Genomic DNA, 72,089 nt, shown 5'->3' with positions numbered 1-72,089 from the left:
CCATAAAACCCAAACCAAACGGATAGACAAAATTAACTCACCCAAGGGGACAACTTATGACACCCCTGACCACATAGCCTCCATCTTCGCCAAATACTTTACTAAACTATACGACCACAAACCGGAAGCCCGGCAACAACCGTGCCAAACAACCTCCCAACAAGCCATAGACTCCTACCTGCGCGACATCCCCCTCCCCACACTGACCGACGAAGCGAGAGAGCAACTCGCAGCCCCCATCACGACAGAGGAAATAACATACACGCTGAAAACAATCAAACCACACAAAAGCCCAGGCCCGGACGGATTTACGGGCCTATACTATAAAACATTTCCCGACATACTCACCCCACACCTAGCTACGCTCTTCAATTCACTCCTACAGGGCGACGCCTTGCCAAGCGACATGCTGAGATCTAACATATGCCTCATCCCGAAACCAAATAAAACACACCTTGACCCGGGACATTACAGACCCATCTCCCTGCTAAATGTAGACACCAAAATATTCACTAAACTACTGGCAAACCGAGTACAACCCTTCCTTCCAACACTGATCCACCCGGATCAGGTGGGATTCATCCCCTCCAGGCAAGCAAGCGACAACACCAGACGTACCCTGGACCTCATGTGGGTAGCCCAACACCGACAGATCCCGACCCTTCTCCTCTCCATGGACGCAGAGAAGGCATTTGACCGCCTTCTCTGGCCCTACCTATTCTCCACCCTTAGGAGATTCGGATTCCCCACACCCTTCACCACAGCCCTAACTACCCTCTACCACAGACCAACGGCCACGCTCTTGATACCCAACGCGACGCCAACGACAATCACAATCTACAACGGAACGAGACAGGGTTGCCCACTGTCACCTCTCCTTTTCGCCCTATCCCTAGAACCCCTTCTACAAAAAATACGGAACTCCCCATTAATACAGGGCCTTAAAATAAACAGAGACGAGTACAAAATCGCAGCTTATGCAGACGACATATTGCTGACAATCACGAAACCCACGCAATCCCTCCCACCCTTGATCACACTCTTAGACGAATACGCGACACTATCGGGGTATAAGTTAAACCTCGACAAAACTGAAGCCCTACCACTGGTAATCAGCGAACCAACTCTAAGACAACTGGAAACCACGCACCCATTCACCTTCAGAAACAACAATATCCGATACCTCGGCATTCTACTCCCCAATCACCTCCCCACCCTCTACAGTGTGAATTACACCCCCCTAATCCAACAAGCATACACAGACCTCCAACGCTGGGACAATATGCCAATCTCATGGCTGGGCAGAATAGCCTCCATTAAAATGAATCTGCTGCCTAGATTCCTATACCTATTTCAAACCCTGAGCATCCAAATTTCCCGAAAAGACTTCAAACTGCTCCAAACCAAAATTGATAATTTCATCTGGTCCAATAAGAGACCACGAATCAAACGTTCCACAATGTACCAAAACACCAAAGTTGGAGGTCTCGGACTCCCAAATTTCTACAACTATTACCAAGCTGCCCAATTAGCACAGATCCAACATCTACACACCGCCCCAGGTACGAAACTATGGGTTGACTTAGAACACGACCTGCTAGGCGGAGACCACCCCTCACTACTCTTCTGGCTCCCAAAGCAACTAAGACCGAACACCCCACAAACAGCCCCAACCCTGCAAACATCCTTCCAAATATGGGACAGAGTCATCCGCAAAACCACTCTCATCAACAAACCTTCCCCACTCACCCCAATCCTACGCAACAAACAATTCCCCCCTGGGATGACACCCAGAGACTTCGCACACTATGAAGACAATGGCCTCTCCCGCTTCTTCCACTTCTTCAGAGCCAACCAACTAATCCAATTTCCAGACCTGCCCAGACAAACCCCACTGACCACCCACGACCAATTCAGATATATACAAATCCGCAGCTTTCTCTCTAACCCCACTCACAAGGCCACAGCAACCACCAAACTTACCCAATTCGAACATAACTGCATACACAAACCAGTACACAAAAGCCAAATCTCCTCCATCTACCTCCAACTAAACTCCACCTCCCAGACAGACGCAATCTCCTACACCAGAACATGGGAAAGAGATATAGGCCCACCGACCGACACCTCGGACTGGGCGAGCATATGGGAAGCAACAGCCTCCCTCACGATATGCGTAAACCACAAGGAGCAGGCATATAAAACGCTCCACCGCTGGTACCTAACACCCCTACGAATGAAACAAATGGGCTGCTCCACCACAGATACATGTTGGAAGGGCTGCGGAGCCCAAGGCACCTACATACATCAATGGTGGGCATGCCCCCACATATCCCAATTATGGACAGCCGTTACCAACTTGACATCCCAAGTCCTACACACGGACATTCCCATGGACCCCTGGATATGGCTACTCTCCAAACCCTATGCCCCACTGGTCAGATCCCAAAACAAATTACTAGCGAAGATAGCGCTGGCTGCCAGACGTGCAATAGCAGAACAGTGGGGTAATCAAAACCCCCCCACTCTGGCAACGACGATACAAAAAATAAAAGAGGCAATGGAGATGGACAAACTTTCAGCCCTTTTACATGACACCACCCACCACCACAACAAGATATGGGATCCCTGGCTGATACACCACCTACTGCATAACCCCTGAGACCGGATGACCTAGCACTCGTCTCACTGACCCACACCTCCCTCACCTAACGCATGGCCTCCCCCAAGGCCGTGAATCCCATCCACACCCACCTGCAACGCTCAAAACCCACTACACAGCCGATACACGACTGTAAATTATGCCACCTCCCACAAAACCAGACTCTGCCCGGCAACACTCCGCTAACCGAAATCAACCGAGACTCACAAACTGCATAGACAACCCCAATACCTACCCTCTCCCGCACCACTGGCCCTCATGAACACGCTAACTGCATACATAGGCACTGCACATTGGAGATAATGAGGCCATCCGAGATGTAACGGCTACCCAGATAGAGAGAGGGTTTCTGCCGTTGAAGACGTCCTTTTTCCCTGCAAGCTGCTGTGGAGAAGTAGGCTGATGTAATCCCATCCACGATATCCAGAGCGAGAATCAGGTTCAGCTGCAACAGGAACAGAATAACCTTCCCAAATAATCCCCTTTCAAGAACGAGACGAGGCTACGTTATGAAGGGTCAAGAAGAACTGAGGACTGGGACACCCAGCCTGCTTTTTATTAGAAAAGGGTACACACAGGACACTCCCAGGGGGAGGATAAAAACAACCAATTATGCACAGGGTAACACCCCCACGTCTCCTCCCCTCAGATAACCACATAACACAATTAGAACATACAATATTTTACCCCAGTTCTGGATGTACCCCAAAAACAGGGGGTACACCTTTAAATCCGGCACCGCTTGAGAGATCTTCGTTAGGGGAACACTCTGTCCAAAAATCAGCCCGATTGGATGAACGGTTCGGGAGTTACAGAGTTTCAAAGTTTTGACCGACCGCACAGACCAACTAGCCGAAAATAGTTCCATGAGTTTTGGCCTTGCGGTCGGTCTCTGTTCGCACGGTAAAACGGTATGAAAATCTTGCCATCCATCCGAATCGCGGGGTTCGCTGAAATCCCCATAGATGACTGAGTGTAACTACCGAATGGTGGAGTGTTCGGTAGTTTCTGTGCGAACTTATGGAGGTCTGGAGGACTCAGCGGTGTTCGCCTGTTTGCGTATCCGTTTTTAGTTCCATGCGGTTACAGGCAAACACCGCTGTTCGTACACAAGATGGCCGCGAACACGTGTAAAGTCCCGAAATGGCGGCCACCTATATTTCACATACGGACTTCGCACGAAATCAGGCGAACAGAGGCATGAAACGAACAAAAGACTAAGTTGGAAGGATCTGTTACACTGCTCCCCTTTTGTGGAACACTCCGGCAGACCCGGATTGATCCTTTTCGGGTCAACTTGGGGCTGTCCGGTCCCTTGTTAGGGTAATAGTTCTGTTTGTCTGGACAGACCATCGGCATTCCCGTTAAACCTGCCCGGGCGGTATTGAATGGAGAAGTTGTAGGGTTGCAGTGCTAGGCTCCATCTCAACAAGCGTCCATTATCTCCAGCTACTCTGTTTAACCACACCAGGGGGTTATGGTCGGTGATTAGTGTAAATTCCTGTCCGTACAAATATGGGGTGAGTTTCTTTAATGCCCAGACCAGGGCTAAGCATTCCTTTTCCACTGCCGCGTAGCTCACTTCTCTAGGTAACAGTTTCCTACTGAGATACGCGACAGGGTGCTCGCCTCCATCTTCTCCGACCTGGCTTAGAACTGCCCCCAGTCCATACATGGATGCATCTGTATGAACGACAAATCTTTTGTTAGGGACGGGGGCAGACAGGACAGGTGCATGAATTAGAGCATTCTTTAGGGCCTGAAAGGCTGTTTCACAGGCGGGAGACCACAGGACTATCCTAGGCAAGTTCTTTTTGGTTAGGTCTGTTAAGGGTTTTGCGATGGTACTATAGTCAGGGACAAACCTCCTATAATATCCTGCGGTCCCCAAAAATGCTAATACTTGAGTTTTGGTGTGGGGTGTGGGCCAGTTAGCTACAGCTTCAATTTTAGCGGGTTCTGGGCGCTGCTTCCCACATCCCACTCGATGTCCCAGGTACTGGACTTCTGCCATGCCGAAGTTACACTTTTCTGGTTTCAGAGTCAAGCCTGCGGCCCGAATCTGATCCAGTACGGCCTCTACATGCCTTAAGTGCTCTCCCCAGGTTTCGCTATAAATCGCAATGTCATCCAGGTACGCGCAGGCGAAATCCTGGAAGCCATCAAGGAGGCGGTCCACTAAGCGCTGAAATGTAGCCGGGGCGTTTTTCATCCCAAATGGCATGACCTTAAATTGGTACAAGCCAAATGGGGTGACAAAGGCCGACTTAGGGATAGCCTCCTTGGCCAGGGGAATCTGCCAATACCCTTTACACAAATCGATGGTGGTCAGATAACGTCCCCTGGCAATACGATCTAATAGCTCGTCTACTCGGGGCATGGGATATGCGTCTGTCAGGGTTTTGTCATTGAGACGTCGATAATCGACACAGAACCGGGTAGTCCCATCCTTTTTGGGGACTAGGACCACCGGTGAGGCCCACGGGCTGTCAGATGGCTCTATCACTCCTAGTCTTAGCATCTCCTGGATTTCCTTCCTCATCTCATCTTTTACTGCCTCAGGGATCCTATAGGGAGTTTGCCGGAGAGGAGTTTGACCTGGGGTCTCTACATAGTGAGTTGCTAAGGGGGTGTATCCGGGCTCTTGGGAAAACGTCAACCTCTTTTCAGTCAGCAGTTGTCGGATCTGTCCCTTTTCAGCGGGGGTTAACCGCTCCCCTAGCTGTATGGTATTGAGCAGGGTCTTAGGTTCCGAGTTAGCTAAAAGGTCGGGTATGGGTAAGCTGTCAGGGTCTTCAGTGGCTGGTATACATATGGCTGCTATATCCTCGGGCCTTTCTTGATATTCTTTTAATAAATTTACGTGAAAGGACTTCTGAATCCTTTCATCTTTGCTGCTGGCAATTACATAGGTGGTGTCACATACCTGTGCTACCACTTTGTAAGGGCCCTGCCAGGAGGTCTGGAGCTTATTCCCTTTGACAGGTCTAAGCACCAGCACCTTCTGGCCCACTTGGAACGTTCGCTGGCGGGCGCCCTGATCGTACCAACGTTTCTGCCGTCCCTGGGCCGCATGGAGATGGTCCCGTGCCATCCGGGCTAACTGTTCCATACGGTCCCGCATTTCTAGCACATATGGCACGATGGGGACACCCTCATGTTCTGTCTCTCCCTCCCAGTGCTCTCGGATGAGGTCGAGAGGGCCTCGTACTCTCCGGCCATAGAGCAGTTCAAAGGGAGAGAACCCTGTGGATTCCTGTGGCACCTCCCGATAAGCGAACAGGAGGTGCGGCAAGAATCGTTCCCAATCTTTGTATTCCGCTGTAAAGGTCCGTAGCAATTGCTTTAGGGTACCGTTAAAACGTTCACAGAGACCGTTAGTCTGAGGGTGGTACGGGGAACTAAGTAGGGGTTTAATACTACAAACCTTCCATAGCTGTTGGGTTAGGTCTGCGGTAAACTGGGTCCCTCTATCGGACAAGATTTCCTGAGGAAATCCCACTCGGGTGAATATCCCGACTAGAGCACTGGCGACAGTGTCAGCCTGGATATTCGTCAGAGCGACAGCTTCCGGGTAGCGAGTAGCATAGTCCACTACGGTAAGGATGTATTTCTTACCAGAGGGACTGGGGTTAGGTAGGGGTCCCACTAGGTCGACTGCCACCCTGCTAAATGGTTCCTCGATCACAGGCATAGGTAACAGTCGAGCTTTAGGGTGATCTCCTCTCTTCCCTACCCGTTGGCATACGTCACAAGTGCTGCAGTAACGTCGTACATCCTTTGAGATCCCCGGCCAAAAGAAGGTCTGGGTGATCCGGAAGGTGGTACGGTTACCCCCTAGATGCCCTGCCAACGGAATGTCGTGGCCGATTCGGAGAAGCTCCAACCGGTACTTTCTGGGTACCACTAGTTGGCGCTTCTGCGAAGGGGGACAGCCTCTCTTTTTTCCTTCCGTCAGTCTGTACAACCTGTCCCCATCCCATAGAAAACGTTCCTGTTTGCCCTCCCTACTGTCTGCTAATTCTCGATACTTTTGGAGGGTGGGGTCCTCTCTAGTTTCCCTCCCAAACTCCTCTGGGGTGTCCCAAGCTATGGGCCTGCTTGTTGTAGTGGGGTTACATGTGGGTGCTTGGCTTACCTGGGTCTCCCGGCCTGTATTAGGGTCATCTGTGACACGGGCCTGTGAGCGGGTGGTTACGGGACAAGCGGCAGCAGGTGTGGGCAAATATGCTGAGGTCAAGGGGCCAATGTCATTTCCCAAGACGACCTCGGCAGGCAAGTTGTCCATAATGCCAACTGTGGTTTTTCCCGATCCGACTCCCCAGTCTAAGTGTACTCGGGCAGTGGGCAAGCGAAAAACAGCGCCCCCTGCGACCCGAACAGCAACAGTGCGGGTAGACACATTCTCTGGCTTTACTAGGTGTTTTTGGATCAACGTGATGGTAGCCCCGGTGTCTCTTAGGCCTTGTGCTATTTGTCCATTCACCCGAACTTCCTGCCGATGATGCTGTCGGTTATCTGGCGAAGCAGCTTGTATGGGATCTGCTTCATACAAAATCCCCAGGCATTCCTCAGGGCCCATTTCAGCTTCCACACAATGAGCCGCAGAGGGTCGTGATGCAGGGGCCTCTGTGTTGGGAGTTGTGCGTCTCCAATTGTTGCTATTGGATCTTAGGGGACAATATCGAGCAATATGTCCGAGGTTGCCGCAGTGATGGCACGTCACTTTCGACAAATCTCGGGGGTAGTTGGTAGGTCCCTGAGGACGGGGTGGTCCTGGTGGGACTGGAGCTCGAAACTCTGGGCGTGAGACAGCGGCTGGGGTACGTGGCTCTATCTTATGAGCTGGTCGTGGAGTACCCTGGCTTACTCTCCTTGTCTCGGCGTATTCATCGGCCAGCCGAGCCGCCTCATTTAAATTAGCGGGGCGCCGGTCTCGTACCCAGTCTTGTATGTCCGCAGCCAAATTTTGGAAGAAATGTTCCATTAGGAATAATTGCAATATCTCCTCTCCGGTGTTGGCCTTACATCCTTGGACCCAATGTGATGCCACTCTTTGTAGTCGGTTGGCCCATTCCATGTGGGAGTCCACAGCTTTCTTTTTGGACTCCCGGAAGCGGCGACGGTATGCTTCTGGGGTTACCGCATACCTGGTGAGCAGTGCCTCTTTTACTGTTTGGTACTGCGTGATCTCCTCTGTAGTGAGCGCTCGAAAAGCCTCACTAGCTTTTCCTGATAGTTTTCCCGCCAGGATAGTGACCCATTGCTCTGGCGGTATTTGATGTAGCGAGCACTGTCTTTCAAAGTCCGCCAAATACCCATCAATTTCCTCTTCATTTTCCACAAAGATTTTAAATGCAGTGAAGGGAATTTTCTTTACTGTAGTAGTGGGTAGCGGGGTAGGAACTGTCTGTGTAGTGAGCTGTCTGGCTCTTACCAGTTCCATTTCTTGATCCCTCTTGGTTTGGATCTCTTCCCTTGTTTCCCGGAGCAGTTGGGTTATTAGCTCTGTAGACGTGACTGGATACAACGCTAATCTCCGCTGTACAATTGCCGTAATCACATCGTCCTCACGGATGGGTGCCATGGGTTCCGTTACCTCCATGGATCTATCCATCTCGTCCAGCTCCAGCAGGTCAGCTATCAGCTCCCTCCGTGGTCTGTTGCTGGCACTCCTACCACGATTCTCCAATAAATCCTTTAGTGTGGGTCTTTTTAGCTTGGCATACTGAGACTCCATTCAGCACTTGCTCCTTGGATAAAAGGACCATCCCACCGCTGCCACCAATGTAACGGCTACCCAGATAGAGAGAGGGTTTCTGCCGTTGAAGACGTCCTTTTTCCCTGCAAGCTGCTGTGGAGAAGTAGGCTGATGTAATCCCATCCACGATATCCAGAGCGAGAATCAGGTTCAGCTGCAACAGGAACAGAATAACCTTCCCAAATAATCCCCTTTCAAGAACGAGACGAGGCTACGTTATGAAGGGTCAAGAAGAACTGAGGACTGGGACACCCAGCCTGCTTTTTATTAGAAAAGGGTACACACAGGACACTCCCAGGGGGAGGATAAAAACAACCAATTATGCACAGGGTAACACCCCCACGTCTCCTCCCCTCAGATAACCACATAACACAATTAGAACATACAATATTTTACCCCAGTTCTGGATGTACCCCAAAAACAGGGGGTACACCTTTAAATCCGGCACCGCTTGAGAGATCTTCGTTAGGGGAACACTCTGTCCAAAAATCAGCCCGATTGGATGAACGGTTCGGGAGTTACAGAGTTTCAAAGTTTTGACCGACCGCACAGACCAACTAGCCGAAAATAGTTCCATGAGTTTTGGCCTTGCGGTCGGTCTCTGTTCGCACGGTAAAACAGTATGAAAATCTTGCCATCCATCCGAATCGCGGGGTTCGCTGAAATCCCCATAGATGACTGAGTGTAACTACCGAATGGTGGAGTGTTCGGTAGTTTCTGTGCGAACTTATGGAGGTCTGGAGGACTCAGCGGTGTTCGCCTGTTTGCGTATCCGTTTTTAGTTCCATGCGGTTACAGGCAAACACCGCTGTTCGTACACAAGATGGCCGCGAACACGTGTAAAGTCCCGAAATGGCGGCCACCTATATTTCACATACGGACTTCGCACGAAATCAGGCGAACAGAGGCATGAAACGAACAAAAGACTAAGTTGGAAGGATCTGTTACACGAGATGACACACACCGCCCCCTGCAACTACTCGATAGCAGTAGCACACAAGAGATACAAGACGCACTGAAACATAGACGGGACACTGGGTAACTCCCTGCCCCCTCTCCTCAGGGCCTGCACCCTACCAAACAACCTGACAATACCATGGACTCTATACGCAAAGTAAAGGAATATGTACCCTACCCCCCACCCTTTTCATTTCTGTTCCCCACCCCAATCCCCAGACAAAGAACAACAGATATCGACTAGAATGTAGAAAATGTTTATCTGCAATTAAAGCAGGTGGAAACCACCAACAGATAACTGATATACACGCTTAAACTGTTTGCCTACTGTAAAAAGCACACTGTTTTGTGAAATTTGTACTACAAACTTTAATTTCCCGTTTTCTTTTCTGTACCCCCACCCCATAAAACAAAAATCTTTCAAAATAAAGAATTTAAAAAAAAAAAAAAAAAAGTTATTGAAATACACTGTTTTTGAATGATCTTCAAGGAATATGCAAATCACCTGAGATGGTGAATATGCAAATAACCAATCCTTTCAGTATGCTGTAGGTTTGAACCGATTTCTGTTTTACAATGCTCCATTCACAATGTGTACTTGTGCAAGCACAAGAACATGGATAAAAGCAGGAGTCAAGTTATAGGAAAAGAAGTGTCGGAACTCTCCTCAGATTTCCATTACCACTCACCCTCCAAACAAACCCCCGATTTTACGCTGGTATGAGTGCGTGACCCCGCTCACATAAGCTCGCGTGTGGTCGTGCAAGTCTCCAAAATGTCCGATGGACTCGAGGTGACGATAACAGAAGCGGCAGGTATATCGCTGCTGCCAGTATTAATTAGCAGCTCCCTTCCATTACGAGCTGAACTGCTAACTTAGCAGCTTGCTCTTAGCTAGCAGTAGTTTTAGTGGCACCCTATTATTAGCTGAGCTGCAATCGGGGCCAAGATGGAAAAAATGCCCTGTGGTTGTATTGCACATGACAAGCAAGTTTAATGACACGCTTGCACTGTTTGCTGATGTCTTGTCTCTGAAGTGTGATAACATTACACAAATATATTAGGGGTTTACAAAAAACATTGTCTGGAAACCTATTCCTAAAAAGGACTATACAAAGGACACAAGATCACCATTTTAGACTGGGAGACAGGAGATTTAGTCTAAAGCAAATGAAATAATTCTTTACAGTAAGAACACTATTCTTAAGGAGGTGGTTTTATCATAGTCTTTCAAGCTTTCAAGCAGTGAATGCATGGATTCTTGCAAAAAAACAGAGAGAGATAGGGTCTGGAATGGATATGAGGATCAGTGGCATGAGTGAATAGATGGCGTTTCAGAGCTATAAATTTGAGAGAAGGATATGAAATGAACAGAGGAAAGTGGAAATATGGAGCAGAGATACAGAACAGGGGTGTCCAAAATGAGCAATATACAATGTATTTAACCCCTTAAGGACCAAACTTCTGGAATAAAAGAGAATCATGACATGTCACACATGTCATGTGTCCTTAAGGGGTTAAAATGTATAGAATGTATAGTGAAGCAAATATTAAATAAAAAGGATGGCAAACTGCCACATGCAGTGCCTATGTGGATGTATGACTAACCCTGGTGTTTAATTCCTACAATTTAGTCCTAGAGATATTTGGAGGATCTATCAGGGAAGTTCACTTTAATTGCCCCCAGGTAACAATCTTCATCTGAGCGCAAAGCTTCAGGAGACGAAGGGGGAGAACAAGGGAAGTAAGTTAACACACACCTGCCTAGCTGGCCAGATCAGCCTAACACTAGCGATCAATGGAGTGACAGATGTCACAACCACATCACCCTCACATCCATTTGCCCACAGTTGTCACACTTTACAAAAACCATTGTCTGGAAACCTATTCCTAAAAAGGACTATACAAAGGACACAAGATCACCATTTTAGACTGGGAGACAGGAGATTTAGTCTAAAGCAAATGAAATAATTCTTTACTGAAGAACACTATTCTTGAGGAGGTTGTTTTATCATAGTCTTTCAAGCTTTCAAGCAGTGAATGCATGGATTCTTGCAAAAAAACAGAGAGAGATAGGGTCTGGAATGGATATGAGGATCAGTGGCATGAGTGAATAGATGGCGTTTCAGAGCTATAAATTTGAGAGAAGGACATGAAATGAACAGAGGAAAGTGGAAATATGGAGCAGAGATACAGAACAGGGGTGTCTAAAATGAGCAATATACAATGTATTTAAAATGTATAGAATTAGAATGTATAGTGAAGCAAATATTAAATAAAAAGTATGGCAAACTGCCACATGCAGTGCCTATGTGGATGTATGACTAACCCTGGTGTTTAATTCCTACAATTTAGTCCTAGAGATATTTGGAGGATCTATCAGGGAAGTTCACTTTAATTGCCCCCAGGTAACAATCTTCATCTGAGCGCAAAGCTTCAGGAGACGAAGGGGGAGAACAAGGGAAGTAAGTTAACACACACCTGCCTAGCTGGCCAGATCAGCCTAACACTAGCGATCAATGGAGTGACAGATGTAACAACCACATCACCCTCACATCCATTTGCCCACAGTTGTCACAGTTTACAAAAACCATTGTCTGGAAACCTATTCCTAAAAAGGACTATACAAAGGACACAAGATCACCATTTTAGACTGGGAGACAGGAGATTTAGTCTAAAGCAAATGAAATAATTCTTTACAGTAAGAACACTATTCTTAAGGAGGTGGTTTTATCATAGTCTTTCAAGCTTTCAAGCAGTGAATGCATGGATTCTTGCAAAAAAACAGAGAGAGATAGGGTCTGGAATGGATATGAGGATCAGTGGCATGAGTGAATAGATGGCGTTTCAGAGCTATAAATTTGAGAGAAGGATATGAAATGAACAGAGGAAAGTGGAAATATGGAGCAGAGATACAGAACAGGGGTGTCCAAAATGAGCAATATACAATGTATTTAACCCCTTAAGGACCAAACTTCTGGAATAAAAGAGAATCATGACATGTCACACATGTCATGTGTCCTTAAGGGGTTAAAATGTATAGAATGTATAGTGAAGCAAATATTAAATAAAAAGGATGGCAAACTGCCACATGCAGTGCCTATGTGGATGTATGACTAACCCTGGTGTTTAATTCCTACAATTTAGTCCTAGAGATATTTGGAGGATCTATCAGGGAAGTTCACTTTAATTGCCCCCAGGTAACAATCTTCATCTGAGCGCAAAGCTTCAGGAGACGAAGGGGGAGAACAAGGGAAGTAAGTTAACACACACCTGCCTAGCTGGCCAGATCAGCCTAACACTAGCGATCAATGGAGTGACAGATGTCACAACCACATCACCCTCACATCCATTTGCCCACAGTTGTCACAGTTTACAAAAACCATTGTCTGGAAACCTATTCCTAAAAAGGACTATACAAAGGACACAAGATCACCATTTTAGACTGGGAGACAGGAGATTTAGTCTAAAGCAAATGAAATAATTCTTTACTGAAGAACACTATTCTTGAGGAGGTTGTTTTATCATAGTTTTTCAAGCTTTCAAGCAGTGAATGCATGGATTCTTGCAAAAAAACAGAGAGAGATAGGGTCTGGAATGGATATGAGGATCAGTGGCATGAGTGAATAGATGGCGTTTCAGAGCTATAAATTTGAGAGAAGGACATGAAATGAACAGAGGAAAGTGGAAATATGGAGCAGAGATACAGAACAGGGGTGTCTAAAATGAGCAATATACAATGTATTTAAAATGTATAGAATTAGAATGTATAGTGAAGCAAATATTAAATAAAAAGCATGGCAAACTGCCACATGCAGTGCCTATGTGGATGTATGACTAACCCTGGTGTTTAATTCCTACAATTTAGTCCAAGAGATATTTGGAGGATCTATCAGGGAAGTTCACTTTAATTGCCCCCAGGTAACAATCTTCATCTGAGCGCAAAGCTTCAGGAGACGAAGGGGGAGAACAAGGGAAGTAAGTTAACACACACCTGCCTAGCTGGCCAGATCAGCCTAACACTAGCGATCAATGGAGTGACAGATGTCACAACCACATCACCCTCACATCCATTTACCCACTATAAGTCAGGCAGTATATCTAGCCTGTGACAACACACGTTTTAAGGTTATGGTGATTTACTAAAAAAGAAATCATCACATGTGAACTCATATCTGTAAAGCCCCTTGGCACTTATTTAAATATGGTTCCCTAAGCTTTCCTTTTTAAGTATTATTATTTGCTTTGGTCCTTAAAAAGTTATTGAAATACACTGTTTTTGAATGATCTTCAAGGAATATGCAAATCACCTGAGATGGTGAATATGCAAATAACCAATCCTTTCAGTATGCTGTAGGTTTGAACCGATTTCTGTTTTACAATGCTCCATTCACAATGTGTACTTGTGCAAGCACAAGAACATGGATAAAAGCAGGAGTCAAGTCATAGGAAAAGAAGTGTCGGAACTCTCCTCAGATTTCCATTACCACTCACCCTCCAAACAAACCCCCGATTTTACGCTGGTATGAGTGCGTGACCCCGCTCACATAAGCTCGCGTGTGGTCGTGCAAGTCTCCAAAATGTCCGATGGACTCGAGGTGACGATAACAGAAGCGGCAGGTATATCGCTGCTGCCAGTATTAATTAGCAGCTCCCTTCCATTACGAGCTGAACTGCTAACTTAGCAGCTTGCTCTTAGCTAGCAGTAGTTTTAGTGGCACCCTATTATTAGCTGAGCTGAAATCGGGGCCAAGATGGAAAAAATGCCCTGTGGTTGTATTGCACATGACAAGCAAGTTTAATGACACGCTTGCACTGTTTGCTGATGTCTTGTCTCTGAAGTGTGATAACATTACACAAATATATTAGGGGTTTACAAAAACCATTGTCTGGAAACCTATTCCTAAAAAGGACTATACAAAGGACACAAGATCGCCATTTTAGACTGGGAGACAGGAGATTTAGTCTAAAGCAAATGAAATAATTCTTTACAGTAAGAACACTATTCTTAAGGAGGTGGTTTTATCATAGTCTTTCAAGCTTTCAAGCAGTGAATGCATGGATTCTTGCAAAAAAAAAAAAAACAGAGAGAGATAGGGTCTGGAATGGATATGAGGATCAGTGGCATGAGTGAATAGATGGCGTTTCAGAGCTATAAATTTGAGAGAAGGATATGAAATGAACAGAGGAAAGTGGAAATATGGAGCAGAGATACAGAACAGGGGTGTCTAAAATGAGCAATATACAATGTATTTAAAATGTATAGAATTAGAATGTATAGTGAAGCAAATATTAAATAAAAAGGATGGCAAACTGCCACATGCAGTGCCTATGTGGCTGTATGACTAACCCTGGTGTTTAATTCCTACAATTTAGTCCTAGAGATATTTGGAGGATCTATCAGGGAAGTTCACTTTAATTGCCCCCAGGTAACAATCTTCATCTGAGCGCAAAGCTTCAGGAGACGAAGGGGGAGAACAAGGGAAGTAAGTTAACACACACCTGCCTAGCTGGCCAGATCAGCCTAACACTAGCGATCAATGGAGTGACAGATGTCACAACCACATCACCCTCACATCCATTTGCCCACAGTTGTCACAGTTTACAAAAACCATTGTCTGGAAACCTATTCCTAAAAAGGACTATACAAAGGACACAAGATCACCATTTTAGACTGGGAGACAGGAGATTTAGTCTAAAGCAAATGAAATAATTCTTTACAGTAAGAACACTATTCTTAAGGAGGTGGTTTTATCATAGTCTTTCAAGCTTTCAAGCAGTGAATGCATGGATTCTTGCAAAAAAACAGAGAGAGATAGGGTCTGGAATGGATATGAGGATCAGTGGCATGAGTGAATAGATGGCGTTTCAGAGCTATAAATTTGAGAGAAGGATATGAAATGAGCAGAGGAAAGTGGAAATATGGAGCAGAGATACAGAACAGGGGTGTCTAAAATGAGCAATATACAATGTATTTAAAATGTATAGAATTAGAATGTATAGTGAAGCAAATATTAAATAAAAAGGATGGCAAACTGCCACATGCAGTGCCTATGTGGATGTATGACTAACCCTGGTGTTTAATTCCTACAATTTAGTCCTAGAGATATTTGGAGGATCTATCAGGGAAGTGCACTTTAATTGCCCCCACTTGGGATATGGACCTTTTATTAAACTACCTTAATTCTTTGGACAATGACCAGATTGACCTAAGATGGACAGCGATTAGATTGGCATCACTTCTAGCTTTAGCTCTGGCAGCTAGAGGCTCAGAATTAACCCAACTAAATATTGTCGAACCATGGTTGTCTCGAACTCCTGGGAGATTTCATGTCATCCTTAAAGGGAGACAGAAGACTTCCCATATTTTCCCGGGCCCTGTAGAACTAGATTTGGTGCAGGATTCTGCTGAGCCGAGTTTATGCTTAGTTAATTTGTTAAATTCATACTTGAATCTTTCTGCCCCAGTCAGACAAGACTTTACGCAATTACTTATCACCTCTAGAAAACCTTTTCGGCCAGCTAAGGTTAACACAATCAGGGGTTGTATACTGTCCGCTATGTCTGCAGCGGGTATTGATGTCATGGTTTTTAAGGGTCATTCTATCAGAGGGGCCTCAGCTTCAAAAGCAGCAGCGAGAGGCCTTCCTCTTCCTATTATCCTGAAAGCTGCAATATAGTCTTCCAGTAAGAATTTTGTTAAGTTTTACTGGAAGCCAAACGAAGTTTACAGCTCCTTAGGACCACCACCAGGTGCATGCTATTCAACCCACTAGCTTTGCTAGGCGGTTATGCCTCCCGGAGGGACAAACTAGAGTTTGCAGGAATCGATGACCGATTAAAGTAATTTTGTGTGTTTGTTTTCTTTTTCACTTATATTTATTTATATTTATTTTGTTTATCTTTACAGATTACAACCGGCTACCCAGACAGGATCACCAAGCCAAGGACCCTCCTAAATAGTTCTGGAGGTTAAGAAACTTCTTCCAGAAGCTCTTTGATTATGAGTTATACTATACTAATATTTCTCTCAGAGACTGTTTTGTTTTTCACCTTCATGATCAAAGATTGTTTTGTTACATTTTCATATGTCAGTATTTCAGAAATGTTTCTTATTTATTGTTATTTATTTATTATATTGCCTTTCCACTCTGTTGACATAACCCTTTCATATGAGTAAGTTCATGTTTGGTTGAGTAATTATTGAGTACATTATTATTGAGTACATAATTGTTACATTGTCAGTGGTGCTCTTTTCCTTTATTATGTTTAGTACCATGTACATTGATTTCTATCCTACATTAGGGGGTTTCTTTGTCTCTGGATGAGTTTACCATCTGCAGTATCCCGATTTTAAAATCTGAGGTGATCAGGGCTGCCGCGAGCTACACGGCTGTCCTGATCAACTGATAAAGCTAAAACGCTGTTCCTGTGCAGGAACACAGCACAAGCGTTTTTAGCGTGGCAAAATATTTCTCCGGGAGGCTGCCGCATACCCACTAGCTTTGCTAGGTGGTTATGCTTATCCCTAGGACAAAGAAAGTATGCAGGTCCTCGATTCCTGCAAACTCTAGTAGGCTGCATTCAATAATGTAGCCAATGCATTAAGAACAGAGTGAGGGAGGGCAGAAACAACAGCCATTAAGTAATGAGCTGCAGGGCTTAGTGGAGAGGCAGAGGAGGTATTATCAGCAGCAGGAGAGAATTAAAGAAAGGGCCAGAAACAGAAGGACCCAAAGAAGGAACAGAAGAGGGAGAATATGAAGAAATTGGGTGTCACGTTTAAACATTTGTTATGAAGGAACACAACTGCAGATTTCTTATAGTTTGAATATTTATTATAGAAGGTAAATGGTATTGACTTTAATTCCAATTTACAGGTACTGTAGCTTTAAGTAATAAACGATAACTGAAGTCCACAATTATATGCACTGTAGCTTTAAGTAGTAAACGATAACTGAAGTCCACAATTATATGCACTGTAGCTTTAAGTAGTAAACGATAACTGAAGTCCACAATTATATGCACTGTAGCTTTAAGTAGTAAACGGTAACTGAATCAGCAAGAGTCCTTTAGTAGCATTAATTAATTAGGTGTTAAGAAGTTACAATAGCTGTTCCATAGACTTTAACTGAAGTAAGATAGATGCAGCTAACTGAGACAAGTATGAGTTGAAGTTAGCTGTAACGGGTTGGCTTTAACGAAGGACTTTGGAGACAGGAAATAACAGCTTTGAGATGCAACGCTTATCACAGAGGTTTTACTTAGCTTCCGGCACATAGAACACTGGTTCCCGAGATTTCCTCAGAGGCGGTTTATCCTGCATGGATAGAGTTCAGCTTTAGCCGTAGATGAGGAAGGTGAAGGGAACTTGAAGTCTTCCAGTCCGGTCCGGTAACAGCAGTCTTTCACAACGATGTTGCAGCCGGTTCGTGAGTACGGAACGTAGTTCATTAATCCAGCGTCGATCAGCTGGTGCGGTCAGATTAAATAGGGAGACCGGGTCATAAAGAGGTGTGGCTAAGCTCCGTGGAACCAGGAAGTAAGGGGATATTATAATTAAGGCATGACATTGGGACAGTTAAAGAGACAGGTATAAAGGGGGAGGGGGAGGGGTGAGAGGGGATGAATGTAAGCAGAAGGGAGAGGAGAAAGACAATTTATAGACCAGAGGAAAAGGAGTAGTGAAGATAGGGACCGCAGACAGATTAGGAAGGGGATGAGTAAGGGGCCAGACATTTTACAGTGCAGGGTGAAGAGGACGAAAAGAAGAGCAAGCCTGGAACCACTTGGGAGTAACAATTGCACGCTGAGCACAATCTATGTTTCTAAATCTGCAGAGGAAGAAGACAGAGAGAGACTGGCAGGCTGGAAGTGCCCCCAAAAAGGCATGAAGAGACCCCTCCATCCTGCAATATAAAGTAACTATTTAATTGCACTCACTCCCAAGGAGACAACCACTTAATTTATTACTTGCCCACTAGGGGTCCCTCCATTCACATAGTTTGCTTAACAATAGAATCAGATAAAATCATACCAGTTATTCTAGTCAGGAGACTGCATTTTGCATGCTCATTTCTTATACTAAAGTATGACTTCTGAAATGAATAGCACATGTGTATGTGCTGTAAGGATAGTCATATTACTCTGCTAGCTTGTGATTGGTCTGTTTGACCTCGCCTTGCATTCTCTGCTTCAAAGCATTCTTCATTCTGTCCCACTTTCAAATTTTACAGTTTGCAAAGGGAGGATTTGACTTACTTTTCCACAAGAGTGACCAGAGTGAGGTAATGCCTGTTGTGTAACATATTGATATTCTGAAACATTACCTTTTTTTTTTTTTTTACTTATGAGGCACATTGCTTGCTTGGTTAAAATTCATCATGCATGCTATACAATATAAGCTGTAGATATTGAATGTGCTATCAACGTTTCATTTATACTGTTATTTAGTGTATATTATACAGTCTGGATAATAGTTCATTGTATCTGGAAAGATGATTTTTGTGTCAATAAAGGGATTTATTATTTAAACAGGTAATTGTGGTGAATTGGCATCTCAATTGTAAGGTTAAGTCTAAATAGCTGTATATAAAACATACAAATCTACTGTTTGAATTGAGATTTTTTTTATCCAAATACAATGTCTTATTCTAAGATTTTCATCTTCATTGTAATCATTGTGTGTGATTTGCACTCTATCCCAAATCCCTATGCATATTTAAATAACTGGTGGGTTTAAGCATCACTCCTATGGCTAGTAGGTGTAAGTCTAGCTGCCATGTCAAGGCAAACCTCTTAGGTGGGCCCTACACTAACAATTCACCTCGTTTCCTTCAGCTTCAGGTAAAAAAATCTCTAATGAGACAGAGAGGGCTATTTTTCGATTTGGGATAGTGCACAAGTAACTAATTTATCTGGTCATTGCTGCTGTCCAGGAATAGTGGGAGTCTGAGCGCAGGACTTGTCTTTGTATAATTGTGTAATTTAGTGTATAGGCTCCTGTATGTGCATAGACAAGCCTACTGTATGGAGGTAAGTTGTGTTTGTTTGTTTTTTAATGAGAGAGGGAATGAAAAATGAAAGACACACATTCTTAAACTTGTACTTAACCCCTTAACGCTGTTACGGCGTTCTATGCCGGCCCGCTTTAAATGGGCTCTAAAGCCGTTGCGGAGGCATAGAACGTTGTAACAGTTATGAGCCCTGGAGCGCCCAGGATACTTACCTTCCTGGCGCTCCGCTTCAGGCGGACTGGCCCCTGGGGGCCAAGTGATTGCTCTCAGAGAGACAGCCCCCTGCTGGTGGAAAAATAAAAATAATTAAATATACATACATATATATATATGTATGTATATTTTATTATTTTATTTGCGGAAATTTATTTTGGTTAACTATATGTATGTATATTTAATTATTTTTATTTGCGGAACTTTATTTTGGTTAACTTTTTCCACCAGCAGGGGGACTGTCTCTTTGAACATATATTAGTATTAAATACACTTGAAGAAACAACGGAAGAGGGTCTGTCCCTCAAGAATGTAAATAATTGTATATAGAGAAATAAACAAAGATAACAGTTAAAAGATTATACTTTATTATATGGAAAAGAAAAAATAGACTCACATACATTTATAATACAACCCTAACCGTAGCTACCTAACTAAATATAACGAGTTAGTGACCGTAAAAACCGTAGGAAGAATTAACAAGGGGGAGGTGAAGGGAAATGAAAAATAACACACAGAGAGTAAACGAATAAATACAAAAATAAATAGAACTAGGCTGACTAGAGATATATAGGTATCTTGAAAAACTTCCCCCACTGAGCCGCTAATCCAGGCAAAACACGCGTCGGGTGTGACACGCAACCTGATCTCTCTCGTGATTTATACCGATCTAATATAGAATTTTCTTATTCTTGTTCTTTGGGCATTATTTTTCCTCCCTTGAATCTCCCAGTTACTATAGTCTACGGTGGCATTATCATACAGCCCCTCTGGGATTGCTAAGGTTTTTGACGGCTGACAGCCGTTCTAGCTGAACAAGAAGCTTGTTACTGATCAGGGTACTTTGAGAGATCACCAACTTCTAACTTGCAGAATTCTCATATTACTACTCTATGTGCAGCGTCAACGTTACGGACCCACTCGTGATACTTTCTCAAGACAAATTACAATCATCACAATATCACTTATATACCATAAACATATAATTACTTGATTAATTTACTTACTCCATCTGTGTGTATCCCACCACCACGGAAGACGAAACCAGAAACTAAGTGCGTACCGGAAATGAGCCTAATGCCTTCCAAAACCTTACAAAGAGAACACATACGAAGAAGGGATAAACCGTGAGACTAAGCGAAGTTGCTTCCATACAATTATGCAAAACAGCAACTATAAAATAGGAAAGCCAGACTTTTTATAGAAAAATATCTTAGAAGGACTGGATAATAATTTTTTTATTAAATAGAAGATATCATTTAATATTTCTATTTTCAAATATTTCTATATATGATTATATACCCATTATACATCTTAGTGACTCCATCATCTCAAGATAATTAATAGCTGTCAGCATAGTTATTAGCATGTGGGCAAGAAAGATAAAAAGGAGCTATATTCATTGAGACCATATGGAGATATAGTATTGAGAATCTTTATCCAAAAGGTCTGACGCTGTAAGAGCAGACGAGCTCTATCACCCCCTCTGTAGAGTGGTGGTATTGTATCAATGCCAATGAATTTTAACGTGGTCAATGAGTGTCCCATCTGCAAAAAATTTTTTGCTACTGGTTTCTCCGTGAAGCCATCATGATAAGCGGTATTAATAGCTGATCGGTGCCCTAGTATTTGGTCTCTTAAGGTTAACTCAGTTTTTCCTATGTAGTGTAGTCCGCATTAATATGTGAGACTTTCGTATAGTATGTTGTAGTTTCTGGTGTAGGATATCGCAGAGAGTCTTCCTGGCGTCTAGTAGGGCCTTGTAGTCTTCGTCTGATTGCGTGGGCTTATGAGCCGCTTCTAGGTCCGAGATCCGTCTGGTGAGCTCCTCCATGCGCGGTCTTTGTTCCTTCTTACGTTTGGTACACATTTTGATGAGATGCCTCCGTACTACACACTTGTGTGCTTCCCACAGATTTAGGGCCGGCATGTCCTGGTCCTCGTTTTCTTCTTCTCTGGGTCGGTGCAAAGGGGACTCAATGCTCATCAGTATGGGTAGTGGTCAGACCATCCAAGTGGATGGATCTCGGACGATATGAGCCTGGACAAGTGCTCCTGAGCCATGAGGATCTAATCCAGTCTGCTGTATCGTTTGTGGACTGTGGAGTAATAGGTATAGTCCCTACCACTCGGATGCAGTGCTCTCCAACAGTCCACCAGGCCCGTTCCATGCAGGGTCTCTTTGATATCTTGCAGGCTATGGCGTGGAACAGAGCTGACTCCCCTAGAGGTATCTACTCTCGGTTCGAGTGCCACGTTCAGGTCTCCCGCTACCAGTAGTGTATAAAATCACATATTAATTGTGAAAAGCAAACCCAGAACTGGTGTGTGTTTTTTATAGGGCAGGGCAGCTGTAACCAACACCTCCAATCTCATTTTGATTGATTGGACTCCAGTTGGCTGACATCTCACTCCAATTAGCTCTTGGAGTTGCCATTAGTCTAGGGGTTCACATACTTTTTCCACCTGCACTGTGAATGTTTACATGGTGTGTTCAATAAAAACATGGCAACATTTAATTCTTTGTGTGTTATTAGTTTAAGCAGACTGTGATTGTCTATTGTTGTGACTTAGATGATGATCAGATCACATTTTATGACCAATTTGTGTAGAAATCCATAGCATTCCAAAGGGTTCACATACTTTTTCTTGCAATTGTAAATATTGATAAGAAAAGACACATAGAATCTATATATATCTATCTATATAAAAGTAAATAAATACAAATAATTGCAAATATATATAAATTTATATATAATTACATAAATGATTACATAAGTATACACATAGAATTTAAATACATATATATGTATATATTTAAAATTATTCTACGTGTATATTCATGTAATCTTTTAACATAATTATGTGATTTTATTAATTAAAATTTGAGGGACGTGCCTGACAACCCAGGCAGAAAGTCCAGAGAATTTAATTCGCGAGCACTATATTTAACCCTGTAACTTTCAAGACACCATAAAACCTGTACATGGGGGGTACTGTTTTACTCGGGAGACTTCGCTGAACACAAATATTAGTGTTTCAAAATGGTAAATTGTATTACAACGATTATATTGTCAGTGAAAGTTTTTGCATTTTTCACACACAAACGGCACTTTCACAGACGATATTATTGTTGTAATAAGTTTTACTGTTTTGAAACACAAAATGTTTATTTTTTTTTTAGTTCCCCCCCCCCTCCCAGTTTCTTACTTGGCCAGGGAGGGGGAATATAGCATTCCCTGGTAGTCCGGTGGCATGGACTGTGCAGTGGGGAACCGCAGCAAGCTCTTACCTTTCCAGCAGCTCCCTTCTGCTCCCTGTCTAACTCTCGCGGCCTGTGTGGGGTTACCATGGCAACGCTCTGACGGCCGCGAGACTCGCGAGATTTACACAGGGAGCTGAAGGGAGCTGCTGGGAAGGTAAGTAAGAGCTTGCTGGATCCTCCAGGACGCCGGACTTGTAATGGGCCTGGCGGTCCTGGTCTGTATTATCGGCAAAATCGACATCTCTATAGGCCGATACCGATATTGCCGAAAATACAGAATATTTGCTGATAATATCGGCCAAACCAATAATCGGTTGATCCCTAATTATTGTATTTATAAAATCAAGTACTGATTATAAAGAGGTCCATCATATTCTAAGTAAATATATTTGACATATAAACTGTAGCTATCTGTGAGATTGATACAAATCTATCCACTTAAGTTAGTAAGTAAAACAACAAATATGTCAAATCACGTGGTGGAGTATCCATTTAAAGTGTTAGATCATATGCTGCCTTCCATCAATAACATCCTAAAGAGTGTGTATACAAATCAAAGAGACACACTCCTGGGGTAGATATATTATGAAAGGGGGAGGGGGAAGAAACCAGGAGGATAGGGTTTATAGAGCAAGGGGCAAAAAAAAATCCCTCAAACTAAACACTGATAAAACCATGAGAGTAAATCTACTAGTTAGCTCTTTGTCTCGCTACACTATTGTGCCTTCGAGGGCACCCCTTAAAAAATCTCTACCTCCCCTCAACTTGAGATAAGATATACTAATTACAGAAAAAGTATAAAAGCAAAACCCAGCCCCTTTCCAGATGGAATACAAACGAAGAATAAATGTTAAAACCAAGTATGAGATACCAAGAGGATCTCAAGAGAAGCTATGGTGCATAAATCATTAAGTATAAAGCTGAAAGTTGTCCCATGTCTCTAGTGCACCATAGCCCTGATCCGTCCTGACGTGCGTTTCACCACTAACTGGCTCTTCCCCTGGATGCTGTTGGTATCTCTTGGCTGAAATAGCCAAGATGTGACTCAACACTTCTGCATACATTTTTCAATTCAGTTCACAACTGTTTAGTAGCTTGAGCACACCAGGGGTTTCTTTGAATATTGGGCACTGTGAATACTGAATGTATGGGTGTAGTCATTTAACCCTAATCACATCCCAGGTGATTTACATATTCATTGGAGAACATTAACATAATGTTTATTTCGAAAGCATGTAAGAACCAAAAAGAAACAATATTGTAAAAAAAAAAATAAAGTGCCTAAACTTAAACATGTGCCAGGTGAGTTAGCATATTTAATGTCAAACAAAGCTATGTTTTTATGGTAAAATGCCATAATCTTAAAAATATAGGGGGCGGGGCTGAGCCACTGAGCGGATCAGTCGCATGTCTGCTGAGCTCCAGGAACTTTAGGCCTGTACCACAACTTTAAGCAAGCCAATCCCGCAATAAACAGACCTAAATTGGTGCCAAAGCATACTGAAGAGGAGGCTGCCTGAACACACAACTACCACATCAAAGCTCTGGCCGCTCCGGCGATACCCCGCGGTCTGCGGCCTAGTGGAACGTGGGACGGGGTGGACGGCCGCCGCCCTGCCCTACTGCCACGGGCTGTTAACGCACACGCTGGAGAAAGCTGAGGCGGGAGCAGATCTCCTCCCCCCCCCTTTGGACCGGTGGGGGTAATCCCGGTCCCCACTGGCCGCTACACATACCTACGAGCGGCAACAATAATGCAGGCGGAGATCGCCATGTGCTCCCCCAAGATGGCGGACGTATGCGCGGCACTGAAGTCACCACACACCCTGAACTTACCTGCCAGCCTGGAACAAAGAATCGACGAGCTCTTTCTCCGCTTCTGGGCAAAGCTGGAAGCCCGAGCCGAAGCCAAACACTCACGGAGCCAGGAGAGCCCACGAGGGGGAAAAGAACAGCAGGCGCAGGTACACCCTCCGATCACTCGACAATTGCGAGCTACAGCCACTAGCACAAAAGGCTCACCTGGGCCAAGGGCCAATAGGGGGAAACCCCCAACGCACCGGCCACCACGACGGGAAGCCCCCCGCTATAGGTGGCGAAAACGCATCAGGGGCCAATGTTGCACCCCCCATGGGAAAGACTTGGACTCCGACAGGAACCCCCGAGTCTGTGGCCATTTAATGCGGGCCCCTCCCGAGGTCTGGGGCAAGAGGGTTACCGTGAAGCACGCAGACCCGGCACCCTTATGGGCACTCACCTACCTGTTCCCGAATACTGGGGTGGGGTGAACGACCTACACCGAGCACGGGACTGATAAACTGCTGCCAGTCAACCCCATCAACCAACGCCATGAACTTACCAGCCTTATAACCCACTCCTCAGACCGCCAGAGAAGTGTGCAGCCGGTGGATAACGGTGGTGACCACTAATGTTATAAAAGCATATTTTTTTTTTTATTTTTTTTTTAGCAAAGTTATCTTCACCCTTTGTTTTGTTACCTAGCTTTGCAGCTTTTCATGCAGGCACACCATGATTAACTTTTAATCGCGCACGAAAGCATACAGTTTTTACTACTCATGCTAGTCTAGCAACTGTTTAGCTTGGAATATTAGCCTGCAGTTTTGTAAGCTCTACCAATAAGCATTATGTTTAGCGAGGTATGCGAACCGAGCGCTTGCAGACTTTAGTCCCATGATGTGATTTAATCTACAGCTTACTAACCATAACTAGTCTTACGTATTACACTGGTATTTTTAGATTTAGCGGTAACGATATTAAAGCTAGAGATGGCAGTATTGAGGCGAGAGATAACAGTAATACAGCGAGAGACAACAGTATTAAAGCGAGAGAAAACCGTATTAAAGCGAGAGAAAACAGTTTTAATGTGAGAGATTACAGTATTAATGCGAGAGTGATTACAGTTTTAAAGCGAGAGATAATAGTATTTAGCCATAGCATGTTACTATATATAAAATGAGGTTGATGATCATAGGAGACAATGTCAAGATGTTATGACGACCCTACCCTGTACAACTTTTGAACGTCTCCCTCTCTTTTTTTTTCTGTACCCCCATAACCACATGCCTCAACAAAAATAAAGAATTTAAAAATATAATGTTACTGGCTTGGACATATAAGACATATGTTAAGGTCATGTATTTGTGATCTTGATCATGAATGTTATGATGATTTGGCTAAGCTCATGTTAACTTACTTCCCTTCATCTCCTGAAGCTCAGTTAAAGTTCATTACCTGGGAGCCCATTACAAAGTGCACTTCCCTGATAGATCCTCCAAATATCTCTAGGACCAAATTGTAGGAATTAAACACCGGGGTTAGTCATACATCCACATAGGCACTGCATGTGGCAGTTTGCCATCCTTTTAATTAAAGGGTATAGAAAAAAATTATTCTATATTTTTGCAGTGCATATGAAAAGTACAGTCAGGCCTGAGTTACCCCAACGGCAATCCTCAGGCTTAGCATAGTATTGGGTAAGGCATGCACATTTTTTTATATTATAAACGCGAAATAGACATAAGAGATAACAAGCTAATGTAACATGTCAAGATCGGTGATAAAACCAGACTTCAAGGGTAACAAGATGTTCTGGACATGTGGTTAAACAATAGAGTGAAAATAAAATTAATAAAGTTAATAAACCGTGTCCCACAGCTTGATTTACTAGCTAGGTCGTGCAGTATATACCGTTCGAACTGGCCAGCGGGATTAATTAGACCTTAGTACTGATAACTCACGACTAATAATTGTAGAGTTTCAAGGCAGAGCAGGCGTCACACTACGCGGTGCATTGGGTGTCTGGCTAAGCGTGGTAGTAGTGGTAGTGTTGTTGCTGTGCTGAAATGAGAGTGTATGCCGTGCCCCTTGTTAGGTAAACATGAGAGTATAACCACTGCCTCTGCTACCTCGTTTGTAGGTAGTTGGAGTCTGTCATTCATGTCGGTTGAGCTGAGGCTGAGGGAGCCTTGTCTTCCGCGGTCGGGTTATGCGGCCGCGGGTAGACAGGTGCTTGTAATGCCGTCTAACAGTTTGTCGCCGGCTCCAGTGCTTCGCCGCTCGTGGACCACATGGTGGGGACAGGTTGCTGCGGTTAAACGCGGCAGCACTGCTCCGAGGTGCCGCCAGCGTATCTTCAGGAGCAGAAGTAGTTTTTTTGCCATAGAGCTGTGCCCAGAAGCGCTCACAGATACGGTCAAATGTGAGGAGCATTGGTTCCACTGGGGCAGATGGTAGATTCATGGCGGGAGGGCCTGGTGAGGCGGCCATCTTGTCGAGGGAAGCCTCGTGTCACCTAGGCACAGGGAAGCAGCAGGGCCTGGCTAGGCGGTCGGTTCAGAACGCCAGTGGGGACCGGGATAACCCCCAGCAGTCCAAAGGGGAGGGGGGGAAACAGGGCTCAGATTCCACAAGCCGGGGATCGTCCGTTTCCCCATTATCAAGTACAGATTCAGGTCGCTGACCATTCAGTCTTGTGCTGTGTCCACCAGCTGCAGGCAGGAAAAAGCCAGAGTATCAGCGGATTATTCCTCAGGGTTAGAGGCAAGCTTTGGCCCAGAATACAAAAAAATAATGTCCAATTTAGGCTCAGTAAATGGTTTTCCCTGAGGAGTTCCAGCAACATGCAACCTGCTCGGTTGGCTGTCAGGCCCCGCCCCCCAAAGGTTTGGTTTTAATATGCATTCATATAATTATGAAAATTTTAAGAACATTGCATGTTGCTCATTTTAAACAAACCCAAGTTTTGTCTTTCCACTCATACTTCCTCTTTCCTCTGCTTAATTCAGGCCACTTACTCTACTCCAAAACCCTCAAATGCCCTCTCTGCATCATTCCAACTCTTTTGGTTTATATATTGAACCACTTAAAGCGGCACTGTCATGCAGAACTTACCTTTCCTCAATCTCTTCCTCTTCTCCCCCTGTCTCGGGATCTGTTATACTTTTCTTCCTGTCTTCTTTAGTTTTCTTTAAAATCATAAGACAAAGTAGGGACTCTTTGCCCTATGGAGGATTCCTCCGCTTGACCAGCTCTGACCAGCGGAGGAGCAAAGTGTGCTTCATTTCCGCTGGTCAGAGCAATTTTCCCAATATCCCTAGCTTTCCTCCCTGTTCCCACAATGCTTCCTGTCAGTATTGCCGAACGTCCTGTCACTTAGACAGAACGCCGGCAAAACTGCCGAATTGCATCCTAACAGAATGAGAAGAGTTTCTCCATTGGTGTTAGGATGCAATTCGGTACTTTGTTCGTATCGGAATTTCATTCTGATGAATGAAACTCCGATCCTATTCATTGCCACGGCTGCATCTTGCAGCCGCTTAGTAGATAACTCCCTAATTCCCACGGTATCAGGGAGCTATCTACTAAAAGGCTGAAAGACCTAAATTGGTCTTTCAGCCAAATTTACTAATACTAAGTAAAGATTACTTAGTATTAGTAAATTATATGCCCCTACTCGCTATATCGCGAGTAGGGGCATGTGTAGTAAGCAGTGAGCAGCCTATAGCTGCCTATACTGTCCTCCCCCCCAGGCCCCCACCCCTGAGCAGTGGGTGGGGGCCTTAATAAAACAATAAGGGGGGGGACCTACTGTCCTCCCCCCCCGGCCCCCACCCCTGAGCGGTGGGTGGGGGCCCTAAATGAAACACCCCCCCCCCCCCCCAATCAAGGTGACTAGGGGTCCCAAGCCCCTAGTCAACCCCCCCCCCACCCAAAACAAACTATCCCCTACCTACCCCCCTCACCCTAAAAATAGTGAGGGGGGAATAAAATAACTAACCTGTAAAAAAAAAAAATTAAACTTACCATTTGACATCTTCTTTTTTCTAAAATCTTCTTTCTTCAGCCCCCAAAAAGGCCAAATAAAAATCCATCATACTCGTCGAACTAAAAATAAAATAAAAAACCCGAGCGCAAAAAAAAAATCGACGAAAAAGAAAAAACCAGAGCGCAAAAAAAATAATCCATCTTCACCCATGGAGGGCTCCGCGCAGACTGAGCTCCACAGGGCGGGGGAAGGCTTATAAAGCCTTGCCCCGCCCTGCAATTAGGCTAAGAACACTCTGATGGGTGGGTTTAAGCCAATCAGAGTGCTCTTTGTCATTTTACACAGCGTGAGAAAATTCCAAAGAATTTTCCCACGCTGTGTAAAATGACACAGAGCACTGTGATTGGATGGATTTCAAGCCATCCAATCACTGTGCTCTGTGTCATTTTGCACAGCGTGGGAAAATTCCAAAGAACTTTCCCACGCTTGTAAAATGACACAGAGCACTCTGATTGGGTGGCTTGAAATCCATCCAATCACAGTGCTCTGTGTCATTTTACACAGCGTGGGAAAGTTCCAAAGAAGTTATAAAGCCTTGCCCCGCCCTGCAATTAGGCTAAGAACACTCTGATTAGTGGGTTTAAGCCAATCAGAGTGCTCTGTGTCATTTTACACAGCGTGGGAAAGTTCTTTTGAATTTTCCCACGCTGTGCAAAATGACAGAGCACTGTGATTGGATGGATTTCAAGTCATCCAATCACAGTGCTCTTTGTCATTTTACAAGCATGGGAAAGTTCTGTGGAATTTTCCCACGCTTGTAAAATGACACAGAGCACTGTGATTGGCTTAAACCCACCAATCAGAGTGTTCTTAGCCTAATTGCAGGGCGGGGCAAGGCTTTATAAGCCTTCCCCCGCCCTGCAGAGCTCAGTCTGCGCGGAGCCCTCCATGGGTGAAGATGGATTATTTTTTTTGCGCTCGGGTTTTTTCTTTTTCGTCGGGTTTTTTATTTTATTTTTAGTTCGACGGGTATGATGGATTTTTATTTGGCCTTTTTGGGGGCTGAAGAAAGAAGATTTTAGAAAAAAGAAGACGTCAAATGGTAAGTTTAAATTTTTTTTTTACAGGTTAGTTATTTTATTCCCCCCTCACTATTTTTAGGGTGAGGGGGGTAGGTAGGGGATAGTTTGTTTTGGGTGGTGGGGTGACTAGGGGCTTAAGACCCCTAGTCACCTTGATTGGGGGGGCGGGGGTGTTTCATTTAGGGCCCCCACCCACCGCTCAGGGGTGGGGGCCAGGGGGGAGGACAGTAGGTCCCCCCCTTATTATTTTATTAGGGCCCCCACCCACCGCACAGGGGTGGGGGCCAGGGGGGGAGGACAGTAGCCCCCCCCCCTTATTATTTTATTAGGGCCCCCACCCACAGCGCAGGGGTGGGGGCCAGGGGGGGAGGACAGTAGGTCCCCCCCCCCTTATTATTTTATTAGGGCCCCCACCAACAGCGCAGGGGTGGGGGCCAGGGGGGGAGGACAGTAGGTCCCCCCCCTTATTATTTTATTAGGGCCCCCACCCACCGCGCAGGGGTGGGGGCCAGGGGGGGAGGACAGTAGGTCCCCCCCCTTATTATTTTATTAGGGCCCCCACCCACTGCGCAGGGGTGGGGGCCAGGGGGGGAGGACAGTAGGTCCCACCCCCCCTTATTATTTTATTAGGGCCCCCACCCACCGCACAGGGGTGGGGGCCAGGGGGGGAGGACAGTAGGTCCCCCCCCCCTTATTATTTTATTAGGGCCCCCACCCACCGCGCAGGGGTGGGGGCCAGGGGGGGGAGGATAGTAGGTCCCCCCCCTTATTATTTTATTAGGGCCCCCACCCACAGCGCAGGGATGGGGGCCAGGGGGGGAGGACAGTAGGTCCCCCCCCCTTATTATTTTATTAGGGCCCCCACCCACCGCGCAGGGGTGGGGGCCAGGGGGGAGGACAGTAGGTCCCCCCCCTTATTATTTTATTAGGGCCCCCACCTACCGTGCAGGGGTGGGGGCCAGGGGGGGAGGACAGTAGGTCCCCCCCCCCTTATTATTTTCTTAGGGCCCCCACCAACAGCGCAGGGGTGGGGGCCAGGGGGGGAGGACAGTAGGTCCCCCCCCTTATTATTTTATTAGGGCCCCCACCCACTGCGCAGGGGTGGGGGCCAGGGGGGGAGGACAGTAGGTCCCACCCCCCCTTATTATTTTATTAGGGCCCCCACAAACAGCGCAGGGGTGGGGGCCAGGGGGGGAGGACAGTAGGTCCCCGCCCTTATTATTTTATTAGGGCCCCCACCCACTGCGCAGGGGTGGGGGCCAGGGGGGGAGGACAGTAGGTCCCACCCCCCCTTATTATTTTATTAGGGCCCCCACCCACCGCGCAGGGGGGGAGGACAGTAGGTCCCCCCCCCTTATTATTTTATTAGGGCCCCCACCCACAGCGCAGGGGTGGGGGCCAGGGGGGAGGACAGTAGGTCCCCCCCCCCCTTATTATTTTATTAGGGCCCCCACCCACCGCGCAGGGGTGGGGGCCAGGGGGGGAGGACAGTAGGTCGTCCCCCCTTATTATTTTATTAGGGCCACCACGCAGGGGTGGGGGCCGGGGGGAGGACAGTAGGTGTCCCCCCCCCCTTATTGTTTTATTAGGGCCACCGCGCAGGGGTGGGGGCCAGGGGGGGAGGACAGTAGGTCCCCCCCCCCTTATTATTTTATTAGGGCCCCCACCCACAGCGCAGGGGTGGGGGCCAGGGGGGGCGGACAGTAGGTCCCCCCCCTTATTATTTTATTAGGGCCCCCACCCACTGTGCAGGGGTGGGGGCCAGGGGGGGAGGACAGTAGGTCCCACCCCCCCTTATTATTTTATTAGGGCCCCCACCCACAGCGCAGGGGTGGGGGCCAGGGGGGGAGGACAGTAGGTCCCCCCCCCCTTATTATTTTATTAGGGACCCCACCCACCGCGCAGGGGTGGGGGCCAGGGGGGGAGGACAGTAGGTCCCCCCCCCTTATTATTTTATTAGGGCCCCCACCCACCACGCAGGGGTGGGGGCCGGGGGGAGGACAGTAGGTGTCCCCCCCCCCCTTATTGTTTTATTAGGGCCCCCACCCACCGCGCAGGGGTGGGGGACATGGGGGAGGACAGTAGGTCCCCCCCATCTTTAACCCCCGCTCACTGCTTACTAGACATGCCCCTACTCGCGGTATAGCGAGTAGGGGCATATTATTTACTAATACTAAGTAATCTTTACTTAGTATTAGTACATTTGGCTGAAAGACCAATTCAGGTCTTTCAGCCTTTTAGTAGATAGCTCCCTGATACCGTGGGAATTGGGGAGTTATCTACTAAGCGGCTGCAAGATGCAGCCACAGCAATGAATAGAATCGGAGTTTCATTCATTAGAATGAAATTCCGATACGAACAAAGTACCGAATTGCATCCTAACACCAATGGAGAAACTTTTCTCATTCTGTTAGGATGCAATTCGGCAGTTTTGCCGGCGTTCTGTCTAAGTGACAGGACTTTCGGCAATACTGACAGGAAGCATTGTGGGAACAGGGAGGAAAGCTAGGGATCATGGGAAAATTGCTCTGACCAGCGGAAATGAAGCACACTTTGCTCCTCCGCTGGTCTGAGCTGGTCAAGCGGAGAAATCCTCCATAAGACAAAGAGTCCCTACTTTGTCTTATGATTTTAAAGAAAACTAAAGAAGACAGGAAGAAAAGAATAACAGATCCTGAGAGAGGGGGAGAAGAGGAAGAGATTGAGGAAAGGTAAGTTCGGCATGACAGTGCCGCTTTAAGTCTACTAGAGTTTCATACAACCGCCCTGCCCCTGGCCACACCCAACTCACACTAATGTGTTACCCCAATAATCACTTTCAATTGACAGGCTGTTTCACTACTTCTACTTTACGACCTTTGATTTTCACAGGTGTTTTCGTTTGGCAGTATTACATACAGCTTTTGTTTTTACCTGAGCATTTTTGAGAACCAACTCTGACTTAGTTCTCAAAAAGGGATGGCCACGGGTGACTGTCAGGATGACAGGCAGTTGAGGTGTATTTAACCCTGCAATGAAATTCCTACAAAACGGCAGTGTTTTACATTGCAGAGTTAATACGGCAGTGATACTGCACCTGACTACTTCATTAAAAATAAAGTGGTCTGGGTGCCTTTACTGTCACTATAAACAACCAAAATATCTGTTATAAATATCCTATATTTATACAATAAAAAAAGAAAATCCAGCGCATTCCATTATCCCCTAAACAGCAACTTCAGTGTTGACAGACACACTCACTGACTGACAGACACACTCACTGACTGATACACACACACTAACAGACACACACATTTACACATTCTTGCACACACTCACAAATCATTTTATTTATTGCTCCATATCTTTGGGAGCTGGTGTGGGGCCTCTCCCTGGGGTCTCCCTTCCAGTTCCTCACACGTGCAGTTTGCCGGGCCGGAATGACGTCATATTCCGACATAACTACAGAGGTCGTGCGGAAGGGAACAGGAAGAACAGACTGAGCTCCATCACTGCCATCAGCGACCTCTCCCCCGACCGGGTACATTTTAGCAGAGTAGGCACTTGCAATGTGGGGAGAGCAGGTGCCTACTCTGCCTTAACATGTAAAACTCGCGGCTCGCTGGGCCACAAAGATTCATTGTGAACCACATGTGCCCCTTGGGCCACGAGTTTAACATGCAAGGTCTCAAACTCTGTAATCCAGGCAGCATTGCATCTATTTAGGAAAGGTTGCAAAAGAAAACATTATATGAAGTGAATATCTCTAGGTTCTTTTTATTTGTTTGTTTGTTTTTTTTTCTCTGCACAAAAACTGCATTTTCCTTAATGTCCAGGCGACCCAAAGTATTTTTTTTTTTTTCTAAAATGTAATTTTTCTAATTTTGCTATCTTACAACCCCTTTTGGTGACCTGTACATAACTTTGTAGCCAGTTATCATATCAGTAATTTCCTATCACAGTTCCCACATGTTTATTTTTTTATGGGTGTGCCATGTCTGCAGTATTAAGATTACGGAAACTTTGCCGAATAGGAAAGTATGACTTATATATTTAAAGCTATGCCTCTGAAACTAACTACATGTTTATGCTTTAACAAACTAGTTTAGACTTGTATTTCCTGATCATTGAACATGCTACTGAAATACATATTTTAGATATCCTGGCTTTACAAAGTCTCTCAAAGCTGATGATGAAAGCAGCTGCCAGACAGGGCACATCGATGCATTTTAAATTGACTCTCCAAACACCATAACCACTACTACCTGTTTGTAGAAGTTATTGTGAAGGAATGTCCTGGTTCCAGTCTAGAGTCTTCCCAGCACCCAGGCTCACCATCTCTGCCTTTTTAAGTATTCAGGCAAAATTTGGTCATGCTAAAACATAAATCCTTTGTGTCACAGAGAGCCGGTAGCAATTTGGCAGTACTGAGGGAGTTAATGATGATCTGGCACAGCCAAAGAGTGTGAGTGCTTAGCCATGTGCTCCCAGCTCATCGGTGATTTCCAGGATTGGACAAATGATGATAAATTTAATTTCTGCATTATTTGAAGCACAGTGGCAAGGTTGGGTTTTATATACCCAGAATGTCCGTTTTTAGTAATTTATTTTTTCCTAATCTTATTCAAAATGGTTTGACAAAAATGGGGTAGCACCTAAAGATATATTGCCAGTAAATTCTGAAGTTAACTGTACTGGTTATGGTTTATGGTAAAATAAACTTGAGGATCATTATAGTAATTTTTTTTCTTTATTTTTTTTTTTTTAGGCAAAGCAATTATGTGTGAAAAACCCATACTTCACTATTTCAATGGAAGAGGCAGAATGGAGCCAATCAGATGGCTTCTAGCAGCAGCAGGTGTAGAGGTGTGTATTTAAAAAATATTCTATGAATAACACACAGGTATAATGTAAATTCAAAACTTGGCAATGCTTATTTTTGTGTTGTTTTTGCTGTCTTCTGATTACAATTAAAATGTACCTGTTACCAAGAGTTTTTTTCTTAAAATAAATTAGTTTAACATTTATGTTAAACATGGAATGCATATTTAGCAAATAAATGTAAAACTATTTTGTGTGTAGATCACTGTTCTGCAATGCCTAAAAATCAAATAAGGCACAATTACAGAATTTTAGTATTTTTATTTATTTGAAATGATATGAAAGGCAGCACACGTTCTATCCCCTAGCATGAACACCAATAATTTAACCTCAGTCTGAGGAATATGAATATATAACAGGGTCTATGATAAAGTGTCTTATGGCACAAAAACCCTTATACTATTGCCGCCCCCACCATCCTGGGGTCCCCTGTAATGCTTTTTTTAATGCAGGGTCCAACATAACTGCAGTTATTTTCATTTAAAAGCAGAAATATAATCTTTGTCACACACAGTAGCTGTAACAAAGATACATAAAAATGGCCAAATAAAGAACTATTTAGCTAGAAAATATTCACACCCCTCTTTCTATGTCCTAATACTGGTTATATAGCAAACACTAAAACACAGAGGACACTCTTCGACCCTTACCAGGGCAAAAGGTCAGAAGACTCCTCTTCCGCATTGCAGAAACGAGGAGTCCAACAGAGGACACAACGCATATTGACCTGCCAATGCCTCGATTCCCAAACCCCCCTAGTCGAGGAGCGAGATGCCAAGTTCTGCAGCAATCTGTTGCGATCTACCAAATTGACTGTAGATCGATAATTGTATAAAATGGTTAACATTAATTAAAGAGAATTAAAAAAAATTAAATAAAAATAATAATAATTCTACCAGGTCTTCATATGATAAATGTATGTGTTCAACACATCTTCAAGGGATTGTAACATAATGTCACTGTAAGGGAGGATAATTCAGAATGTACCCCACTATGTCTGGTACCTATTGGTTATAAAGCTGTCATATCCTCATTGTATTTCATGTAACCACATACAATATGACAATAAAGAATTATTAAAAAAAAAAAAAATGGCCAAATACCTTGCTTGTATTTAGTATTATATTTCTGGCAATGCAGCATTCTAAAAAATGGCAGCAGAATGTAATGTACAAGAAGTACAGGGCAAAGCAGGCCAAAACTACATCCTGCAAAGGATACAGTAGTGTATTCAGTGTTCATCCACCTTCTATCCTCCCTTAAGAATTAAGCGCGATTATTTACTTTTATTACATTTTATATCTTTAGTTTGAGGAAAAATTTGTGGACACACGAGAACAGTATGAAAAATTACTTGAAGGTAAATCACTTTTTGCCAATATTTTATTATTACATTGGGAAAGATTTGAGCTGTTTGATAGACTGCACTCATTGTTAGTTTATAATTGTATTGTATTGTATGCATAATTAAGTACTTATAATTGTATTGTATTGTTTCAGCCCTGGAAAAAATAAATTACAAATAAACAGTCAAACACTAACACTTTTTTTTAATCAAAAAATGTACTACCTGGACAATTTGTATGTGTCGCTACAAATATATATATATATATATATATATATATATATATATATATATATATATATTTGTGATCCTGTTCCATTAATGTGAAATTCATTTTTTATTTTTTTTTTATTTTTTTTAACAGTAACTGTATTAGTGCCACTTACTTCTAGATCCTGTTGACAGGATGTGTCCGTAATAGCTCCTCTTGTCTTATATACGTTTGTGTACTACACTAGCCACCATTATTCTTAGCTACTTGAACATCATGGCACGTGTAGTTCACAAAAATCTTGGGGCCAAGTTTAGGCATCACTGCTAATAAGTAATTTATCCAGCAAAGAGGGTCTGATGTGGCAATACAAATATATTCATAAACAAACAAGGGAGGTGAATTATTATGCAATATTTATGTCGAAATAGCTGAGCTGAAGGTATTCACAAGGTCATCCTTTTTTTTTTTCTTTCTTTCTTAAAATTCATCCTAGTACATTGTATTATAATTATTTTTTTTTTTTTTAATTCTTTATTTTTGAGTGCAGAGTGAATTACAGGCGTAAATACTGACTTGTTCAACATATGAGATCATAAACAATTTGTATGGGTAGTCAAGAAATACTGCACATTTTTTTTTTTTTGTGATAACAAGTTTGAGACATGAGGAAAACAAGAGAATAAAACAGTGATTGCTTTGGGGATTGGTAACAGTGTTAGGCAATAAGGTTGAAGCCTGGTCCCCTTTAACCTATGCCTGTGGTAGGTAGGACATAGTCACCCCAGAGTCTGCGGATCCGAAAGGTTCGGCACTGGACTGCTGTCAGCCTGACTGCAAAGAGCCTCTCCGGTTCCCTGTGTGAGTTCACGACTATCCAGATGCTTGTCACCGGAGGAGGCCTGTGTGCCTGCCGCCGCAAGTTTTGCAGTCTCTGCCATTTGCGGCGCGTCTTACTGGTTTTGTGGACCACACGTCGGGCTTGCTGGCTTCTTAGTGTTGTTTTCGGCGGGTAGGTGGTTTGGACTCGCGTGGCAGCTTTCAGCTGTCTGTTCTGCAGCTTCCTCCAGAACGCTTCAAAAAGGCTGTCCAGCCTGGATAATATGTTCTGTGGGTCAGTGGAGCACGTGGCGACCGCCATCTTGGCAGTGCTGCTTAAGGTGCTGTCGCTTGTTGAAGCTGTGCTGCCCGCTTTTTCAGTCGGGCAGTCCCCAGGGTGCGGGCCGGGATAACCCCCGCCGGCCCGGGGGGGGGTGTTGCAGGGCGCTTGTACTGTGTGCATGGTAGCCGGCTCCTGCCGGGTAGGAAGATCGGCCGCCTCTCCCATCACCGGCGTACACCAGGCCATACTTATGGATCTGCGTCCGGAGGGCTTCATGTGGCTGCTGACAGCGACCCCGAGCCGGACAGTCGATGCTGGGTGCCTGAGCCGCTCGATTTGCCTCGGAATAATAGCTGATACTGCTGGTTTTTAGGGTAAATGGAGTATTGCTCGAGGAGCTTGCTGAAAATGCGTCCGGGCGCCATTACAGTCAGGCCCCGCCCCCTACATTGTATTATTAACTGTGATTTGATTTCGAGTGAATTCGCTTTTAATGCTGACTATATTGGATATTTGTAAATCAGGCCCCTGGCTCTGTCACCCTGCCCAACAAAACAAATGGAGTATTCCATAAAGAAAAATCTCTATGAAATACACACACTGACTGTGTTGACATTTCACTGAAATACCAATGCTATCAAAAGCCATCATAAGACAAAGTAGGAACTAATGACGTGCTAGAAAAAGGGCATTGTCTGTGGAGGCTTCTGCGCTCTTACCAGATGCTCCATAGACATCGGTGTTGTACTTTTGCGCAAGCGCAAGATTTGAGCACTGACATGGGCTTCTGTCAGATGATGCATCAGTAGGTGGTGAGGGTCCCTGAGTTGGAGATGCATTCCTGGGTCACGGCTTAACAAGCAATGATGTCGGCATCAGAGCTTCAGAATTTTACAATGCCGTATTGGTAACACTACAGTGTCCCTCTGCCCCTTCATCCCCCATGGAATCAAGGGGTTAGAAACTCTTTAAACACTTACCTGATTACCTGATCATTGATTTCCTGTGGAGATTCACAAGATGCTGGACATTCTCGTGCAAAGTGTGAGGGTTTCCAGCGTTGTTTCACCACAGGAAGCATCTCTAGGGTCTGTCTGGTAGACAAACACTAGACGCAGTCTTAACCCTGCATTGTAAACATTGCGGTTTCTCAAAAACTGCAATGTTTTACATTGCAGGGTTAAAAGAACAGGGACACTGCACCCAAGCCTCTTCAATTAGATGAATTGGTCTGGATGCCCATAATGTCCCTTTAACTGCAAACCAAGGAATTATGCTTCCTTGAAGCAGGTTAATAAAGTTCATATACAACCTCTATGTTTGCATAATTCAAATCAACTTGATTACACTTAATCCTAAATAGATTTGATTTTTTTTTTTCTTAGAAAGCACAACAGGTGTTTTTCTACCCTGTATGCTTCACAAATGTAGTGTCTAACTATAGAGGACATGCAGTTCTCCCTAATTTATTGATAATACACCAAGGTGATGTCTGATTAATGCAATTACTGACGGTATTAAATAGGTAAAGATGACTCTTTCACATGTTTCTGATACAACCTAAAAACACTAATAATGGTGTGATCATTATATTAGTGTTATACTAGCAATACATCCAACAACCAGCATAGTGATGTATGTAGCATATTTACTAATACCAAGGCCTTGTGATCGGTGTCAGGCTGCAATGCTGGAAGGCAAAGGTTACAAGCTGACATGCTGTTTGAGGACAACTTGACAAATTGTCATATATACTTGTGATGAAAGCACCTTTGTCACTGGGATTTGGAGAGGCCTGCTTGCCAGCCTCTTGCCCTCTGACTATGGCCCTGTGGTGAACTTTGGGGCTAAAAACCTTGTTTGTGCCTTTTCCCTTCTATGGAGCTTACCGAATCGATTAGGCTTATCAAACAGCCGGACCACCCGCAAGTGGAGTGTGCAGTGTTAACCTCCCAGAAGCTGTGGTTAACCGCAGCTTAATTGACGAGCGGCTGGGTGGTCGACGTTCGTGTAGTTGAAAACGTGGCGGCGGCCATCTTGTTTAATCGAATGCGGTCAGTGGTGTTTTGCCGTTGAGTTCATGCAACGGAAATCACACTCAATGGCACGAGCACCGCTGGGACTTCCACCTCCATCTATGTTCGGCTAAATATGCATGAACAGAGCGCCGTTCAGAAGAAATATTCTACCGAACACACTGAAACACTGACTTTGTACGAACGGTCCCGTTCGACTATTTGAAGTACACTTTAATCATTGGAAATAGACCGGCCGCACAGCCTAATTCTCTGGAACTATTTTGGGCATGAAGCCATGCTTGCGGCCGGTCAAAAAGAGACCTCCATGAAACTTTTGAACCCCTGCTCAGATCTGGGTGATTTTTGGATATGTTGTTCACTCAGATCAGGGCTATCAGGGGATATGTTGTATTTTGGGGTACTTATGAGACTTTGTAAAATATGTGGTTTTTTTTTATGCTTGGGGATAATTACGTTAATACATTTATTAATTACATCTTAATACATCTTAATTGTTTCACAGGCAGAGGGAGGGATTGTGTGCTGTATGTGGGAGTGTCAGTCATTGTTATATTGTTTCTATTGGTCTGTACAATTTGTGTCCTGTGCCCCATCAGGTCCAGTGGGTGTTCCTCTGGCCTGAAAAGTTGTATAAAAATCCAACCTGTACCATTAAACTCTCAGATCATCTTGCACCTTAATGAAGTCTTGGCTCATGTTTGGGGGATTAGAGAACTACATATACTCTGGGGATTGCTATAATCACTATACTCCCCTGAGTATAATCACTAGCTCTTATAAGAGCTGTTCCTGCTCTCTGGACTAAGAGAGGCCTACCCACTGCAAGCTGGATCCTGGTCTTGGTCCAGGGTGGGTGGAGGAGGACGGTGAGACTCCAACCAAGCTGCGGCGGTTTGTGGGGTTTACGGTGGTTATGGTGTTGCAGTGCTTATGCTACTCGCCAGTACTAGGAAGCAGCGATTGACAGAGGTAACTGGTCGGAGTGCCAGGCGGTCCGTCACAATACTCCTCTCCTATATTGAAATATGTGAACGTGGAGCGGTGGGGCAGTTAAAGATCACAGATGCTTTACAGCTGTTTACTGCGCGGGTTCCCAGAAGTATTGCAGCATTAGTCTAGACTAGATCATATTATTCTGCGATTACCTCATGTTCATTCTACCCCTGTGATCGGTAGATTGACATAGATGTGTAAAACAGGAGAGAAAATGGTAAAGTGAACGTTAGAATGAATTAAATGTGTGACCTAATGTAGAACGCCCTGAACTTGTTTAACAGAAAACATGCTGACAGTAGATAAATGGCATTTACTGCTCAGCTAGCCTGAGGCATTTTGGTGGAGACAGATAAATCAGTCATGCTTTTTTAAAAATTAATAAACAAAATGTTATAAGTAGGAACATAAAGACACAGTAGTATTTTGTATTTAGCTATATGTTTTGCTAGGGTTTATTTATTTAGCAAATGCCAATCTTTTGTGTCCAGTTACAGGTAGGAAAAAAATACACTATACATAAATACATACATCAGTTTTAAGTGAAATTTCAGCAATTTGTTTCTGGATTTCACAAACTTGGGGAAGATTCTACATTTTCAGACTATCTACTTTATATATATATATATATATATATAAATATAAAGCAAAAAATAATCTTGCACTCCTCCTGTGTAAATGGTAGATGCCCGGTGCTTGTCAGCCAAAATTCAAAAAATATATCCAAGATAGCACTCCAGGGACTTGTATAAAAATTAACTTTTATTACCTTCCAGTAAAAACAGCGAACATCAACGTTTCAGCTTGATCTCCTCAAGCTTTCGTCAGGATACACTGTGCACAACACAAAACCCCACATATATAGCATATAATAAATTAGTTACTCACCACACCTGTGTTGCCTCCGATCCCATGGACGCACGGACCGAGACTGACGCCGGCTGCCCAGAAACCGTCAGCAGCCGTGCGACGTCGCGTTCAATGACGCGGCCAGGGGTCGTTACCATGGCGACCTATAAACATAGTGCCGAAACAATTATTTACAAACATAAATAAAAACAAATTCCACTCTAGCATAATGGAGGATATAACCTAATGCATATACAGTCACAGGCTAAGAAAACAGACAAAACCAGTCTCACTCCAACAGCTACGATTAGTGAAGCATATCGGAGGTATTATACGAAATAAAGGGGAAACATATACTTAATATCGGACTGTTATCATGATCAGTACAGTGTAGCCATATTGACTTCAAAAGCTTAATAACAGACAAACAATGGTCTATATCAGAGAATCTAGCGATCAGAAAATCCCAGTGCCTTTTGTACCATAGCACAGGGCTTAGGGAGGGAGCAAACTAAACCTCACTATTGGGCAGAGGGTCTTTTACCCACCACAGAAGATTGAATCCATGGACCAACAATTCTATAACTTATGCAGCCATAGCTTATTTGGAGTGAATAGCCACAGTATTGGCCCTAAAAAATGAAATAAAAAAATACAAAAAATTCAATAAATGACCTCAAATTATATCCATAAATCAATCTAGATATAATACAATATAGGGACTGAGGGAAGCAAGACTAATAGACATTCCCAGGTTTACTGACCCATATATCCCTCTCCTCATGAATATGTGGGCTACACAAAGAAAAAAAGGAACATTACATGATCATCTATATTAAACAAGGATCTTTAACGTAATCCTCAGTAAGCCCATGATCACTATGAGTGCATGGACTGGTAGCCTATCCCCCTGGGTGGGCACCATATCATCATCTCACATACGTGATTATACATGACCAAAATAGTATTAGATGTGTTAGAGAGCAAAGCAACTATAAGCCTATCCCCCAGGGTGGGCTTGACATCACTTGTCTCATAATACCATCCATGAACTTATAAGAATGCAGAAAGGGTATATTTTTCATTAAGCCCATCCGGGTATACTGTTCTCAAAGTTCTGATCCAGTATAGTTCACGCTGTAGAAGCATCTTACTACGGTCTCCCCCTCGTCTCGGTGGTGGTATGTGGTCAATCGCCATCAGCTTCAAAGTTGGTAGTGTATGGCCTTTCTCCAAAAAATGTTTGGCCACAGGGAGGTCAGATTTTCGATCCCTATAGGCCACTCTTATACTGGACCTGTGGTTCCGTATCCGTTCACGGAGGGGTAGATCGGTCTTGCCTATATACGTAAGCCCGCATGGGCAAGTTAATTTGTATACTACAAAGTCTGTAGTACACGTTAGGCGATGCTTAATATACTATTTCGCTCCTGAATGGGGATGAGTGAAGAATTTGCCCGGTGACATGTGTCCACACGTGACACATCCAAGGCACCTATAGCAACCCACATTCGTGAGGCTCTGCTCCTTCTGGTAGCAGTGTACGGGATCCGTCTTCACCAATAGGTCTTTTAGATTCTTATTCCTCCTGTAGCACATCATAGGAGGTTGCCGGAATAGTTCTGGTAAGGTACAATCGTTTCTTAGAATTCTCCAATTCTTGTCAACTGTTTGCTTGAATCGCGACGACCCTGTGGTATAAGTTGTCGGGAACACCAATCTCTTGATCTAACTTGTGTAGAATGGCACTTGCTAAGGGCTTTTTCAAGAGTTTGATCGTTGTATCCACGTTGGTGAAACTTATCCCACATCTCCTTAATCTGTTCTGTTGCCTTGTTGTGATCGGAGTTGTTCCTCAGGACTCTTAAGAATTGTGAGTATGGTAACGATTGTTTTAGTGCACGGGGGTGAAAACTGTTAGCCTGCAACAAAGTGTTACGATCAGTTGGTTTAGAGTATAGCGTATAGGCCAACTTATCCCCTTCTCTCATGACCCGTACATCTAAAAAGTCAACTGTAAATGGATCAGCTGTCATTGTTAGTTCCACATTTGGTGTGCAGGAGTTGATTGTATAAATCATCCTTTCTGCCATGTGGATATCCCCCTTGATGATCATAAAGATATCGTCGATATAACGACCGTACACTAAAATGACATCTTTGAATGGTTCCAGAATGTATTTAGATTCGAATTCCAACATATACACATTGGCGTACATTGGAGCCATCGCGGCTCCCATTGATGTACCCGCTGACTGTCTATACCAATTACATTCGAATCGGAAATAATTTTGTGTTAGGACCAGTTCGAGAAGTTCCATCACATAATCTACTGACGGTCCCTTGTATACATCCGAAGCTGAAAGGATCGATCTCATAGCCTGGACTCCCTCTGTATGAGGGATGATCGTGTAAAGGCTTTTGACATCACATGTCACTAGTGATGCCTGACCCGCGGGTAATGTTAGTGTAGAAATTAATTTGATGAAACTAGGAGTGTCCTTGATAAATGTATGGAGATTTTCAATTGTTTCCTTGAACAGGAAATCCAGCCATTGGGCCAATGGTTCAAGAATACCTCCGACAGCTGACACAATCGGTCTCCCTGGAGGGTCCTGGAGGTTCTTTTGGACCTTCGGGAGTGTGTAGATTACTGGCGTTCTGGGATTTAGTTTTTGTAGAAATTGATAGAGATCCTGATTGATGAAATCTTGTTCAAGGCCTCTCCGTAGAATTTCATCAATGAGCTCCTTCACTTGTAGCGTTGGATCACCACCTAATTGACAGTAGGTCCCTTCATCTGATAGTTGTCTCATTACTTCGATTTTATATTTGCCGTAATCCTGAATGACAATTCCGCCGCCCTTGTCTGCTGACCTGATGATGATGTCCTTGGCCAAGGATTTAATAATATCTCGGTCTGTTTTGGAGCAATTGGAATGATGCGGGTGGATGGTCTTTAGATGGTCAGTGGACTCCCTTTGGACTGACTTCAAAAATGTTTTGATGGTAGCCTGATTAGGCATTGGGTCGAAAGTGCTTTTCCTCTTAAATCGATTACTTTGGTCTTCCATAGGTTTTATTTTTAAAAAAATCTTGTAGGCGCATTGTTCTGCCAAATTTATACAGTTCAACTTCCCAATCTAATGGGTTTGGCTGAGCAGTGGGAACAAACGATAGTCCCTTACTTAGTAGTGTCTTTTCAGCCATTGTTGGCACCCGTGAAGATAAATTGAAAATGGGCATTATCTCCTCTGTCGTGGTGGTTTTCCTCCTGCCCCAGAAGGTACGACCCTTCTGTCCACGTCTGGTAAACGTCCTTCTTCTAAATGAGTTGTTCTGCTCTGGTGCCTGGTTTGTATACCCAAATGATCCCGATTGGTGTTCTCTAAAAAAGGCAATGTTTGGGAATCTCTCTGCACAGTTCCCCGATAATCCTTGTGTTCAGACTCTGAGCTGGAATTTCCTGAAGTGTTATCTATGGTGTAATGTCTAGGTCTGCGGATAGGTCTCCTCTTCCTCACAAAGTTTGGTTGGTCATTCGTGCCACTCAGCCACTTATAGACCCTATGCTCCTTATAGTCTGCTGATACTTTCTCCTGTTTATCTCTTTTAAATCTAACCAAATCGGTTTTATAAGTCTTCACCGTATTCTCCAATTTTAGCAAAGTCGATGAAGCTTCAGGTGATGCTAGTAGTAGTGCTTGTCTGGTTTCTAGATCTGTGATCCGCCTCCTGACCTGGATCAGATCCTCCTTGACATCTTCTATGATAATTAACATCAAGTCTAAAGAACATTTGTTCAACACAGAGGTCCACTTTTTGCATACCCCTGGTTTACGTCTCCCAATGGTAGGTATATTGCTCACCCTGAAACCTCTCGGGATCTGCAGATTACGATGGTATTCAGATAGAAACAGGCCATGCAGGTCCAAATCCGTTTCACGCTTTTTCAGCCTCAATAGTTCAAAATAAATGTCACGTAATGAAGTGGTGTTGGGGAGGTCAGAGGTTGAAACATCCTATCTAATTCTTTCTGCGTCAGAGTCACTGTTTTGTAAAATCTCAGCCTGTTCTGCACATCCACCTGCTAGAGTGAAAAAATCATCCTTGGATACATAGGACTATATAGTGTATCCAATAAACCTAATGCAATATAGGTATATCGTTGTAAATAAAAAAAGAGAAAAAGGAAAAAACTGATTTAAAAGTCCAAACTCAGAGCTTAGCTGAGAAATGCTAGGGGGTGCATAGAACATCAGCAGTGGCTCTGCTGAATTATATATATATGAAACCAAGAGGGCTGCACTCACCTGAACATGCATACATCATAGGGTGCTGTTGGGGGCTAAATTACACAAAATACACAATCCAGCGCACTCGCTTATTCATTAAACAATTATTTCAAATTTTAGAGATTGTAATAGTTTTATTTAAAAAACACCTCACCTAGGCAAAAAATAATGGGGGTTTAGTTACATTATATGATGTAGCAGCCTAATGCTTGCTCTCTCGAGTGCGCTGGATTGTGTATTTTGTATATTTTGGCCCCAGCAGCACCTTATGATGTATGCATGTTCAGGTGAGTGCAGCCCTTTTGGTTTCTTTTATATATTTGGGAGTCCAGGCCAACTCCTTGGTTTTGCCTCATTCCAGGATCCTATTTAGCCTTGACTTGCAGAGAGTCCCAGTAAGGAAGCATTTCCCAAGTAAGTGGATTAATCTCTTAAGAGCAAGCATTAGGCTGCTAGAGTAGGACCTGCCAAGAATGGGGTACATTGACGTTGTGGCAGGCTTATGCAATGTATGATCATATAATGTAACTAAACCCCCATCATTTTTTGCCTAGGTGAGGTGTTTTTAAATAAAGCTATTACAATCAAAAGATTTGAAATCATTGTTTAGTGAATAAGAGAGGGCGCTGGATTGTGTATTTTATATATATATACACCCAGGTATCGCCATAGCAACAAAATATTTTGCACCCTATTATTAAAATTAGTATTGTTACATAAAGTTTAGAAATGTGTTCAGGGAGCACTCCCCTATGTAAACTGTTGTGCACACTAATGACTGTGAAGACTGCATATTTTACTGCCCTTTGACTAAGGTTCCTTTTTTTTCTAAAAACTAAATTGAATTAAAAAAAAAAAGGAGAAAAATTAGAAATAGGACAAAAAAGATTATTAAAAATCTGTAACTGACAGTTTTGTAGCCCATGGAGCAGCGCAACTAAGGGGAATGGGCCTTGACATAGCTAGGAGACAGGCATAGAATAGGGGTATATATGGATTGGCTATGTGGATATTGGGGGGTGGGATTTTGGGTAAGGGGAGTGTATATATAGGGGGGCCATTTTATATTAGGGGCCATCTTACTTAAACCTCACTTACCTGTTGTGGTCACTGTGGCGGGGGATGGATAGAAAAGTTGGGGAGTAGGTAATCTGTTCATAGGTCTGTTAGTTTTAGTTTGCTAAGAACAGTTAAGTTTGGAATGGTATTGGTAGGGTCGAGCTCATTGGTAGCTCCGAACCTGGTGTTTGTAGGGTGTATCTTGGTATACCGCTACATTGTGAAAGCTGGAAAATCATGCCCTCGGTGGCAATGGATTATGGTTTATGTTCATTTATTTATATGTTATAGGTGGTATCAATGATTGTTTATGTGGGTCATTGTCGGGGTTCTATGTTAAAGGAATGAGGTTAATATTGTGTTGACAATGACCTTACAATTTTATGTTACCTTTATATCATTAAAGCTGTGATAGTAATTTACAAGGTGTCCGTGTATTTTGGGGGGGTATGGGGTAAATTAAGCATATGCCAAAAGGGGACTATGCATATGTCATGCTTTAATTTTGCATCTATTTACATTTTGTAGATGGATCTTTGTTGTTTCAACAACTCCCAATGGTGGAAATGGACGGAATGAAGATCTCACAGACTAAAGCCATTTTGCAATATATTGCTTCAAAATACAACATGTATGGGAAGAACCTAAAGGAGAGAGTAGTGTATGCATTTATTACAATATATTGAGCCTTTCTTTAAACCATCCTGTTTTCTGCAATTGGTATAAAACATGCTACACATATTTCAAATGTTAGAAAATGTGGCCATTTAGAGGAACGTGGTAGAACAATCAGTTGCAAATTTTGCCTGGAAATGACTGTAAAGCAGTACAATGCTGTGTCCAATATATAGTCAAATTCACACAGGAAGTACTGGTAACTTTCCTCAAAATGACAGCAGGAGCCTGCTTTCTGAACATAGTAAAATATTATTAGCTCGAGGGACAGGAGGTGTAAGTGAAAATGTATAACATTTACAGTGGGTGAATGAAAATGGCTCTGAAAGCAGCTCTCTCACCTTCAGTGGTCTTTGCATATTTGATAATGATCCCCTAATGTCATGATTCTGAGCAGGTCATATATGAGACTTTGGCCCGAGTTACCAATAGTATCTTAATTGCTGAATTTGGACATAAAAGAATAAACAGGATATCTGATAACTGAAATTATAGGAAAGAGAAAGAGAAAACAGAAATAAAGGAAATTAGGCAACATGCCCTAAATATAATATAAACAGGAATGCAAGTAAATAATAAGAACCTATAGATAAAGGTATAGGTTAAAATAGGACAACTAAAATCGAACAGAACAATAAGGTTGCAGAATTACAGGAAAAGGAGAAATTTAGTTAGTAAGCCCCCCTATTTGAAGGAGTATTGCTCAAGTAGGAAATTAACACCATGTAATATTACTTTGAGGCAAAGTCCAGAGTGGTGTTATGCAGGCAGTTATAGGGCAGAGAGGTTGTATGGATTAAGCAGGTATAAATCAGGATGGCAGAATAAAGCTGGATAGTTGTGAAGTTCAGATTGGTATTGTGCAGATTGGAAGTCAAGCAGGAATGCAGAGTTGGTCAGGCTGGTATGGAGCAGGTTAGTAGGTGAAGAAGGAATGCAGAGTTGTTCAGGCAAGTCAGGAGAAGGTTGGTATGGAGCAGGTTTGAAGCCAAGACGGTAAGTCCACAGGAGCCAGGATCTGAAGTGTTTCAGGCAAATCAACAACTTCAATGTAAAGGCCATGTGGTGAGTTGGGTGTAGCGTTTTGTAGGATCTTAATAAGTCCAGGCAGATGAGGATGATAAGGGGAGTTTCCAGAACTAGAGGCAAGGGAGGCCACTAGTGGTAAAATATGAGTGCAGAACCTTGGTTTTAAAGGAACAGAATAAAAGTAATATAAGTCTTGGTTGTCAGGATAGGATCCTGACACCTAACTTGACACCCTTGCTTGGGGTGTGGAGGCTCAGGGTATAGAGGAAGGTAGTTTTACTTTCCTGAAGTCATCTCTTGTGGGCTCCGCCATCTCTGGTCTTCAGCTCCTCACGCGGCAGTGCTGTACTCTGGTGCATGCGCAGGAGTGCAATAATGATGTGTGGAGGATCCTACAAGACCACAAGAGACTTCATAGACTTAGTACTGCTTAGAAATATGCTGTTCTAAAAAGAAAAATAAACAATCCACAATGTACTGATGTAAAAATAAGAAAAGCCAATCTACAGACAGGTTATAAATAAATGGTTATGTTATATATTATATGCATTAATCTTGTTTTTTGGAATATTTTTTTTTTTTGCAGCATTGACATGTATGTAGATGGAGCCTTTGACCTCATGGCCCTGATCCTTTCTCATTTCTTCATGCCTGAATCTGAAAAGGGAAAACAGTTGGAACTTGTAAAAAAGAGAGCAGTGAACCGATACTTCCCTGTGTTTGAAAAAGTATGGTAATCGTTTCTAACTTTTTGAACATAGGGCATGTTGTTAGGCTCCCCTGTGGCATATATACAAGAAATCGGGATGCTTGAAAGGACAATTTAGGCACCCAGAACACTTCATCTCAATGAAGTGGTCTGGGAGCAGTGTCCTTTTCCCCATTGTTCCTGCAGTATAAAACTTTGACTTTTTTGAGAAACTGCAATGTTTTTGTTGCAGGTTTAAGACTGTCTCTTCCAAACAGCCACTAGAGATGCTTCATGAAGTTTCACAGAGTTTAACTTCATGAAACGATGCTCGATGTCCTCACGCTTTGCATGAGGACATCCAGAGTCTTTCAAATGCCCAAAGGAAAGCATTGTTTCTCTCGCCGTTCATGTGCACTAGGTTTCTAGATCGCCATGATGTTGGCAGAGGAGAGCCCGATCCCATGCTGGAATTAGGGAAGTGAAAGAAAGGGTTTTTAACCCCTTGTGACCAGGGTGGGAGTGGGAGGCATTGAGGCAGAGGGACACTATAGTGTTCCTTCAAAATGGGGTTGGAACCTATAATGGTTTATTCACTAAACAGTGTTTTGTGGTGTATTGAAAACCAACAGGGTTGTTTACTAGAGCAATCATTCCTCTATCTAGTTAAGCAAATAAGCAGGGGAACTGCCCATAGGAGAGGCTGCCACTCCACTCAATTCTCAGCACAGACCTGCATACCGTCAGTGTATAGAAGTCCATGCTGGGGATTGATTTACACATGGGCGACGGACAATATTTTTGAGATCTTTTAATTAAGATCCAGCTAAAAACTTGCTCAGGCCCAGACCAACCTCCTTTGCCCCTGCAGAATGAGACAAATAACCAAATTTCAACCTCATTTAATTTTAACCAAAACTTTCAGATCTGGAAATCTATCCTTGGTGAATAATATTCACGCTAAAATTACAACAGTATGATCAACAGTACTTGTGTCTTGTATAATTGTTTCACTTTCAGAAAAAAATGGTGTTCACCATTCATGTTTGTTTTTTACATCTGCTTAAGGTGGAATATTAGGAATATTAAGAATATTGTGTATTTAGAAGAATGTATCATTTGGAGCTAAATAATGATGTTTTGTAGGCTTTAAAAGACCAGGATTTCTTGGTTGGAAACCAGTTGAGCTGGGCAGATGTAGTACTGCTGGAGGCGATTTTAATGGTGGAGGAGGTCCACGATGACGTTGTTCCTCTTTTCCCTCGGCTGCAGGTAATGTGGGCACAACCACAATGTGTCTGCGTGTTTCTGTCAAATCTATAGCAGTTTATTATTTCTTAAATGTACTTTCCTGTAACAGTATAGTGCTTCTTAATTGGTTTGATCAACCTGATTTGATTTTTGATATACTGGTAGCTTTTCATTTGGCACTTGAAACCAAACCCTTAAGGATTAATGCCAATATGATTAAAGGGCTTGATCTAAAGCTGCATTTAAATGCTGTTATTGGTTTGAGCGTCTTGGGAGTAACCTTAGTTTGTAATTGGTAATCATCCGCCCTTGTTTAACAATAACTATTAATGACTTTTTCACATGCAAGTGTTAATAAAGAGATTTTTCACCATGTATACAGCAAGTATATTTTGAGAGAATATATTTTGTTCATAAAAAAAAAAATCTGTAGAATATATTGTGCTTGAGTAATTCTCATTTTAAAAAGTGCCCAATGTTATGAACTGTTATACAATGAATCGCCAACTTCCTGCTTAAAAACCTGTTTTGCAAGCAAGCATGCATGAGCCATTTACTAAGTAATACTTCTTCTACCCCTTTCAAAGTTACGTCTCATATTGCTGAAGCTATTAGAAAGTTTTTTAAGAGATTTATAATAGGTATACACAAATGGAAATTTACCATTATGTAGCTAGAATTATATCACTGTTAATTATACATTAAGAAACATTAAGGTTAAGTGTCCTCCCTAAAGATGTCAACATGCTGGCTTTTGAATGCCTGCTAGGGAAGCAGGACAGTAGAATAGCCTTAATCATTCAATCCTAGCTTAGATTACTGAGATCCTTGTAAAGAGGAATAATATCAAGAATTGTTTGCAGACGTGTCAAATCACACAGCACTGCCATTGTGACCCCCAATTTACCCTCAGTCACCTCATCATCCATCGCCCAACACTATCATCTGGTGTCAGCTGTATCCCAGTACTGAATGTCTCCATCTTGTTTCTCTGTCAGTCATTGTTATAAGCTCTGTCATCATAGAGAAGATGAGGAGAAACAAAAACATTGGGGGAGATTTATCAAAATGTCATGTTCTGGTACAAAGCTGTAAAAGTAGAACAGCAACTCGTGCAATGTGCCTGCTAATTCCACTTGTTTCCATGATGATTGCCCGTTTTTATGAACTTTGCACCTCTTTTCAGAACAGGACACTTTGATCAATACCTCCTTAAAGCTTCTGTGTCTCCAATACAGTGTGCGCCCTGGCTGTCCTGGACTAAACTAAAAGAATTATAACACCACGTTAGGAAGATTAACACAGGTTCCCTTGTAGTAATTGTGGGAAATTGCTATATGTATTGTCGCAGGGTGAATATATGGTAAGTTTGATCCAGAACCTAAGCAACGTTGCATTTGTGCCATTTCTAGGACTTCAAAGAAAGAACAAGTGAGATCTCAACAATTAAGAAATTCTTGCAGCCTGGAAGTCAGAAGAAGCCTATGGCTGATGCAGAGTATATAGCAATTGTGAGAAAAGTCCTTCAATTTTAAATACAGAAGACTGGCATCTACCATGCATTATTATGATTGTAGATTGAACATGAATGTAGTAACCTAAAGAGCGAATAGAATGTATTTTGATGTAGAATGGAAGGTTTTACAATAAAATAAAGATAACGCTATTTTCTCAGTTTATATCAAATAGTGGAATTTCCAGTTGGGCTAATAACCTTTTTTTTCCAGTACAAATACATGGTTACATAGCTGAAAAGCGACATGTGTCAAGTTCAGCCATCCTCACATATGATTGATCCAAAAGAAGGGGGGGGGGGAGAAACAGTTTGAAGTGCTTCACAATTTTGCAACAAACTAGAAAAGAAATCCTACTTGATCTCAGAATGGCAGTCAGATTTCTCCTTCGATCAAGAAGCTGTTACCTCACAAATTAAAAATTACATCCCTGAATATTATGTTTTTGCAAGTATTCATTCAGTTGCTGTTTAAACATGTGTATAGACTCTGATAAAACCACCTCTTTAGGCAAAGAACTTCACATCCTTATTGTTCTTACTGTAAAAAAGTTTTTTTTTTTATTTGCCTTAGACTAAATCTCCTTTCTTCCAGTTTAAAGGTTTGTTAACCTTTCTTCATAACTCAAATGTTACATTCTTTTTATTTGTAGCCAATTTCTGCACTTTTTCTAGTGCCATAATATCCTTCTTTAGAACAGGTGCTCAAAATTGCACAGCATATCCAAGATGTGGTCTTAAAGAGGCAAATTTATATTTTAAACAGGAAAATCAATACCTCTTTTTATACATGACACTAGGGATCGACCGATTTTTTTTTTTAGAGCCGATACCGATACCGATATTCTGTGAACTTTCAGGCCGATAGCGGATATAATTTGCCGATATTCTGTACATTTACCATTTTGGAAAATAAAAAACTATTTCTAAAGGTAAATGCACAAAATATACATGCCACGTGTAGTGGATGCAGTGTGTTTAGACAGGGGAGCTGTGTATGTGTGTGTAGTGGATGCAGTGTGTGTGTGTAGTGGATGCAGTGTGTGGATGCAGTGTGTGGATGCAGTGTGTGTGTGTAGTGGATGCAGTGTGTGGATGCAGTGTGTGTGTGTAGTGGATGCAGTGTGTGGATGCAGTGTGTGTGTAGTGGATGCAGTGTGTGTTTGTATAGTGTGTGTGTGTGTATATAATGCAGTGTGTTTGTGTAGTGTGCATTATATATACACACACTATACAAACACACTGCATTATATATACACACACACTATACAAACACACTGAATTATATACACAGTGTGTTTGTGTAGTGTATGTGCATAATAATAGTGTGTGTGTGTGAGGGGGCATTTTTTATTAAAAAATGTTTTTTACATTTTTCTATTACATTTTTTTTTTTATATATATATATTTAATTATTATTATTTATTTTTTGTTGTCCCCCCTCCCTGCTTGTTGCCTTGCCAGGGAGGGGGGATATGTTAATCCCTGGTGGTCCAGTGGCATTGGCTTAGCTGGGGGAGGGGAGGGAGAGGGAAGTGGGGGGTGGGCAGCAAGTGTTTACTCACCTCCCAGCAGCTCCTCAGTGTAAATCTCGCGAGACCCGCGGCCGTCAGAGCTGGCCGCGGGTCTCGCGAGATTTACGCTGGAGGAGCTGCTGGGAGGTGAGTAAACGCTTGCTGCCCGCCCCCCCAGGACTGCCGGGCTTGTAATGAGCCTGGCGGTCCTGGGAGGTATTATCGGCAATATCGGTATCCCTATTGGCCGATACCGATATTGCCGAAAATACCGAATATCGTCCGATTATATCGGTAAAACCGATAATCGGTCGATCCCTACATGACACCTTACTGGCCTTAGCAACTGCTGATTGACATTGCACATTGTTCCCTAGTTTGTTGTCTATAACAATTCCCAAATCCTTCTTGTATGTTGTTAACCCTAATTCTCTACTGTTTAGGGTGTAAGTTGGTTGTACGTTCTTTATCCCAAAGTGCATAACTTTGCATTTATCTACATTAAATGTGATCTGTCATTTGAGTTCACAGTCCCCCAATCTACACTTATTGTGTGGAACCGTACAAAACACCTTTGCAAAATCTAAGTAGATCACATCCACTGTAACATCCTGATCTATACTTCTACTTACTTCTTTGTATTATACAATTAACCCCTTAAGGACACATGACATCATGATGCCCTTTTATTCCAAAAGTTTGGTCCTTAAGGGGTTAAGTGTGCTTGACATGACCTATATTTCATAAAACCATGCTGAGTTTGGCTACTAACAATGTTCTTCCAAATGAATTCTTGAATATTATCCCTTTATAACCCATCAAATACTTTTCCAGCCACAGAAATTAATCTCGCAGGTGTATCATTTCAGGGCAAATATTTAAAACCCCTTTTGAATACAGGAACCACATTTGCCTTCCTCCAATCCTCTGGTACAATACCTGAAAGATTAAAAAAGGGGGGGGGGGGGGGGTGAAACAATTCAACACTTAAAGTGCTCATGTGGCAGTGCTTATAGTGTATCTTTGCAGGCTTGTGCTAAATTCAATGAATATCTATATTGGCCCCTAGCACTTAGGTTGTCCTATGTACAGATGTGTTTTGAGACATGGATACGGATGTGTGCGCATGCTCACATAGAATATTCCCTTAATCAGACATTGTGCATAATGTTTGGCTTAACTGCTGAGCCACATAGTTTAGATGTTAAAAGATTTGACTTTAGACTAGTAATATACCAGTGAACACAGGGGAAAATCCTTGCTTCACTATTCCTTCCCCAAATATAAACACCACTCGACAAAAATATGGCTAAAATATGTATTTTTTTTCCTGTTTGCGTATATCTTTCATGTGTGTATGTGTATTTTTGTCTGTGTTTATCTATGGATCTTTGTGTGTGTGTGTGTGTGTATCTACTTGAGTGTATCAAATATAAAATAGTTTGTGAGTGTGTGAGAGAGAGAACGTGTGTCTGTACATGTCTTGTGTTTACATATGGCTGTATGTGTGTGTTTGTTTGTGTAAGTGTGTATCTGTCGGTCAGTGAATATGTATGTATAGGTCACCAGCTCCCCTCCGATCGCATGGGAATGGTGTTTTTACTTACCATTTTCCCCCAAACGGTATGCCCATCTCATCACGGCTGGCATGCCTCCATAGCTGAGATTATCAATCTTAAAGATCTCAGCCAATAAAATGCTTTCCTATAGGAAAACATTGGGAAGCTGTTGAGCATCTGAGGCAAAATGCTGCACCAATCAGCATCTCCTCATAGAGATATATAAAGTCAGTGCATCTCTATGGGGAACGTTCAGCGCCTCCATGCAGAGTGTGGAGACGCTAAATGAAGGTGCTGCACATTCTCTGACAAAAAGGCAGTGTTTAGATTGAAAATCCTGCAGGATCATGCTATAGCCACCAGAGCAACTACATTAAGCTATAGTGGTTCTGGTGATTATATAGTGTCCCTTTTAAAATTGCATTTTTGTCAGTGAAAAAAAAACTGGCTCCTAGATTCAAAGCAAATTTGTCAAGCCCTGACCTGACATATGTGATGCACCCACTAACTTACAGCTACAGCTATTACTACAACCTTAAGCTTTCCTCAAATTTCAACATGCATGAATAACCCAGGGATAAAAGACTAATTGCAAGTGGGAGAACCTGTATAACAAGTACAAACCCACAATAAACACACTTTGCTAAATCTATTGTCCTTAAAAGAACTTGACAAGCAGAGCTGAGCCACCAGAATATGTAAAAACCAAATGGTACATGATATAATAAGAGCTAGATCCCCAATTGGGTGGCCCAATTATACAGAACTGGGTAATACCAGCTAGCTGTAGTAAGATGTAACACTAAAAGAACTGCAAGACAGGAAAACACAAAATTTAGATGTAGATGAGAAAATCCGTGTTAATGTATTAGCAAATGGAAAACACTGATTACCAAGATGGTACTGTGCTCTTAACATGGGGTTATCAAATATAATCTTTAATGTTTTTCAGTACGAGGTAGATTTTATTAACCAATTCATGTGTGATCCGCAAAACAATTACACATATAAATGAAAACGTGCAACTTATTCTTCATGTCTCTACAGGTCTACCAATATCCCCAAAAATGTTTTAGCAATACGAAAACAAAAATAGTTTACATTTCAAATGCAAAGAAATGAAATATACGTGCTCTTGGTTTGTGCATATACATAAATTTTTATTTAGGTAAAATTGTAGATTGCTCTGAAAAATAATCCCTTAAAATTTTGTACAAATATAAAAAAGTAAAAAACAAACAAACCAGAAAGCCTTAGTATTGTTTACATATGTCATAATATTTTGCAAAGCCTTGGATTTTTTTTTTACCATTTTGTATTATATTATGCCATTTTTTGTTGTGTTTTAATGGTGAAGATATTTAATATAGTAGTTGGCACTGTGCTCAGATTGATAGTTACTGAAGTTGGCATCTAATCCCACTGGATTTTATTACAACACACTATCAGTCATCCACGAAACACATCTATCCTACATTAGTCAAAAGTGCTTGAAAGATTGAAAGAACCAACTCTAATGAGGCAGAAAGTTTGGAATTGTTTAGGTCTTTGATGGCCCAAAGTTATTTACCTGGTGCTTTTATTTAAGCTAAATTTATTTGAAAGCCCAATCTACTTTGACTGAGCCAACTACTATCTTAGATGATACAGTTTTGCATGTAAAGGCTTAATATGTTGATATATTAATTCAAAATACATTTCTTCTCATTATTTTATACAGAATTAGTTTAATACAAAATGTTCAGAATCATTACAGATCTGCCAAATCCTTAAACATTCAGTGCAAATTTAAGGTAAAAATTAATTGCATTATCCAGAGATCAGGAAACACTTGATTGCAGACATGTTATCCATCAGATATTCTGTCCTAGAAAAGACTCATTCCTAGCCTAACCACCATGAAAAGGCTGTAGGAAATGGAGTACAAAATTATTACATACAAGAAATTTTATTTGGAGTTGTACAAGAAGATGCATTTTTATTTTTTTTAAATGAATCTCATTCCCAAACACTGACCTTATTTTCATTTTCAATACAAAGCATCAATTCTGGGTCAAAGTTTTTAAAATAAAACAATCAGATCATTGACTCCCATGGAAAATGCTCATAATTTTAGTACATGAATTTCTACTTGTACATGGTACTTAAAGGACAACTATAGTGCCAGGAAATCAAACTTTTTTTCCTGGCACTATAGGGTCTTTAGGTCACCCCCCACCCTCAGGGTCCCACTCCCGCCAGGCTGAAGGGGTTAGTCACTTACCTTTCTCCAGCGCCGGGGAAATCTCCTCCCTCTTCCGACACAAGAGCCGTGCGTGCAATGCTTTCCTATGGACATTGGCGTCTTCTCACTGTGAAAATCACAGTGAGAGGCGCGGAAGCGCCTCTAGCAGCTGTCAATGACGGTCACTAGAGGCTGGATTAACCCTATTGTAAACATAGCAGTTTCTCTGAAACTGCTATGTTTACAGCTGCAAGGTTAACCCTAGGTGGACCAGGCACCCAGACCAGTTCATTGAGCTGAAGTGGTCTGGGTGCCTATAGTGGTCCTTTAATATTCTTGTACTGAGATCAATTTCCCCCTGTTACATATTATGTTAGGCAACCTTCACTTACTTAAAGGAGCACTTTTTTTGCCAAAACACTATAGCTTCATTAAGTTGTTTTGGTGTCTGGATCATGTCTCTGCAGTCTCACTTCTCAATTGTCTGAAATTGAGTTAAATCGCTTTGTTTATGCAGCCCCATACATGCTTCACCTGGCTGTGACTCACACAACGTCCATACATACTTCCTGAAAAAGAAGTCTACATTTTGAAATTTTGAATTTTTATTTTATCTCCTGCTCTGTTAATTCTCTTCTAGAGCAAACAGAAGGCTCAGTGTGTTTAAAGGACAACTGTCATCACATGTTCACTTTTTCTTCCCCCTCCCCCCCCCAAAGTTTATTATATTTAACTAAATTATTATTTGTATTTTTTTTAATATAACGTTGATTTTTCTTTTTTTTTCTTTAAGGAAATTTCACTTTTTTGTATCCTGCTGAGTAGACATGTTGGGTTATATTCTACTTTAATCTTACCAGGATATGTTGAGCAGCAGTTGGTCAGACCATACTCAGACCAAATATGGCTACTCATCTAGATTAAAAAGTAAAATGTTCTCAAAAAATCAATATACATAATTTAGAAACAAAATTACCGTATATACTCGAGTATAAGCAGAGTTTTTCAGCCCATTTTTTGGGCTGAAAAACCCCAACTCGGCTTATACTCGAGTCAAGGTCTGTATTATGGCAATTTGCATTGCCATAATACAGACCGGGGGAGAGGGGGGCTGGCAGAGCTGTACTTACCTGTTCTGCAGCTCCTGTCAGCTCTCTCCTCCTCCGCGCCGTCCGTTCAGCACCTCGGTCAGCTCCCAGTGTAAGTCTCGCGAGAGCCGCGGCTCTCGCGAGACTTACACTGGGAGCTGACAGAGGGAGCTGCACGGACGGCGCAGAGGAGGAGAGAGCTGACAGGAGCTGCAGAACAGGTAAGTACAGCTCTGCCAGCCCCCCTCTCCCCCCCACTGAACTGCCACTGGACCACCAGGGAAGGAGAGCCCCCCTCCCTGCCATGTATCAAGCAGGGAGGGGGGACGAAAAAAAAATAAAATAAGAAATAATAATAAAAAAAATAAATAATAATAATAAAAAAAAAAAAAAAAAAAAAAGGGGGTATAAGGACCACTGTGGGAGGGGGGGGTATAAGGACCACTATGGGAGGGAGGGGGTGGGATAAGGACCACTATGGGAGGGAGGGGGGGGATAAGGACCACTATACCACTATGGAAGGGAGGGGGGGATAAGGACCACTATCGGAGGGAGGGGGGTGGGATAAGGACCACTATGGGAGGGAGGGGGGGAGAAAAGGAACACTATGGGAGGGAGGGGGGGATAAGGACCACTATGGGAGGAAGGGAGGGGGGGATAAGGACCACTATGGGAGGGAGGGGGATAAGGACCACTATGGGAGGGAGGGGGGGGGGATAAGGACCACTAGGGGAGGGAGGGGGGGATAAGGACCACTAGGGAAGGGGAGGGGGAAGTAAGGACCACTAGGGGAGGGGAGGGGGAAGTAAGGACCACTAGGGGAGGGGTGAGTCAGGACCACTGGGGGAGGGGGGTGAAGGAACACGGGGGTGGGGAGGTAAGGACCACTGAGGGAGGAGGAGGGGAGGTCAGGACATATGGGGGGGGCAAATATCCTTGCACCGGCCCTGCACACACTGCATTCATACACACACTGCATTCATACACACTCTGCACTCATACACACACACTGCATTCACACACACACACACACGCTGCACTCATACACACGCTGCACTCATACACACACACGCTGCACTCATACACACACACGCTGCACTCATACGCACACACGCTGCACTCATACGCACACACGCTGCACTCATACACACACACGCTGCACTCATACGCACACACGCTGCACTCATACGCACACACGCTGCACTCATACGCACACACTGCATTCATTATACACACACTGTAAATAAATATTCAATTAATATATTTTTTTTAGGATCTAATTTTATTTAGAAATTTACCAGTAGCTGCTGCATTTCCCACCCTAGTCTTATACTCGAGTCAATAAGTTTTCCCAGTTTTTTTGGGAAAAATTAGGGGCCTCGGCTTATATTCGGGTCGGCTTATACTCGAGTATATACGGTAAGTTAAATTAAATGTAATGATCTTTCAGAAAAATTAGAAATGAAAGTTTTTTGACTGCGGTCCTTTAACGTTTACTATAAAACAGGAGTTAAGAATTTCTAAAGGAAACACACTGTGCAGTAAGATGTAACATTAAACCTTTTTTCATGGAGGCTGTGTAAGTCACAGCCACACAGCCAGGCAAGGTGTTTCTAAGGCTGATTTAACTCCTAAATTGGGCAGGGAGATGGCAGGAGTATGATCTATACACCAAAACCACTTCACCAAGTTGGTTTTGTATCCCTGTAAAATGACAATCTTTAATTCTGCCTGTATTTTTCTTACACTGTAAGTTTTTCTCTTCTCTATTTTAATGGATAGAGCTGAACAAGCAAATGGTCAGTTGAAAGCTCCCCCACTAAACATTGAGTGGCAGTAGCGAGATACATTTCTCTTGCTGCTCGGCACAAGCACAGCCTGCACATCAAGAGCCAGCATCCAAGTTCTGCGAGCTGGACACATGAGAAATAACATTGAGAGAGCGCAATGTAACATTCTTACCTTAACGCTGCAATGATTCCTGCAGGCATTAATTTTCTGGAACGATTATATCTCAGGCCCATAATTGTGGCCAGAGAAATTGATGCAACTGTAGAAACAAAATATATATTTATTTTGCAACCAATGTGGGAAACTACAATTTTCACGAAAATATTTGACAGCATAAAAACATATATTACAATAATTAAGGTAAATTCCAGGCTGTAGTGACCCTTTAAATCTCAGGAGTTTCTAATTTGTGTGATACAGTGTTGCATGCTTGTTGCCATGGCTACCAGATCAACATGTACCAACAGGTGTGAACATGGTATTATTTTCCTGTGACTGTAGTGTGAATGAGCAACTTGTGTATATCAAGTTTGGTACCTACAGGAATTATAGAAATAGATTAAAAATGATTAGTTTAAGTTGGAATAAATAGATTTTCCTAAAGGTACCTGATCTAATTTTGTAAGAAACATTTTAGAGCTGGTAAAGAAACGGGAAACAAGAGAAATTCACGTAATATGTGCATAATCCATAAAACACAAGGCGTTTCACACATTGCACAAAAATCTATAGGAATTTCATTTACTTACTCAAAGATATCTTGACGTCACTGGGATTAGATGAAACACAATACGCTCCGTAAGCAGCAACAATGCCAAAAGAGACACCTGCGATCAATGACACAAGACTTCCTGCAATAGAAAATCACAATAAAATCCAGAACAATAAAATCAAATTTAATGTTCAGTACCAGGGTAACACGACACCTACCAGGAATTATATATGAAAAGGTTAAATAAAACAACAGATGTTGGATTTATTCACCACAACATGAATTGTAAAGAAAGAACAATAGAAATATAATTTTAAGGTCAAAATAGACAAGCTGAAAAATCTGCAGAATGTATTCATTATTTCAGTTCCGCTCCAATGCCTCAATTTATATCCGCAATCCTTTGTTTAATGAACCATGCCATATAAGTGTACATGTATTACATTTAAAAGGTCTGCAGGGGTTATTATGCTAAACAGGGTTGTTAACTCCCAAGTCGGATACCCGTGCTATTCTATAGGTCTTTTGCAGAGTCTAATGAAGTTGTTCTGAATTAATGATTTTCATTAATTAAACCCACAATTTAAAAGTCTCTTGTCAATTCTTTGCAAGTACACATACACAATACTGCAGGGTTTAAGGACATTATTTACTCACCTTTACGGGAATATCCCAGGAAACCACCAAGAGCCAAAACGGCCGCATAGCCAAATCCTATCCAGTCAATGGCCATGATTCTGGGGAATGAAAGAAAACCAGAAGATTCAGAATAGCATTGAGTCTCATAACCTGCATTACAAAGGCCCAGTAAACGGCACATGTTACAGGCGTCTTCCTGGCTTTGAAACATTTTACATAGAACTCTATGACTGTATCTCTGAGCCTAAAAAACAGAATGCTATCTGGCCTAGAAACCATGGAGACATTTGTTAACCACCAACTGGCCACTACTTCTCCACATTGCCATGCATCTTACCCTCCAAATAAGTTTTCTGGAACTTTGCATGCAAGGGGATCCTTTCTCTGCTTTTTCGGTGTGCCTTAACACACCCCAACAATATTCAATGGTGAGAATTAGATTTAGCATATCATACGTGCCAACAGTCCTGAAATTGCATATTGAAGCCGAGATTTTCCCATGAACCACATAGAAACATAGAAAGTGAAGGCAGATAAGAACCATTCGGCCCATCTACTCTGCCCAATTTTCTAAATAGAAAAATGTTAATAAAAAGGAAATTCCTCAGCCATCTATGAGTGGAGGGGAAGAATATGAATCATCAAACTATGACTAATCAGGCTTATTATTAAACACTTATTTGACTTCGTGTGCAGCTCCAATGTGTTGATCAGACTACATATTTTATTTGTTTGATTTCTCCCATTACCACAACCTAGAAATCTAATCAATGGCAACATTATGCTAAGCTATCCAATACATTGTCCTTATTGAATGCATTGCAGTAACCAATACAAAACTCTTTGTGCTTCGTTAAAGGGATTTACCTGCTTTAAGTCTTTGTTTTTAGAGTTTTCATACTATACTAGATACACTTATTTCTAAACACATACTTCTGATATAAACCGTTTTCATTCAAAGCACTAGTGTGAATACTCCCTTGCTAAGTTAGTTTGACACTAGTTTACATGATAATTACATCAAATGTGGTCTTTACACATGTTGATTGGTTATTGTCCACAAATAAAGACATGGCAGCAAGTCACTTTATTATTGTAATTGTCTAGTCATCTGCTGCCATCTACAGGATTCACTGAGCAGCACAACATTGTTTTCTACATGGCAATATGGACAAGAATGGCTTCTTCACAGAGTTGAAATAATCAGACCCAAGTTACATAAGTTAAACACATTCTAAAAAGAAAATGTTGACGTTGGACCTCAAAACACACAGGGCTATTCACTTATGTAAGAATTTAAAGTAGCCAAATTGGAAACATAACTGTAAAAACCAACATTACAAGTGGAAAAAATTGGCGCTGAAATAAAATAAGATATATTACCAGGCAGCAGTCTCAGTAAACTTAGAATCGCACTGGGAAGGTTTCTGTGGGGAAAAAAAAGTCTGCTTTTTAATTTGTATGGTTAATTAAAGGCTTCTCCTACTTAAATTCTGAATTATAGCATCAGTGGCACAGACATCTATTGCCGTTATAATAATGTCTGGAACCTGTTTACATTTGTCGTGTTTAGAGGTGGGATTCTGGGAAAATCCAAATTTAAAGGGACACTATAGTCACCAGAACAGCTCCAGCTTATTGTATTTGTTCTGGTGAGCAGAATCATTCCCTTAAAGGCACTCTCCAGTGCCAGGAAAACATATCCGTTTTCCTGGCACTGCAGAACCCTGCAGTGCCCCTCTCCCTCCCACCCCTCATCCCATGTTGCTGTGACTTACCTGAATCCATGTCTCTCGGTGCTGGGTCAGGCAACCGCCCACGCTCCTCCCTCGCCGACACCAGATGGAGACGGAGAACTAATGCACACTATTCAATGCTTTCCTATGGGGATTACAGCGACACTGGAGGTAAAGAATACAGAAGTCCCTCTGGTGGCTGTCTGACAGACAGCAACTAAAGGAGGACTTAACCTTGCAAGGTAATTACTTCAGTTTATAAAAACTGCAATAATTACACTTGCAGGGTTAAGAACGATGGGAGTTGGCACCCAGACCACTCCAATGGGCAGAAGTGGACTGGGTGCCTGGAGTGTCCCTTTAAGGCCTTTTTTTGCAGTAAAAACGGTCTTTTCAGAGAAAATGCAGAGTTTACATTACAGCCTAGTGATAACTCCATTGGACACTCCTCAGACGGCTGCTAGAGGTGCTTCATTGGGCAGTGCTGCACACTGTGCAGTACTGCAATTCAGTGTATTCACTCACTGCATGGAGACACTGAACTTTCCTCATAGAGATGCATTGATTTAATGCATCTCTATGAGGAGATGCTGATTGGCCAGGACCATAGGCGTGCGCACGGGGTGTGCCGGGTGTGCCTGGGCACACCCTAATCCCCGCGGCACGCCTATGTATTGAGACCGGCAGGGGAGATCTCAGGATCTCCCCTGTCGGCTCATGCAGAGCTGTCGCTATCCGAGCGCCGGCTCTGCTCTCAGCCTCCCTCCCCACCGACCCACAGGCAGGGAGGGAGGCAGGAGAGGACCCGGGGAGCTCAACCAGCAGCTCCGCCGGGTTCCTCTTGCGAGATCTGAGCGTTGCCGCAGCAACGCTCAAATCTCGCGAGAGTGAACTCTAGCGAGATCTGAGCGTTGCCGCAGCAACGCTCAAATCTCGCGAGAGTGAACTCTAGCCCCGCAGGGTAGAGTTCACTCTCCACTGGACCACCAGGGACGGCGGTAGCATGGTCCCCCCTTCCTACATAAGGTAACAAGGGAGGGGGGATATTAACTAAACGGCACCTCACCGCCACTGGACCACCAGGGAAGGCAGCAGGAACAAGAATCCCCCCTCCCTACATAAGGTAAGAAGGGAGGGGGGATATTGAGTCATGTACCCCCACCTCCACCCCCCACAATCACCCACACACATACAGCACACACACCCACACACACACAGCACCTACACACATACAGCACACACACACATACAGCACACACACACATACAGCACCTTCACACATACAGCACACACATACAGCACACACACACATACAGCACACACATACAGCACACACACACACACACACAGGACCTACACACATACAGCACTTTCACACATACAGCACTTTCACACATACAGCACTTTCACACATACAGCACACACACATACAGCACCCCCACACACAGCACCCACACACACATACAGCACCCACACACACACACAACACCCTCACACAGCGCCCACACACACACACAGCACCTACACACATACAGCACCCACACACACACACACAGCACACATACAGCACACACACAGCACCCACACCCACATACAGCACCCACACACATACAGCGCCCTTACACACACACACACACACACACACACACAGCACCCACACACAAACAGCGCCCTTACACACACACACACACAGCACCCTTACACACACGCACAGCAGTGTGTGTGTGTGTGTATAAATATATATATATACACACACACACACACATATACACGCGGCGTGTGATTGTGCTTTAGGGTGCACACCCTAATGCAATAGGCTGCGCACGCCTATGGCCAGGACTGTGTTTGACTTGTGCTGGCTCTGCCCCTGATCTGCCTCCTTGACAGTCTCAGCCAATCCTATGGGAAAGCATTGTGATTGGCTTACAGAATTACTTCTGATGATGTCGGCTAAGCAGGCAGATCAGGGGTAGAGGTAGCAGCTGCAGACTTAAATACAAGTAAGATTTTACTAGTGACCCTATAGTGTTCCTTTAAGTGCTAAAACTGGGATAGACACCATGTAAACAATTCAGCACATTCCAATGGGGACTTCTCCTGTTTTACATTTTGCACCACTGTAGAACAGAACACTTTGATAAATCTTCCCTGATATGTCACTCTGTGGCTCAATCCAGATCCATACTTCTAAGACCAAGTGGATTCCCCTTTGATGTAATTATAAAAACAGTCGAGATTGTAGCCACAGCATTTTTGCCAATCACTGCAAGTTACAAGTAAATGGGAACAGACTGTATTGTGACATCATACAATACGATTATGTTGTCATGGTGCTTTTACGTTCAGTTTCACAGTTCCATGAGAATATACATTTGCTTCCAGTAGCCATAGGGACATTGCACATACTGTGTAAATGTACCTTATTTAGATCATTAGCTGTAAAAAACACTTTAACTGCAGCGGGTATACAACCCGCACTGCTGCCAGTGCCAACTTATTGGCAGATTACAAAATAGCTGGACTTCCTCAAATTATTATACATTCAGCACTATCACATACAGAACTGTGCATGAATGTGTTAACATTCTCATTCCCAATACGGAATGCACAAAGCCCCAGCGCCAAGTGATCGGCTCTGCCCTTTAACCCTCGGTAGGTACATGCAGCCGGATAGTGTGCACGATTCTCACAGGATGCCCTTATTAATAGGATCCATGGAACGTACAGAATAAATATCGCCAGCTCTTTCCTGTAGTTACTAACAAGCATGTGTTCCCCACCCACCCTGCGGGCTGCCAGGAAGGAGTGCCTCCCTGACGAGGATTACAGAGCCAAGTCCTCACTCCAGAGGCAGGAAGGCACTTCACTCCTAGGATTTCGATCCAGCTGGATCATTACTTGCTATGGGGGATTTTATTAACTTAATTTCATTTAGCACGATCAGGATCCAGAGTCCAGACCTACCTCTCTTCTTGGTGCCCGCCTCCAGTTTCTAACCTCTCAACTCTGACATCCACTGCTCAGTTGCAACAAATTGTTCATTTGTTGTCATTCTTCAGTTTGTTGCTGACACCTAGTGGCGGCTTGTGTGTCCTACATGTGAATTAGATTTTATATAAAAAAAACAGTATAAAACACATTAGGACAGGAAATAGTCAAATCAGGTGGGATTGAAGCAGAGCTGGAGGAGAGAGTAAAGTGCTGCCCTTTATGAGAGAGCAAGAGACAGGTATGTGAGGTAGAGGTTACTCTGGGAGGCCATAAGCTTTCCTAGGGTAAAACTTGACCAAAACTGAAATTCTGGTCTTTCCTCCCTCAAGTGTTGTTACTCCTGTGTCGGTCTTCCTCCAAGTCAACGGTGCTACCATCAGCTCCACCACGTAGGTGTTCTCTTTGACTCCGACCTCTCCTTCAAGCCTCATGTTCAATCTATCGCCAAATCCTGTAATTTCCATCTCAAAAACATTCCGCGCATCCGCCCCTACTTAATGCCAGATGCGACTAAGGTGTTCCATTCCACTGTCCTTTCTCGCCTTGACTACTGTAATCCGCTTCTCAGTGGTCTTACATGCTCCCAACTTGTGCCGTTACAGTCCATCATGAATGCGGCAGCGAGGCTCATCTTCCTGTCCACCCGCAACTCCCATGCCTCACCCTTCGGTCAGTCTCTAAATTGGCTTGCTATAAAATATAGAGCTCAATTTAAAATTCTGGTTCTTGCTTTCAAATCTCTACATAATACTGCTCCCACCTATCTATCCTCCCTTATACACAAGTATGTCCCGTCTAGGCCCTTACGATCTGCTGAAGACTTACGTCTATCTTCTGTCCCACCTCTGATACTCGCCTTCAAGATTTCTCGAGGGCTGCACCGTTCCTGTGGAACTCGCTTCCCTCCTCCGTTAGATGCTCACCCAGTCTCCACTCCTTCAAAAAATCGTTCAAAACCCACTTCTTCATAAAAGCGTATCAATTAAACTGTTAATAGCTCCTGACTGATTCCTCTTCTGCAACTGTCACTATTCTAATACTATCCTTACCTTTTTGTGTCATTTCACCCCACTCCCTCTAGCATGTAAGCTCATTGAGCAAGGCCCTCAAGCCCTCTGTTCCTGTGTGTCCAACTTGTCTGGTTACAACTACATGTCTGTTTGTTCACCCATTGTAAAGCGCTGCAGAATTTGATGGCACTTTATAAATATAATAATAGTGTCTGATGGCGGTAGGCAGGCTATTCCATAGGAAGGGAGCCACCCGCGAGAAGCCATGCAAGCGTGAGTTGTCTGTACGGGTGCGAGCAGCGGACAGGAGAAGGTCACGGGCAGAGCGGAGAGACTGAGAAGGGGCATACCTATAGATCTGTGTAGAGATATAAGCAGGGCTAGAATTGGTCAATGCTTTATAGGTATGGGTTAGCACTTTGAATTGACTCCTATAGGATACAGGAAGCCAATGTAAGGATTGACAGAGGGGTGAGGTGTGAGAGGACCGACTAGAGAGGAAAATCAATCTGGCGGCAGCATTCATGCAGACTGTAGCAGGGTAATACGGTTTTTGGGAAGACCAATTAGGAAAGGGTTACAATAATCAATGCGGGAAAGTACTAGAGCAAGCATGTCAAACTCAAAGTCTGTATCGGGCCACATAAACGAGGTTTAAAGGACCACTCTAGGCACCCAGACCACTTCAGCTTAATGAAGTGGTCTGGGTGCCAGGTCCTTCTAGGGTTAACCCATTTTTTCATAAACATAGCAGTTTCAGAGAAACTGCTATGTTTGTGAATGGGTTAAGCCTTCCCCTATTTCCTCTAGTGGCTGTCTCACTGACAGCCGCTAGAGGCGCTTGCGTGATTCTCACTGTGAAAATCACAGTGAGAGCACGCAAGCGTCCATAGGAAAGCATTATGAATGCTTTCCTATGCGACCGGCTGAATGCGCGCGCAGCTCTTGCCGCGCGTGCGCATTCAGCCGACGGGGAGGAGAAGAGGAGGATCGGAGGAGGAGAGCTCTCCGCCCACCGCTGGAAAAAGGTAAGTTTTTACCCCTTTCCCCTTTCCAGAGCCGGGCGGGAGTGGGACCCTGAGGGTGGGGGCACCCTCAGGGCACTCTAGTGCCAGGAAAACGAGTATGTTTTCCTGGCACTAGAGTGGTCCTTTAAGTTTATGTGGGCCACAAAAAAAATTACCGTAAATTTTCATAGAAACGTAGGTTTATTTTAAAAAGTACAGTATATAAAAAAAAGCAGCATCCCCCTCTACTAAATCCCAGCCCCCCCTACTAAACCACAGCACCCCCCCTCTACCAGCCTGTGCCAAATCTGATCCTCCCGCTGACACACACACACACAAACACATATTCACTGACAGACACACTGAAACACACACAGACTCAATGACACACACAAAAACACACACACACTCAATGACACACACAAACACACACTCACACACACAGACTCAATGACACACACAAACACACACTCACACACACACATACTCAATGACACACACAAACACACACAGACTCAATGACACACACAAACACACACTCACACACAGACTCAATGACACACACATTCACACTCACACACACAGACTCACAGACACACACAAACACACATACAGACTCACAGACACACACATACAGACTCACAGACAGACACAAACACACATACAGACTCACAGACAGACACAAACACACATACAGACTCACAGACAGACACAAACACACATACAGACTCACAGACAGACACAAACACACACTGACAGACAAACAGACACAGACACACACTGACAGACAGACAGACACAGACACACACTGACAGACAGACAGACACAGACACACACTCTGACACAGACAGACACTCTGACACAGACAGACACACACGGTACTCACTTTTCTTTATTGCTCCCTACCTTTAGAAGCCGATTTGGGGCATCTCCCTAGGGTCCTTCCTGCTCCTCACTGCTCCCTCGCGCGGTTTAGTGATGCCGGAATATGACATCATATTCCAGCGCCTGTCTTCACTTCAGATGGCGCGCGCAAGGGAGCAGTGAGGAGCAGGAACATTGAGCTCCCTCCTCCCTGGCTGGGTAAGTTTTAGCAGAGTGGGCACCTGCAATGTGGGGGAATAAGGTGCCTACTCTGCTATAACACCAGCATGTACTTGCAGCTCGCCGGGCTGCAAAGATGGTCCTTTTGGGACGCATACGGCCCGTGGGCCGCAAGTTTGACATGCTTGTACTAGAGCATGGACAAGCTCGTTGGTAGCATCTTGCGTAAGAAAGGGGCGGAGAGAGAGAATATTTCTAACTCAAAATCTCAAATCATTTTTTAGTTTAATTTTCTCTAGAGAAATTCTATACTTAAAAGTAATCCTTTGGCGACATCTTGTGGTTAAATTCTGTATTACACTTGTCATTTGAATTTATCTTCAAAATGGCCAACTTACTTAAAGGGACACTATAGTCATCTGAACAACTTTAGCTTAATGAAGCAGTTTTGGTGTATAGAACATGTCCCTGCAGCCTCACAGCTCAATCTTCTGCCATTTAGGAAAAACATTGGCTTTTTCCTGGCCAAGACAAGAGTAGGACACCATCAGGCCCGGACTGGCCATCGGGCATACCGGGCAAATGCCCGGTGGGCCGCGATGGCCGTGGGGCCGAGGCCGGCAGGGGAGATCACAGGATCTCCCCTGCCAGTCTCTGCAGGGCCAGCGCTACCCGAGCGCCGGCCCTGCTGTGTGCTTCCATGGGCCGGTGGGGAGATCAAAGATCTCCCTCACCGGCCCAGAGACACTGACAGGCGGCCGCTGGCAGGAGAGGGAGTGAGGGAGGGAGGCAGGCGAGAGGACCGGCGGAGCTCTAGCCAGCAGCTCCGCCGGGTCCTCTCGCGAGGTCTGAGCGTTGCCGCGGTTACCGCGGCAACGCTCAGATCTCGCGAGAGTGAACTATAGCCTTCAGGCTAAAGTTCACTCTCACCACTGGACCACCAGGGAAGGAAGCTGCACGGCATCCCCCCACCCCCCAGCCCCAGGCAGAACGGATCCCCCTCTCCCCACAGGCAGAACAGCTCCCCCCCTCCTTCCAGGCTAAAAGGTAAGAAGGGAGGAGGGGGGGATATAACTTTTTTTTTTTTTTTAATTAATAAAAAATATATTTAAATGTAAATAAAATATACATTCACACTCACACACACACAGCACCCCCAGACACACACAGCACCACCAGACACACACACACACACACACAGCACCCCCAGACACACACACACACACAGCACCCCCAGACACACACACACACACAGCACCCCCAGACACACACACACACACACAGCACCCCCAGACACACACACACAGCACCCCCAGACACACACACACACAGCACCCCCAGACACACACACACACACAGCACCCCCAGACACACACACACAGCACCCCCAGACACACACACAGCACCCCCAGACACACACACAGCACCCAAACACACAGCACCCTCGCTCACACATATATATATATATATATATATATATATAAATAAAATAACCCTCAGTGAGTGAACAGACAAAGAAAATTAGAAACCTAGAATGTGACGGCACATAAAAAACACCCTCACACACAGCACCCCTCTTACATACACACACTGCGCCCCTCACGCATACAATATGTCCAAATATATATATACACACACACACACACACACACACACACACACACACACACAATCTCCTATACACACTCTGGGTCCTTTACACAGTAGATCTCCTACACACACACTACATTCCTTGTCAGCAAACACATACAACATTCTCTAAACACACCCTCTCTGCAACCCCTACACACACTACGTCACCTATACACACATACACTTCAACCCATATGCACACACTCGCTACATCCCCTATAACACTATGCTCCCTATACACACACGCTCTACAGCCCCTAGCCACATATATTACACCACAAACACAAATGAAATTGACCTATTTACACAATACCACACCACACTCTACACACACGCAATCCCACAAGCAGGCTCCATACACATGCACCATACACTTTTCTGGCCCTTTTGTCCTCTGGTATCCCACTTGTGGAGACACCAGAGACTATTTAAAAGCAAACTCAGCGCAAGCATGTTATTAAATTTGCTTGCGCTGCGCAGAACAAATTCAGGGCCTTTTTCTAATGCCAGAGCTCTTCAGCGGGGCTCTGCGCATTGAACTAACATGCTCACTTTGAAAGGGGGCGTGCTTGTCATTAGTGATGACAAAACACACCCTCTCTGGCCCGCCCCCTTCTTAGGGGGCCGCTCTGATTGAAAAATGCCCGGGCCTAATTTTTTTCCCAGTCCGGCCCTGGACACCATACATATCAAGACCCAGAAACTACTTACTATGAATAAAGAATTTCAATACCCAGAGATATCCAGAGATTGTACCCCAAGAAAGGATGTTGATCCAATTTTTACTTCAGGATGATCTCATAAGGAAAGAGCATCACATAAATGACCATTCTCAGACAATGGTCTAAGACCTGCTTAGAAACTTCCAGCATTGGATTTGGAGGTGAAGGAGTGGCGCCCAGTGAACCTCAGGTTACAAAATGGCAAAAAACTTTAATCTCAAATTGTGTATATTGAAACCTTGATGCTTAACTTAAAATTACTCTACAGGCACTAAGACCACTACAACAAGAGGAGTCTTTAATAAGAGGGGCAAAGATTTAAAAATAATTTTAGTTAGTATTACTTTACAGAGAGGGTAGTGGATGCATGGAATAGCCCATCAGATGAATTGGTAGAGGTTAACACAGTGAGGGAGTTTAAAGGGAAACTCTCTCTCCCACCACCCATCCCCTGGTAGCTGAAGGGGTGATGTCCTTCGGCGGTGGTTTCTGCTCGCCGCAGCTCCTCCCAGTGATTACGTCAGCCGGTGGGCGAGACTGATCCTGCCCGCTGGCTGAGGAAACCTAATGCCGCGCATGCGCATTAGAGCTCTCCATAGGAAAGCATTGAAAAATGCTTTTCAATGCTTTCCTATGGGGAATTGAGCAACGCTGGAGGTTCTCACACAGCGTGAGGACGTCCAGCGACGCTCTAGCACAGGTTTACTGTGCTATGGACACGGAAGTGCCCTCTAGTGGCTGTCTAATAGACAGCCACTAGAGGTGGAGTT

The 72,089-nt window shown here is 43.6% G+C and overlaps 2 protein-coding genes and 1 long non-coding RNA gene across 5 annotated transcripts; 2 read left to right on the top strand and 1 right to left on the bottom strand.

Annotated features, from left to right (window-relative positions):
- The first annotated feature begins 18,421 nt into the window (after positions 1-18,421).
- Positions 18,422-52,086, top strand: LOC134586955 (glutathione S-transferase 3-like). Its single transcript, XM_063442927.1, has 7 exons — positions 18,422-18,667; positions 34,489-34,586; positions 35,910-35,961; positions 47,023-47,155; positions 48,785-48,926; positions 50,033-50,158; positions 51,550-52,086. Exons 2-7 carry the CDS (start codon positions 34,500-34,502, stop codon positions 51,670-51,672), a joined length of 663 nt encoding a protein of 220 aa, XP_063298997.1. The 5' UTR covers positions 18,422-18,667; positions 34,489-34,499; the 3' UTR covers positions 51,673-52,086.
- Positions 47,163-48,332, top strand: LOC134586956 (uncharacterized). Its single transcript, XR_010086605.1, has 2 exons — positions 47,163-48,084; positions 48,150-48,332. It is a non-coding gene; the product is annotated as an uncharacterized LOC134586956 (long non-coding RNA).
- A 3,970-nt stretch (positions 52,087-56,056) lies between the features above and the next one.
- On the bottom strand, positions 56,057-65,930 carry TMEM14A (transmembrane protein 14A). 3 transcript variants are annotated; one of them, XM_063441121.1, is made up of 6 exons: positions 65,878-65,930; positions 62,561-62,604; positions 61,196-61,275; positions 60,576-60,677; positions 59,998-60,085; positions 56,057-56,630 (listed from the first exon to the last, which is right to left on the bottom strand). In XM_063441121.1, exons 3-6 carry the CDS (start codon positions 61,269-61,271, stop codon positions 56,591-56,593), a joined length of 306 nt encoding a protein of 101 aa, XP_063297191.1. In that variant the 5' UTR covers positions 61,272-61,275; positions 62,561-62,604; positions 65,878-65,930; the 3' UTR covers positions 56,057-56,590. The 3 variants fall into 3 exon arrangements, with proteins under 3 accessions (XP_063297191.1, XP_063297193.1, XP_063297192.1); XM_063441123.1 differs by lacking the exon at positions 62,561-62,604; XM_063441122.1 differs by lacking the exon at positions 65,878-65,930 and having other exon boundaries at positions 62,561-62,606.
- Positions 65,931-72,089: the final 6,159 nt, after the last annotated feature.

The sequence above is a fragment of the Pelobates fuscus genome, chromosome 2 (assembly GCF_036172605.1).
Source record: "Pelobates fuscus isolate aPelFus1 chromosome 2, aPelFus1.pri, whole genome shotgun sequence".
Lineage (NCBI taxonomy): Eukaryota > Metazoa > Chordata > Amphibia > Anura > Pelobatidae > Pelobates > Pelobates fuscus.
Note: the sequence above shows the minus strand (reverse complement) of the source record. Positions and strands in the feature narration are given on the sequence as shown.

Excerpts from the sequence above, each read along its gene's own strand:
- LOC134586955 (XM_063442927.1), top strand. The coding sequence starts at position 34,500 with ATGTGTGAAAAACCCATACTTCACTATTTCAATGGAAGAGGCAGAATG. Across the intron at positions 47,156-48,784 it reads AACCTAAAGGAGAGAGTAGT|CATTGACATGTATGTAGATG; the intron begins GTATGCATTTAT and ends TTTTTTTTGCAG. Across the intron at positions 48,927-50,032 it reads ACTTCCCTGTGTTTGAAAAA|GCTTTAAAAGACCAGGATTT; the intron begins GTATGGTAATCG and ends GATGTTTTGTAG.
- TMEM14A (XM_063441121.1), bottom strand. The coding sequence starts at position 61,271 with ATGGCCATTGACTGGATAGGATTTGGCTATGCGGCCGTTTTGGCTCTT. Across the intron at positions 60,678-61,195 it reads CCTGGGATATTCCCGTAAAG|GAAGTCTTGTGTCATTGATC; the intron begins GTGAGTAAATAA and ends TTTCTATTGCAG. Across the intron at positions 56,631-59,997 it reads GGAATCATTGCAGCGTTAAG|CCTTTTCATGGTGGTTAGGC; the intron begins GTAAGAATGTTA and ends CATTTCCTACAG.